The sequence below is a fragment of the Platalea leucorodia genome (assembly GCF_965183815.1).
Source record: "Platalea leucorodia genome assembly, chromosome: 1".
NCBI lineage: Eukaryota > Metazoa > Chordata > Aves > Pelecaniformes > Threskiornithidae > Platalea > Platalea leucorodia.
This window is the reverse complement of record NC_138823.1, coordinates 149005808-149077896: the sequence shown is the minus strand read 5'-3', so window position 1 is coordinate 149077896 and position 72089 is coordinate 149005808. Positions and strand designations below refer to the sequence as shown.

Sequence of the window (72089 nt, the reverse complement as noted above, 5' to 3'; positions counted from 1 at the left end):
AAGATTTTTTTTTCAAGAATCTGTGTAAACAGACCCTGCATGTAATTCCCTATTTGCAATAACTAGAGGCAAAAGCTGTTCTTTCAGGAAGGCAACAAGGTTCAGGGTTTTGCTGGGATGAGCTGGCCCATCAGCAAAGACTCCAAATAAGCTCCATTCTCAATTCTTTTTTTCCCCCTAAGAAATTAAATCTGGAAATTTACAATGAAGTACATAAGCACAAGAAACGTCGGATTTTATAACATCCTATTCACGTAATATTTCGCATTCAGAATTCCCTTACTATTTATCAAACTTAACACAGCTGTAAGCACTTACTTAAAAAGGCCATAAAGGTGGAATTAATACTTCTTTACAAACTTACTTTTCAGAGCTGTGTGCTTCAATTACAGCACGAAGTTTGTGAAATTGAAAACAACACATAAATCAAATCTTATCAGATGTCAAATTTCTAAAATATATTTTGGACTTGACTCCCAAGAGCTAAGATTTCTATTCATATTTAATCTCTGGGTGGGAAAAGGTAATGTTTTGCTAAAAATGTGAAAAGCATTTTTTATGCCAAGTAAATGAAGGCAAAGTTGTAAGTGAGATGCAAAACCCACAGGTCAGGCCATTGAAAAGCAAGGCTTCCTCGCGTGCTACGCTTTAATTTCAGAGACAGACACGTCGCTTTCATTTTTGTTGGCACAGTCCTGATCCTCTCTTCAGAGCATTTAGCAAATGCATAAGCAGGCACTCAATATAAGGAATATTTAGCAAGAATAAGGCTCTCTAAAGAAGGCTTTCAGTCTGAAACGGTTCTTTCCAAGTGATAATCTTTTTAGTAGTGAGAGAATAGAAATCCATTCCTAATCTTTTAGGTGTGGTGTGTATACAGACATTTTTGTCTATTTATTTTATTGCATTTCTCCTTCCTCATCCACAATCACTACAGATATCTGTGTGGAAAAGGAATCTATACATAAGATCTGGCCTCATATCACAGCTTCACTTAAAAAAAAAAAAAAAGACAACTGGAAGTTAAAATGTCCATGTCAAGAACTAATTTGGGAGGGGAGGGTGTCTTGGTTTCAAGCAGTCATGTAACATTCCCTGCCATAAGGTGCTACTCTCCTCTCCTTTCTAGCTTTGACAGCATTCACTATCACTGGAAACAATACCCAGCATTGTCTCCCTATGCTATGGGAATAAACACTTTAAGTTTATGAGAGAATTAAATACATAATGGTGGTAGTAAATAGACAGAAACAAATATCCGAGCAGCAGATAAATCTGGATCCAGGGTTGAATTTGGTAAAAAACCTGATTGCATCCCACTGAAGATCTCCACATGACCAAATGTCTGTAGCAGCTTCAGAGCTGTAAAATGCCTCTGTGGCTAGCTATAAACTCCTAGTAATATATATTTATAGTTTATAGAAAAAAAAGTAAGTATAACTGGCTTGGCGCAGATCTGAAGATTTTCATCTGAAAGATTTTAAGTGAGTAGTGAGAGAGAACTGACTCCATGTTCCAGTGGTGTATAATTTCTTTTTCCTCACACTTCGTACTAGACAGGAGTGATAAAAGACACAGTTAGGGGAACCAATGAGATATGCTGGAGCACAAGTTTCCCTACACAGCGACAGTACCTGCTTCTTGTCTACCTCCTCTACCAGTATCAAGTGACTGAAAGACATTTGATATAGCTGCTGGCTGGCTAGACCTCAATCCAGAGAGCACTGAGATAAAGCTGAAAGGCTTGAGGAAGCACCAAAAGCCTTAGCACAGATTAACTCAATCCCTTGACTGAAGTAGAGCATCTACTATTACCTACTTGCTCTCACAGGCTAGAAGCCTAGTTGGCAGAATGATTTCCTGTAGATGTTAAGGCTGAGGCCACTGCCAAGGTTCGTGTTGTATAACCTGTCTCTGGGATGATGGAAGCCATGGTTCCTTTCAAATACAATCTACCCAGAGCAGTTTCTCTTTTGTCACCTGAAGATGGGTCTAGTGCAATACATCATGTGTGCTTCCAGATAACAACAATAAAAAGTCAGATTTTCTCTGGTATTTACTGCTTTTTATTCACCAAGTAATATCAGAGAAATCAGTAGTTTCAAAGGGGAATTCAAGGAGTGGTGTTGACCCACCAAGCTGAGGGCTCATTGACCCCGCTCCTTCTCCAAGCTGTCCCATCCCAGCCATTGAGCCAGCAGATGCCAGGCTGGGATGCCGGCTTTTGGGAGGCATGTGCCTGACCGCTCCCAGGGATGGACAGCTTGGCCAGAGAGAACCTGGGTCAAACCAGCCCAAAGAAATCTGAGGTCACCCAGGACACCCAGCTGCACAGATAAATGCTGTAATTGCTTAGGGATTCTTTCATGCAATCAAAGTGTATTTCAGGTACCTATTGCAACTTCAAGTGTGAGCATACAACTAATACCCGATGTGGTATATAACGTGCATTGGTTAGGTGGTGTTCTAGTCTAGTCATGCATCTCTGCCAAGTTTCTGAATTGAAATTACGAAGACTTCTGTGATAGGTATATAAACCTAAGCATCAGTGAGCTTTTGGACACTGGTTAATGCAGAATGTGTGGGGGTGCTAGCCAGAGAACGCTAACGTATGGGCAAACAAGTGCTAGTCAGTTCAGGAATCATATTGCCCCCTCACTTCCACACACCAAGCCTGCCAAGGTTAAAGAAAAATGTTATCATCCTATGTGTTAATTACCACTTAACTGATCATTTGAAGGACTCCTGGAAGCAAATTTAGGGGGAAATTTGTTGTTACAATGCCATACGGGATAGAACGCTTAGAGAATTATTGCAATCCTGTCCAGTCATTTCAGGCAACATTTTATTGTAAAAGATGACATTCTTTTGTTTTTTGTTGAAACAATTTCAGTGTGACAATAAAGTATTTTGAAGAACATAGGTACTAGAGTGTCCCAACAGCCCCCTTTGCAATAACATATTTGGTGAAGCTTTCCACAATAACTATTTCTCATTAGAAAATTCTTTAATTTACCTAACAGGATTTGTCCTATTTGTCCATTTTGCAATGTGTTTGTCTCTGGGCAGAGCTATATAAAACTCTTCTACAAGGAGAGGAAACTGACTACACAACTGCTATCAAATACATAATCAAATAACTGCATTTTTTACTGTTTCCTATCATTTCCAACAATTTCAGATGTTACAGGGCCTCTTCAGGGCAACTGCTGTAAAATACTAGCTGAAAAATGGAAATCTACTAGGAATCACATTCATGCAAATGTTTTACATGAATTATTGTATATGAGTATATATAAAAGGACAGCTACCTAACTGAGGAAACATCCATAAATATTTACTTCCTGATAAGTCAGATAAGCTGCGTGCCAAAAAAAAATGAAATGGAGATGAAGTTTTCAGATATCAGCAAGCATGTGCTGTTAGTAATATTGCTTCTCATCAAAGTCCCAGTGGGATTACAGCTTTGTTGTGCCAAGTACTCTGCAGTATAAAAGATAGCTATTTATCCAAGGAAACTTCTTATTCACCACTTTTATGGATATAAATCTGAAGTAAAAGATCTTATTCTACATGTATTCAACTAACCAGTTCAGGAAGGCTGCAGGCCACATGCACAAACATTCCTTACCTAAAGCTAAAGATTTTTTTTCACCAGATAACTAGACATGGTGGGAAATAAATTTAAAAAGCAATTACTTCCTGGCTTCTAATAGCAGAACATTGTTTTCTTTTTTTAATCTACCAGTATTAGTCGCTTGTGTCTCCATTTCCAGTTTAGCAAAAATGTAACATGTTGTGAAATCACATTGATTATTTCTTTATTATTAAGAAATAATAAACACAAGGGCATTAAAGCTTTTGGAATCAGCACTCACAATGCTCATCTATAAGCTGACATAACCATCTTTCAGAGAAAAACAAGTCCTTTCACAACTGCTTCATTTTAGGCACCACCTTTCCCTCCAATTATACATAAGCAGCAATACAGCTGTCAACTCCTAAACTCATTCAAATGTCTTGTTTAATTAGGTTTTGGTTACAGCGCAATTAGTTTCCAAGGTTAAACTTGAATGGGCAAATAATTGACAATCAACAAAAATGAAAATGAAATTAATTAAAAGATTGCAGGTAGGGTTTGCAGGAATTGTGTCAGTAATTAATGAGACAATGATTTTCTCATCACTCCTACTTTAAGTCACAGAAGGGAAGGTCAGTCCCTGTGAGTAACCTAATCCAGTGGAGCTAAAGTTTGGTAGGAAAGCAAACAAGTCATATAAACATATCAGTTAATTGCTTAATTGCTTTGTCAAAGCTCAATCTTTAAGTCATATGGAAGACAGGCAATTTATTGTATTATTTACTGCATTATTTATTTACAAAAGGAGTACATTTTGACCACAGGCTCTCTCTAAAAAAATATCAAAAGAAGCTCAGCTGGAGTTCCGAAGATCATGTTATTTCTAAAAGCAGCCATCTAGACTTGAGCACAGCATCAGCGATGGGAAGAAGTATTGTTCTTAGCCATATTAGGTTAAATTGACAGAGCTTACTAAGTTCCAAATCCCACCCAGAGATCTGAAACCATAGGGGTTTTTGCCCAGAAATGTTGGTTAGTTGAACAGCTGAAAAATGTATTTTTACGCTCAGCAAAAAATAGAAGTTATGTGCAGGAAAAATGCTGGATCCTTGTACCTGTGAAAATAATATGGTCTAGATAATGAAATTATGGATTAATTAAAAAAAAAAAAAAAAAAAAAAAAGGTATTTCAAGCATTACTGGAGCCTCAAAAATCTGCTACATGCTTTATGTGATTTTTTAAATTATGTTGGTCCTTGCAAACCATTTTGATATTCAACCATGCTTTAATTCATTGATTATGACTTAAAAGTTCACAGGCAAGAAAAATTCCATATCTTTGTCTGTGAAATCCTGTTCAGTTTTTTCTGAGATAGAGTATTGCATCCCTTCTTTCATCTGCAGCCCCCCAGGAGCTTGGCAGGATAAGAACTTCGCAGCTGAACACCAATGAGCAACAACGGTGAGCCTGATGCACGCTGTTACCAGCCCAGCAGCACAGGCCCACGGCCCATCACGGCGAGCCGGGATCTCCCCGTGCTTGGGATGCGGGTGAACACGGGAGACGATAGGATGAAAGACAATCTGGGCTCCTTCACAACCATCACCCAGCTTCAGCTTTCCCCCCAGCTACCCTCCCCTCCTACAATAGTCTTCTTCACTGCAGATGCCACTCTTTACACAGCTTAACTGTGCTACAGTGCTGAAGGTTCCAACACCATTAACCACGCTTCATAAGAACGACACACCAGTTTATTTTCTACAACTTCCATCAAAAACTGTAGGAAATAAAATAAGTATTAAAAGCATAATAGTTTAAAAATACACACTAAAAATGCAAGGATCACACAGGAAAGATTAGTTATATGTGTATACATGCATCATGCTACTACAGTTGCACACTCACATTTTCTCCAGAGAAGCCTGATCTTATTCAGTAATTAGGACAAATGTATGAAGAGACAGAATAATAACCACTCGTGCAACAGAAACGTGGAACTTCCCAGTGTTTTAATTCTATAGATTTGCAGTCTGAATACCATGAATGGGTTTCCTTGGTTAAAAAAGATTTTAAATACTAAGTCCAGAAAAAAATGATTGAAGTACAATATATTACTGCATTGCTATGGCTTTCTACCCATTAATACTATAAACTTGCTTTTAAAAAAGACAGATTATAAAACTGAACAGGAAATATGAAAGCCACGTTTTTCCAACTAAAATGCACATGTAGGTGTTATAAATCAGCCTGTATATTACTAAAAATTTCAAAGTTTAAATTCTTCTGCTTCTTTAAAAAAGTCCTGATGACTACAGAATTGCATTTGGCAGAGCTGATGTCCTCTCAGAGAGTTACTCACAACCTTTCTGCATGCTGCATACTTTCATATAAGCATGCCATTCAGAAATGGGACAAGCTTTTTAACACCAAAGCTGAGGTTTTTTTCATTTTGCACTATTTTTCACCAACATCCTAGGAACACCTATCAATGCGTACCAATAAACTGTTAAATATGTATGAAAGAGTATAAGCAAAAAATAAGCAAAAAATGGTTAATGCCAGGTACTTGTCCCTGTTGTGAGATACCTGTTGTCATTTTCTGCTTGGATTCAGAAGCCGTGTATGTGCGCACTGACACACCACAAAACCAAAATTAGAATTTTATCCTCAAAAATCCCATCAACTAATGCCGACATAATAAAAGCAAAAGCAGACCAAAGAAACATTTGGATGCATGTGGGTTTGTACGTGTACAAGTAGTACTGAAATACATCTTTATTTACAAGTGACATTAATGTAATAGATTCATCTTGTACATATGTAATGTACCAGCCAAGTACAACAGGACAGATAAACCCAGTAGCTGGCATTAGGCAACTTTTATGCATCCTAAGTAAGTTACTAAGCACTAAGAATCATCCACTGAATTTTCTGAAAAGAAAACCATTGACTGAGATGAAGAACAACGACACTTACACAAATCTTCCCTTTCCCACTTGCCCACCACCCTTATTTTGGGATGCATCCGTTGCACATACAAACCAATTCAGTTCTTGCAAACCTTGCTTTGTGTGACAGAGTCTGTTCAATACACAGGAAAATTCTAAGATCCATTGCACGTTTAGTGACAGAACGACATAGTCTTGGCAACCTAAGAAACTCCTGAAATGAAGCATCTGACACGTCAGCTAATTCACAATTGTGTCATAAAATACAAGCGAAGATGGCATCGCAAATTTTTATGTCGATGACTTCCCATTTGCTCAGTTTAGAATTAAAGCATTTTCTACCTGACTTAAAGGACTGCACAACCGAACACTGAAAATTAAGCTCTCCTTCTCTTGTTGTCAATAGTAAAGAGTCTCTTGACCAAAATCCCCAGACAGGTCTAAGGATTAGCTGGGTTATGCAAGTGATTAGCCAAGGTTAAAATAATCGGGTAGTGAAATTATGAGCAAGGACATTTGTCCCCCCCTCATTACTGGAATTGGTGAACAGGGGACAGTAAGGGAAAACTTGCGTCTACCTGTGCTTTTGCTGGGGGCAAGCGACAATGTTACAAGCAGTTTTGCAAAGCTTTGTCCGTATTAGGATCACTGCCTCTATAAAACCACTCCATAAAACTGCCTCTACTACTACTCAGGCAAGACACTACTGGCTTGCATCCAAACTCAGCATCTCAGCTGAACTTTAAACACCAGAGCTATAAAAAAAAGTTTTCACTTTCCATGTGCCTGAAACATCTGACATGCCATTTTGTCATTTCCTTTTAGAACAGACACAGTATGTAACGCAAGCTGCACAGACAACTGCCTTGTTTCATGTTTCAGCAATACATCCTCAGTGTCTTTGCAAACTAGTTCAACAAGTAAGCTCGTTTTTTCAAATTCCTTAAAGTTATCTGCATGCCCCTGTGACTCATGTAGTAGCATCAGAATTGCTAAGGAACCCTGTGGGAACTTATCCCAGGGTCCTGTGCTGTTCATTTTTAACACTACTTTTTTGTTGATATTTTAGTATAAATTGTATCTCACAGAGTGAACACTATGTAATATCAGCCCTTCTTTGCTTCACTTACTCTATGAGTGTTTCTAAGGTTTGTGGCACAAAACCACAGAAAAATTTGCAATCACAATTCATGATGTAACTGAAAATGCTAATTTTAAAAGACCTGAAAATCTTTTTTAAAAAAAAGTTTGGGATATTGACAACTTTGAATGAATTTACATACCCAACCCAAAACCTAAGCAGCCTGGATACAAAGTTTTTAAACAGTCAAGCACATCACTGATATTTAGTGATGCTGTATTAATGTTTTTGTGCTTACAGCCACCTGAATAGCCATTTTCCTCATTAACTATCTCTGTCCCTCATGAACACATCCATGTCTGCATCTTTGCCTTGCTCTCACCTCAGAACTCAGCTTTCCAGAGGTTCAGTGAGTTAAGCAATAGTGGACTAGCAAGACTGTTTTTACCACCGTTATATGACCTTTAAAGAAAAAGCATGATTGTGTGTGAAGAAAATGGGGAAAAACATAGTCTGCAATTACCAATATTTTGGAAATAACATAAAAAAATTATTTTTATCTGCTCTTTGCATCACATAAAACAGTACCAAATATGCAATCAATCCTGCAGCTCTTTATCACAAGCATGCTCAATTAAGACTGCTGCATTTCAGCTATTTAGTTCATTTTTAATCCTAATTTTAACCCAGTACCCTTCTGTCATTTAAGGATGGCATTCTAGTATTTTTAGACATCAGGGGTATATTTGAAATGCACGCACGCACACACAGAGAGTACTGTTTAACAGCGTGCATGGCATTTCCATCTCGTAAGGGGAGCAAAAAGCTGTATTTCCTTATGACATTACCTCTGTTCAAGTAAGAAGAGGGTTGCGGAGGTATCACTGGTGACAGGGCAGTCAGTTTGGGACTGGCTGCAGGCTGGAGATTCCCAATGACCCAAGTCCAAACCCAAGCGTGCACGGCCCAGCAGGGAGCTGGTTCATCACAACCACTGGTATTACCAGCCCAGGTACTATGCTTCAGAACGCCTCTTCTAAGGCATATTAATATACAAAAATGTTTCTCATTGGCAAAGAGAGATGCTAAGATCTCATACAGTTACAAAAGAATTACAGATATTCAATTTTCTTTAAATGCTTGCATTTCTTTCACACATTCACAGACACCAGAATCATCAGTGGTTCACATTTGTAAAGAACCATGCTCCTTCTTCCCGCTTCTTAATTGGGGAAACTAAGGCAAAGAAACTAAATGAACCTGCAGTTCTTCACTGCACCGCGAACACAAAGGGTGGAAAAAAAGAGCACAAGTAAAATTATATTCTTTATTCATTCCATTTTAGCTGTGAATATTCCTATTATACAAATACAGTATAAATTCCAAAATCACAATATATTACAAAATAAAAAAGTACAAACTGCATTACTTAATAAATATATCTAACAAGTTAATCAGAAAGTAGAAGAGACAGAATTCAGATTGGAAACATTTAAATGTTTGACCCAGCAAACCATACAAACCTCAATTTAAATACTTTTTTTTTTTCTTTTGAACCATAATGCAGAATACCATTCCTGATTTCTTCATCAGAAAATAACATCAAGTGAATAAAACGTTGTGATCAGATAACGATTTGTTGGTGCAACACCAGGGCCAAAAAAGAAGCAGGGCTTATACAAAAGACACCATAACCCCAGAAACAAGAACACAAACACTGAGGTGCAGCCAAGGCAATTATTGCCAAAGCGGGAGACTATTATCTAGTCACAACATTCTATTGCAAGTTAATGTTCTGTGATTACAGATAAATAATATAAACGGAGCAGAGGGCGAGCCAACCAGGCAACAAGAGGCCAGTTTACTCAAAATAGTAATTAAATACAGAAGAGTCAATTGCTCCCTGTACTGTTCATGTGTAGCTGCATTCCAACTGGCTCAAAGGACCTGTTCTGTGCTTCAGGCAGAGAAAGCAACTGTTCTGAGAAACAGTCTGTTCATACTTTGCTGCACTTTCACAAAAACCATTGGTTTAGTTTTGCAAGAAAATACCCACGATGCTTTCATCACTTAGGGAGGGTCACTTTGACATCAACTTCATTTGGTAAAAATATAAGGTTTATGGGTAAAAAACACAGCAAAAAATAGCTGTTACATCATAAGCCTTATTTACAAAAAGTGTTTACAAACGTTTTTTTGGCTGTACAGCTGAAAGCCAGATACTAGTGTAAGATGTAGAAGATGGAGGTAACAGTTTAAAAATATTGTGCAAAAAATACATTCATATAGAAAATAGAGAGACAATGGGGAGGGGAGACACAAACATACACGGAGAATCTGCTTGCAAATAATCCGAGGCTAAGTTTTTACAACAGAATATTACAAACACGGTTGTATTTATCCCCCACAATCTACAGTCCTTCTCAGTCTGGGGTGCTGCTGCTTCATTAAGGATTAAGGCATCACCATCACAGCCAGCACACCTTCTGTCTGTCTCAGTCCCTGCAGCAAAGCTCCCAGCCTGCGGCCCAGGTGGTCTCAAGAGCAGGCATTCTGCTCGATGTACATCTTGGACAAGGACACGGCCATGGACTTGGCCAGCTCCTCATCCCGCCTGCGCTGTACCTGAGTCTGTCTGCACCACGCCTCGTACTCCGGGTTGGGGCACACGCGGTCCAGCACTGCATCGTAGTGCCCATTGCTAAGCCAGCTCAGCCAGATACTGGGCCGCGTCGGGTCCTCGGGCCCCAGGTAGTGAACCATGGTGGAAACGGTGGGGCTCTCGGGCCGGCCGCCCGTGGTGAGGTGGATGTTCACGTTCAGCATCTGCCCCATGGCCAGCAGCTCCGGGTAGCCGGCCCAGGCCCCGTCCTGGGCGGCGCCGATGAGGAACTCCCCCACGTCGCCCTCGATGATGGGGCTGAAGTGGTCCAGGTGGTCGGCGATGTAGTGCACGGTCTGCTCGCGGAGCTCGCTGTGCAGCCGCTGGTCCCCGTACACCGCCTTGCAGACGGCGCGGTAGAGGCAGTTCCCGTCGGGGATGATGTGGAAGCGGAACCGGCCCTTCTGCCGCAGGTACTTGTCCTGCTTCTCCACCTCGGCCAGGTACAGCGCCAGCTTCTCGCTGCGCTCCGGCCGGCCGCCGGGCCCCCTGCGCGCATCGGGGCCCGCTCCGTCCTCCTCCTCCTCCTCCCCGAGCGAGGGGCCGCCGGCGCCGGGCCGCGCCTGGCTGCCGCTCCTCTCCGCGGGGCGACAGCCGGGGACCGGCCCGGGCTGGGCGCCGGCGGCCGCCGCCTGCAGCGCCTGGCAGTGCTCGCTGAGGCGCAGGCTGCGGTTGCTGGGCTCCTCGGCGGGCGGCGGCAGGGCGGCGGCCTCGCCGTCCCCCCCGGCCTGCCGCATGCTCTCCAGGATGCCCTCCAGCCAGGCGCGGCTGCGCGGCGAGGCCGGCACCAGCTCGCCGGGGGCCTCGGCCCGCTGCACGATGCGGATGGGCACGACCCGCTCCAGCGGCCGCCGGCGGCTGACGGTGACCTGCGCGCAGGAGCTGTACTGCGGGCCGCCCGCCGGCCGGCTGCCGGGGCCCGCCGCGGGGCCGCTCGGCATCACCTCCAGGCAAGAGGAGAAGGCGGGCATGGCGGCGGCGGTGCTGCTGCTTCCCCCCCCGGGAACGAAGGCGTCCTTGGCGGGGCTGTCGGCGGCCGGGCTCGGGCCCGCGGCGTCGGCGGCGCTCGCTGCCTCCGCGGAGGGGGGTCCGGGCGACAAGGAGACCTTGAAGACGCCGGCGGCGCTCGGTGGGGCCGCGGCGGCTGCTGCGGCGGCCGTCCCGCCCGCCGGGTAGTGGGTGATCACGGAGCTGTAGAGCTGCATCCTCCGATCCCCGCGGGCGGCGCTTTATAGGCGGCGCCGTCGGAGCCGGGGCGGGGAGCGGCGGCGGGGGCCGCGCCGGGGCTGCCGGAGAGGATGAGCCGCCCGCGTAAAAATAAACAAGGGCATCATCATCCCCATCACCTCCCCACCCCCCCCCCCCCCGCCGCCGCCCCGCCCCTGCGCGCCCCGCTGCCGGCCGGGCCCCGCGGCGGCAATTCCGACTGCGCCACCAGCGCCGCCCGGCCCGGCCCCCCCGCGGGCGCCGCGCTCCGGCCCTTCTGGAAGCTGCTGGAGGCCGGGCGGGGGCGGGGCCGCGCCGTGTTTACCTCAGGGCCGCGGCACGTTGGAATGCGCGGGGGGGCGGGGCCGAGGCGCGTGGCGGCGGAAGGGCACGCGGGGCGGGGCGGGGCCGGGCCGGGCCCGCCCCTCCGCGGCGGCGGGCGGTCTGTGGCGGCCCCGGCCCTGTCCGGCGCCGGCCCTGTCCGGCCCGGCCCGCCCGGGTCTCTCGCGTCTGGGGCCGGTTTCCCCGGTCCGCTTCGGCCCCGTCGCGGTGTGGGGGAAGCCGCGCTCCGTAGCCGAGGCTGTGGCGGGGTGGTGCGGGCCGGCCGCTGGAAACGGGCGCCTCCGTCTGAGGGGCGTTTCGGGGAGAAATGGCTGCTCTGCCGGGCCGGGCTGTCGGCGCGTAGCCGCTGCTGCGCTGGGCTGGGCTGGGCTGGGCCCTAGCTGTGACATCGCTTGGTAGCGGCAAGTGTTGAGGAATCTCCCAGGAGGGGAAGGCTGCGCGGGGTGTCCTCGGGGGCCGACCTGGAAATGCTGCAGAAGGTAGCGAAAGCAATTCCTCGTGAGGCAATGTCAGCCAAGCGGTTTGATTTTTAGACGTGATCATCAGGTATAGATTATTGGAGGTGTTCTACCTGCAGTCGGCTGATGCTATGTTGTATCCATGTTACTGCTGAAAAGGAATGATGCTTCTGCCTACGTATAATCGGTGTCATGATTCATAATTTGCAGCTGGGGTAGGAACAATATTCATTCATTAGTTTTCTGGCAGTCACTGGCACAAGCTGCTATTTGTCTACCTGTAATCCCACTTCGGAAAATGTAGTGCATGCATACATAAGAAGTGTGATCTAAATCATCACATAATAACAGGAGAGACCAGATTTAAAATATAGGTCTCAAAGATCACTGATAATTGGTTTATTAGTGCCTGTAGTGTCTTAAAATTAAGCCATGTCTTTTAGCCTTAGCTGTGGTATGAATAAAGTCATATCTAACCCTTTGTCCATGAACGATGACGTTACCTGTACACACTGGATTTGATTATGTTCTGACAGGCATGCTGACCAAGAAACACCAGTTTACACTATGATCAAATGTTAACACATTCATTTATTCCTACCAAAACAGTAAAAAAAGGTATCGATATATGTAATTTCAAAGTAATATTTTAAAAATTTTCTGGATTCCATCCCATAGTCTCAAATATCTTTGGAAAAGTATTAGTAATCTAAGCAGATTGCAGAACTTTAAAAAATAACCAAACAAAAAAAAAACCTCTATTTGGATATTCTGAAATATTTATTTTCCTTGTTCTATTTATGCTAATTAAAAAGATGTAACCAAGAGGATCACGTGCAACAGACTGTAACATCAAAAATTATTGTTTCTTTGGAGCCTTGGTTGTCTTTTGGATCGGTGTCCAGGGATCCATTTCCTATCTTCAATCTCTGCAGCTGATTGCAGGGCTACCAGCAACACAGTACAGAATTTAATTTTTTTTATACAGAAAATGTGTTCTGATCTCCTTGGCTGACTTGCATGTTGAAGGAAGAATGCTGAAATCCTTGGTGCTCAAAGCTGTGGATATTTAAGGGAACAGTTTTCACATCCACCTTATTTTTTTGTTTTGGATAAAACACGGCAGCTAATTCCATGCGTTATTGAGAACCTCTTAATAAAAATTTAGAGTCAATATATTTCCAAAATTATTGCCTCTGAATTTGAAATGCAAGAGATATATATCAGATAGGAATCAAAGCCGAAATGTCCTGACTTACCTGCTACAGCCAGAAAGTTGATATCTTTAGAACAAATGGTGATGGGCATTAGCCAGGAGCATTTCTGGCAGCCTGTTAACAGGGGGATAAGGTATTACAACTGCTCTGAAATTACAGAGTGACTCCTGTATTTCAGAATGTTCAGAACTTTGTTTTAAATATAGCTTGTGAGATCAGCTGGCAAGTCTTTATTTCTGAACTCATCATTGCTTAGAGAGGTATATATATTGATCAAACAGTGGTAAATTGAAATCTTTCCTCCTTGAAATGAAGGCTTGGAGCAAAGGAAAGAGTCCTGTTTAGTTTTACTTCTTAGTGAAACTTTACAAGGTGTATTTCCAAGTTAAAATGTGTTCTAGTATATTCATAGGCGATTTAATGTAAAATCACTGGAAGTTGCTCCCTCCTAGGGGGTTCTAAATGTGCCAGTAGCTGTTCATTGTGGGCTTGTTCATTGTTACTATAATAAGGATTTACATTACTTCATGCTCACCAGCCCTGCTGCCTACCTTTTTTTAGTTTAAAAAAGGTATCTCTCTGGTTTTGCTTAGTGAATTGCTCTGTCCGCCAGTAAATGCCAGAGCTGACTACAGGATGGTGGGTTTAAAGTCTTAAATAGTCTGGTAACAGAGAGAGGGAGAGAGAGAGGCAGCTCTTTCTGTTAGGGAATAGTAAATGGATCCAGCAGAACAAGAGCACTTCTGTCATAAGTGAGTGCTGCATTTTGAATACTCAGTACTGCAATTTTCTTTCTTCTAGGATATTACAGAAACTCCCACTAATGACTGTTCCACCTCTCTAAAACCATGGGTTATTTGGAACAGTGGTACATTAACGGGTGGGCAGCTGCTTAATTCCGATTGTTAGTTACAATGAGGTACAACACTTGTGGTGCTTCATCTGAGGAAAGAAACAGATTTATTATGTATGGCCAAATTACCATCGTGTTAGTATTCTGATGCTCTACTATAGCATATTCTGGACAAAAAACCCTTGTTTATCTCTCAACAAAAATCCAAGGAGTATCCTAAAATGCATGCTAAATATGCCAGCAGTTTTTGGTAATGGTAGCAGATAGATTGTTCTTTTATTCTTTTCTCGTTTCTGAACAGATATAATGTCTTTCCTATATTTTCAGTTAAAATGCACATAGTAAGCTTGCTAATCAAAATCTGTTACTAGGTAACTGAGAAACACAACAAACATTTATACCACTGTCTTAGTGTTAATAGTCTACTACTATTAACATATTTATTACCTCCCATGTGAAGTAAATGGAAAGAGAAGCTCACCTTGATGTGTTTTACCCATGTTATTAAATACTGACAGTGTAATGTAACCAACATTTTCCATAACTGAGCACCCAGAGTTAGTCACACGTACTTGGCCTGGGGGGAATCCAGTCTCTCTGGATGATCAGTGACAAAAATTCCATTGAACCGCTGCAGCACAAGCATTTCATGGCTAGTTTTCAGCTTTCATACTAGCAGTTACCTAAAAGGTCATTTTCTTAGATGTCTGACATCTGCTTTTAACAATAACGTCCTAAACGGTGGTCTGCTCCAGAGGGGAACGTTCAAATGCTATGAATACAGTTCTTGTGAAAAAGAAATTTTAAAGAAGAATTTGAATGTCTTCAGTGCAAGGCTATCTATAAATGCCAGGGGCACGTGGTTGTCCCTTTAGTGCCTTTCGCTACCAGAAGATGGGGTTTTGCTGTTTCTTTGAGCTCCATGTAGAGCTGCTGTTGATTCCAGGGAAAAAACTAAACTTTGCTTTAGTGTGGCCTGGATAAAACATGATGCACAGATTGATTGCATCTGGAATATTCCTGCATTTGCCACTTTTGTCACTTTGCCTGCATGTTGTGGCCTCTAGAGGTGTTTGGAAAGCGAGGAGAACACAGTATGGAGATGCCTTTCACCATCTTCCATGGATTAACTTTCCTGGGCTTCTGGTTCACTCGTTATATGGTAACGTACAGCCCTTTGCTAATACAGAATAGACCTCGAAACAATCTCTGTAGTAATAAAGCGTAAACATCTCCTGTGGTTAAAATTTCTCCTGACGTGACTGTTATCACTGGTTACGCTGCACATTCCAGGAATTGCTTGGATTGTTCAGAAGGCAAACCACGATCACAAAAGCAGCTGTGGAACAACAGTGGTATTCACTGACGTAAAACTAGATGCCTGAGAGTGGAACTACTTTTAACTTTAATGTGTAGTAGATACGTGATTGACATAGAAGTAACAAATTAATTACATCACCAGGAACATTTGTTAGTGAAGAAGGGAGAAGGTAGCTTAAACGATGTATTGAATGACACTGAATAAGCATTTCCACTGCTTTTTTTTTTTTTATGCTAACATAACAGCCCTTCAGCCAAAGATATTTCTGGCTGAAGTATTGAGTGAATTAATAGCTCTTTGTATGTAATTGGAAAATGAAATGTTTAATTTTTATTAATAATTTGAAGTGGTATATCAAGGATGAAATTTTAAAATTAATAGAAAATAGAAATATATATCAAGGATCTTCCAGTACAGGGAAGACATACATATAAGCTGGAACTAGAATGAACTTCCTGAATCATCAGTTTTATCCTCTGTTGCCTGCAGGTGATCATATCATATCATTCCTTTCATAAAATTACCAAGTTACATTAATGAACCTGTAAAGATGTCACGAGCCAAGAGCACTGTCAAAAGAACCGATTCTGCTCTTTCCCACTCGCAGTCTCTTTTTCTTCTCCTGATGCCAGCTGCTTTGTGATGGCTTAAGTGTTGGTGTTAACTAGACTACCGACTTCGTTCAGCCCTAAATGCACCACTAACACAAAAAGGAGAGAACGTGTATCCACACTTGCTTCTGAGGTGTGAATACACTGCATAAAACAAGGGATGTGTCTCGGAGAGCTTTGCCTCACACTTTGTTGTTCAGCTTCTGCTATAGTGTCATGTTAAAATCTTACTAAAATCATATTCACTGTATGGGTGCACTAGTCATTAGAGATGTAACCCACGCTGTGACATCACGTGGCAGGAGTTTGTGGAAAAAGGGCTGTTGGTGATAAATATAGACATTTGCTCATATCTCAAGGTCTCGGGTGGTATCCCACTTGGTAAGCGAGCCTCTGAATGTGAGCGATGACGCGGGTCAAGTCTCTCATTTCCACTCAGAAGTGTAGATGGCATTTGTGGTGGTCATTGAGCACAGAGCCTTAAGGTGCTACCAGAGAAAAAGGGATCTACGATGCTGTTTCCTTGGAAAAAAAACAGTGGTAATAATGTGATGTGAACAAGCTTTATAACATGTATGACATTTAGAAAGGGTTATCTTCTCTAGTTTAATAAACCTTACAAGATATGAAAGTGATTGCAATGTCTATATTTTGTTATCAGTTATAGGAAATTAAATAGCCACATTCTCCCCCTTTCATGTTGGTTAACAACTAATTTAGGGTAGAGGAAAGCAGCTATTTTGGCTAATACCAAGAGCAGAACAGCGTTCTGACAAGGACTGTGAAGGAGGGAAGGGAAGTGGGCAATACAGAAATACCAGAAGCAGGAAATCACCACTCACAATTACAGGAAATATTATTAATAGATTAATCTTGATAAAAAACTGTAAGAACTATTGTAGAAAAGCGGGTGCAATACTGCCCACTCCTGAAGTGAAAAAACACTCCAGTGAGGTAGCAAGTAGCCAGCACTTCCACGTGTGGCCTTGCAACAGAAAGGCTTTGGAGACAGACCAATTCAATGGGAAGTGCCATCCCCTCTATCCTCCACAGCCTTGCGACGCACACCTTTCCCCACCTTTCTCCTATCAGTAAGCACCAAAAGGGGGAATCATCGCTTCACACAGAGAGGTGAGTTTAGCAGAAAACCACATTTCATTGTTCATGTTTTGGGAGTCACGGAATAGCATGTAATTACATTAACCAGCTTTGTTGTTCCACTGCCGAGTCCTTCCTGTGGGAAAGGGCTGTGGTTATGTGCTACATAACCAGCTCAGCAAGTCGTGTCCTAGCCCTGATGAAATGTAGGGAGAGAACTTACCTCATCACAATTAAAAACCTGCTTTGTTTCCATCTGCCTTGCACAGAGCTAACTGTTACAGCAAGGATAGATCACAGCTATTTAACTCCACTGTCTAATGACAAAAAATAACGCAGGTAGAGCCATTAGAGAGGAGGGATGACATCAATTCACCCTGACTGATGTCCTACTCATATGCGTAAATAATTAAATCTTTCCTAACCTAGTTTTTCCATACCTAAATGTACAATATGGAATTATTTTTCTGATTTGACATTGTCAAAGTTCTAATTTGAGAGTTTCTGTACTTATTCAAGCGTAATTGAAACATTAAAATTTTTTTAAAGAAGCAGTAGTTATAAGTTACATTATCCATACACGAAAATGTAAGCATTCTTCAAATTGTTATATACAAGGACAATTTTCTGAAAATTAAATGTTAATCAATTAGTAATTCTGAATAAGAACCCCAAATATAATCAGCTTACTGTATCAGACCTGGGCCTTTCAGCTGAACAGGGATTTTTGTGCATGTCCATCTGAATTTGATATAAAAGTACTAGAGGAAACGTAGTATATCTAACCTTGCTCTATCTAAATAAAGTTCCTGACACTGCGTAGTATGAGGCATTACCAAACCAATGAAGACAGGGATTAGAACAAGAAATAAAAGGTGGCGATGGGCCTGGCTAGGGGAGAGACAACTGAAGATAACTTAAAGGAATTGTTACACTGAAAGGAAATTGCTAGTGGAGTTCTTCTAATATCCAACTTGGGACTGACTTTAATATTTTCATTAATTACCCTGGCACTTAGTGTGCTACTGACTTTCACTAATGACTCGGAGCTGAGCAGCATTCTTACAATAAAGAAGATTTTTGAAACATCATGTGGGAAACTTTTGAAGACTAGAGATGGAATTGCATATGTGGCTAGATGAAATTCAACAGAAAGATCATCCACCTGGTGGCAGGTCAGTACTTCTGCTATTAGCAGAATCTCATCTGTGGGAAACCATCAGGAGAGGAGAAACACCCACACATGCTATTCAACTGCAGAGTCACTACAGCTTCTGATGTGATGTAGCTTTCAAAAGGATAAATAGGATCCTAGAATACAGCAGGTGAGAACATATCCAAAATAAATAAGTATTCCTTGTAGAAAGGACTTGTAAGACTTCATCTGGAATACTGTATGCATTTCTGGTCAACATTGCTTAAGGATGTTGAATTTTGACTGGAATGTGAGCAAAGGGGAATTAAGGAATCAAGGCACTGGTGACCATCTAACAAGAGGAGACTAACTGTTCTTGGCTTGCTTTATCTAATGAAGGTTGAGAAAGGATCTCTATAAATATATCACTGATGAAATACTAGGGAGTGAGAAGAGCTCGTTAAATTAAAGCCCAGTGTTGGCCAAAAAGAAATGGATACAAACTGGCAATGAATAAATTTAGTCTTGACTCACAGCCTTGGTGTTCCGATATGACATAATTGCAAATAATTTTATGAAAGGATCCTGGTAACAAAATAGTAGCAGCAGCATGGTGAAATCAGGATGGCCTATGAATGTGAGGACCATTATGGCTTAATGATAACAGTAGGGCAATAGCTTGGTGAAGACTTTGATCTTAATGTGCAATCAGATCTCGTCCCACTTCTTTGTTCCATTTAGCTCTGTTTCCTGGGGGTTTATGGTTTGTCGTTCTCTCCCCCTGCAAATACAGCTCTCTTGTGAAAATGCTGCTACACTTTTTGCTTCCAAATTGTCCAAGGAATTAGTGTAATTAGCTTAAACAAAGAGCAACTCTGTCTTACGAAGTTTGCCGCTGCTTTATCAGACTTGCAGAAGGATCTATATCCCTGAAGATCTGTTCACTTCTTCCAACAAAGCCAGTGGGAATAAAATAGATATGTTGTATTTCTCTTAGGTCAACAATCACACCTCAGAAAATGAGGAAAAATAAGAAGTGTGTATGGTTTTAATTGTCATACTTGTATTGTGACCCACTCTAACTTAGAAGATTATTTGTTTCTCTGAAATACAGGACTAGGAGATTTTGGGTTGTAAGAAAAAATATCAAGAACTGTTAGCACATGAACCTGGTTACCTTGGAGACTCGGTCAGAAATTAATGAGCCGACATTAACTCTTGATTACTTCAGTCAAAAGAGACTGAATGTGTAAAATGATCACAATTAGAATCTGAAGCAAAAACCTGAGGTAGCTGCAAGGGGAAAGGAGCTTTATTGTGCATTGCCAGTTCCATCCTGTCACTGAATCTGAACATTTCCAGGCCAAAGAGACAAACGGACACATCATGAACAGCCACAGAAGCTTTGTTGTTCCATTCTAACAAAAGGGACCCTAAATAGCGTGGTTTAGTTAAGCAATAAAAGGGTATCTTGTTTTAAAAAAGATATGTGCAACAGTAAACATCAGTTCCTTAGAGGTCAAGTTCATCGAAACCACGTGGGAAGCCATGGTGAGACAGAGCGGTGCTGATGCAGAAGCCCCGTCTCTCACGTGTGGTGCCAGTGTTCCCTCCGCGGAAAGCAGAAGCCCAGGCCAGCGAAACGGCAACGTTCCTGGGGAGACGGGACACAAACGAGAGGCAAGAAGGATCTAGTTTTCAAAGATTACGACTAAACTCATTTTGCAAAGTTAAAACCAGTGTTTTATTTTGCCATAAATACTATTCTTTAAGATTTGGCACCAGTACAATTCCAAATCCATTTTCAGCAGCTCCTAACTGGGTTAAAATACCATAAAATCCATTTCAGGGAATTTGGTGAATCAAGACTATAAACAAATATCTTTTGATTATTATCTTAAAAGAATCAATAGCTGGCCTGGCCCAGGCTAGACAGCAAAGACATTTCTGAATAAACAAGATTATTATGACTGTAGTATGTAATTAGGGTGTGAAGCATTGAGCTACTTAACATAAAGATAGTAGTTAGAATCATAGGACCAGACTGTAATCAAAAATAAGAAAACAGCCAACACAGGATGAAGTGTATCATAAGCAAAGTGTAGAATTTTCAGTGTTTTTCAGTGTTCATAAATAAATGTGGATCTTCTGGTCAGTGCCCTGGATCCTCTAATGGACACAACTTGCTCCTCTCGTACATATCCAAGCAATGCATGGGATCAAGACCAGTTTTCTTAACCTTTAATCTGATTCTTACATGTCATAAAAACTTTGATGTCATTTTTTGGCAGTTTTTGCCACGTCATGCTACAGCCCATGTTGATAAACTTTTTCTCTGTTTACAACGGCAAATTACACTTTTGGCAAATTACACATTTTACAAATTACAATGACAAATTACACAACCAAAATGCACTCTTCTATACGTTACTGTCGTTGGAAGATGACCTAAAAGTAAGACAGGTTTCACAAATGCTTTTTGTAAGCCAAGTAACAATTTCTGCTTTCACTCAATTACCCTTATCATTTTTCTAAGCTGAAAGAAAACGTTTGAGAAGAATACAAGTTACAATCCTGAGTTACAAGGATCAGTTTAAACTATTACTGAGAACATGTGGCTTAATAATGAAATCTCCCTTTTTATATTCATTTAAGGAACATTTGTGAATGTATTGATGACTTATCTCCTGTAGTATATCTAACTTCTTAAACTTCTTACCAATTATGTTTCACTAATATAAAGAGATCACTGTTTTATCGCTTTTTCATCTTGGGCTGAAGGAAAAGAACAAATCTAGCATTTAATTTTATCTTGGCAGTTTGTATCACTTTCCATATTTCTTCTGTGGATGAAATGAAATAGTGCCCAGAGCCTGCAGAAAAGATGCAATTAATAAAATTATTTTCATTCTTGAAAATAAAGGCACATTTTTTCTAAAAGCCATATGAATCCCTGACACTTCTGTGGATTCACAGAAGTTGGAACGGTTTTATCCATGCTAATCACTCCAAATATTGCAAATGGCGATTTATTCTTTAGGATAAAGGAAACTAACTCTGTAACCACTTCTGGTCCATAAAAACTATGTATCTCATTGAACAGACATAGGTACTAATCCTAGCAAAATTCAACTCCATTACAAGCAATCATCCTGTTTAAAAATCCTTAGGGTTTCTATTAGGTAAGTCATTATTTTGCTTTTATATTTATAAAGTTGTGTGGTATTGCTGTGATGTTTGATCTTAAATGCTTGCTATCTCACTAGGTGTAACCCGAGTTCAAGCAAAGTTGAAGTGATTTTTAGTGTAAATGCTAATAATTATTGATGTCAAAGAGCACTAGAGATCAAATAGTGTATTTAAACACAGATTAGTAACTTTATAGTTTTTTCAGCTAGCCCATACTCTCTGATGGACTTCTGTCAAGGGAGAGTTATGATAAAATTACACATAGCTTTTGGTCATCTCACTGTTGTCTCCTAACCATTTAAAAGCTAGAATGTCAAAGCGTCGGTTCGGTATTACAATGAAAGCAAACACGCCACTCATAATGGCTTCTACTTCTTGGAGTGACTATAATCACCTTCTTCTAGCCTGCAGTCATGAACTGCCTGAGATTTTTTTCTTCTTCTACCTCCATCACCTAAGCCGCTATTCCGTTTTTCCTCCACAGTTTCTTGTCATTCTTAAGTAGCTTAAAAAGCCCATCTGAATTTCTCACCTCTATTTTCAAACAGACTGGAAGAGGGAGAGGTGGATAAAGTTCAGGATTGTCAACATGTGGTGGGAATTATTGCATGTGGGTGCAACATTATATGCAATATTCTCTGAAACATGCCATGATGTGGGGAAAATGTTTCTTGACCTGACAATGATTTACCTGGAGTACATGAACTCTCCTCAGATATTTACTCTCCACTGAGGATCTAACCATTTATATTTTCAACTTAACAGTACTTTTAGCTTAAATAGGAAGTCTTGAGTTGGCCAGATGCTCGTAACAGCGAGGTTGGCTGAAGGTGGGGAAAAGATGTTACTAAAGTAGATTAATGTCTGTTGAACAAGAAAAACATAGGATCACAGAATCATTTAGGTTGGAAAAGACCTTTAAGATCATCAAGTCCAACCGTTAACCCAGCACTGCCAGCTCCACCACTAAACCATGTCCCTCAGCTCCACATCTACCCGTCTTTTAAATACTTCCAGGGATGGGGACTCAACCACTTCCCCAGGCAGCCTGTTCCAGTGCTTGATAACCCCTTCAATGAAGAAATTTTTCGTAACATCCAATCTAAACCTCCCCTGGTGCAGCTTGAGCCCATGTCCTCTCATCCTATCGCTTGTTACTTGGGAGAAGAGACCGCCCCCCACCTCGCCACAATCTCCTTTCAGGCAGTTGTAGAGAGCAATAAGGTCTCCCCTCAGCCTTCTCTTCTCCAGACTAAACAACCCCAGCTCCCTCAGCCGCTCCTCATAAGACTTGTGCTCCAGACCCTTCACCAGCTTCATTGCCCTTCTCTGGACACGCTCCAGCACCTCCATGTCCTTCTTGTAGTGAGGGGCCCAAACCTGAACGCAGTACTGGAGGAAGGGACGGGGATTATTTGTGGAGTACAGTTGACTGGTAGCAAATCAGAGCAGCAGACGAAAAGCGTTCTGCCTCTCGGGAGAAGGGACGCTCGAGCTGGACACATCTGCTCCCCCAGGGGAGGTTTCCGAGGGTGAACCAGCCATCGGGGCTTGCTCGCGAGGCGGGCAGGCGGCCTGCTCAGATCTGCTGACGGCAGCAGCGCCGAGGGGGCCGTGGAGGGCCGGAGGCCGGTGGCGGGGCCGGCGGTGCGGCCGTCCGGCGGGGAGCGCGCTGGCAGGCCGGGCCCGGCGGGACGGGGCGGCCGCCTCCGCAGCAGAAGCCGGGGAAAGGCGCGGCCGCGGCAGCAGCGCGGCCCCAGCCGGACCGGGCCCCGCCTCCGTCACCCGCCGCCGTGCGTCACTTCCTGCCGCCCGCGGACGGAAGTGTCGCCGTCCTCGCTGCTCCGACCGGCGCCGCGTGCAGGCCTTGCTGTTGCCATGGTTCCGCGGGCGGCGCCCCCCAGCGGCCGCGGCGGAGGCCGGGCCCGGCCGCCCGTGAGCGCCCCGCCGGCGGGGGCCGCCCGCCCCGGCCCCGGGCCCTCCGCCCGGCCCCGCGGACGCCGGAGCTGCTGGCGCTGCCTGGAGGAGCCGGAGCTCGAGCGCCGGTGAGGGGCGGTGGCGGGGCGCTGAGGCGCGGCGGGCGGCGGGGCCCGGCCTGGCGTCCCGCGGCGCCGCGTGCAGCCCTCGGCGGCGGCGGGCTGCAGCCTGAGCCCGGGCTTGCGTGGGGACCGTTGCTGTCTGTGGAGATGCCGCCCGTTTTTACAAGTGCGGGGGCCGAGGGCGGCTGCCGGTCGGTCTCGAGTGGCTCCAGACGTTGTTAACGGGACTCCATTTCACGGCGCTTTCGACCGTGAAACCGGACACGTCCTAAATTTTGCTCTTGGTAATGCTCCTGGAGCGATTATACTCTGAGCCTTCACCTAAATACCTCTCTTACCTATTTACCAACGTTCCCTGTCTTTTGCTGCTGTTCTGACAAGGATAAGACTGTATCTTGTATGCACTTCTCTCTTCTGCTTTAGAAGAATCTACTTGTGCTTTTGATTGAAAGTAATCTATTTGTGCACTAAATTAAAGTTAACGTAGCCCATGCTAATTCAGGCTTTTTGGCTGCGCTGTGCATCTTACAGGGCAGCCTCACAGCTGTGGTCACAACTGCTTCAGTGATGAGTTTCACGCAGAATCACAGAATCATAGAATGGCTTGGGATGAAAGGGACCTGTAAAGGCCATCTAGTCCAGCCCCCTTGCAATGAGCAGGGACATCTACAACTCGATCAGGTTGCTCAGAGCCCCATCCAGCCTGGCCTTGAATGTTTCCAGGGATGGGGCATCTACCACCTCTCTGGGCAACCTGTTCCACTGTCTCCACCAGTCTTATCGTAAAAAATGTCTTCCTTATATCTAGTCTAAATCTGATGTTCTATTTTTTCATTAAAAATGTAACAATGTTAAGTGTCTTTTAGACTATGTTAATAGTATCAAAATAATCAAATTTATCAGTGAGACAGAAAATCCAGCTCCTAACCGGATCTACAGTCCAGGATTTTTGGAATGATATATCTCTCTACAAAACACTGAGAATAATCTATTTACTGACAGGACACATTCTTTTCTTTAGCATTTTCTTTTATGTTTAGTGTTGTTTAACTTTTTGTTATTTGTTATTTAAATAAAAAAACTTGTCTTCATGAAACAAACATAGGAATAAACTGTTAATGTGTTTATTACACTCTTTTAAATTCCCCTCTATCTTAAAAAAGTCAGACAAGTGAAATGGTAAAAATACATATGCACTTTGCCTCTGAATTTCCATTATTTACAGAAGATCAATTAACTTGACTAATGCAAGTACTGTAATATTGCAAGTGTTTTTTTCAGTTCTCTCTGGTTTTGCAGGCCTTCCATTTCACATGACTTAAAAATAGGATATAACAGCACAGATCATGCTATGCAAACAGATATCAAAGAAATACCAGAATTAAAGGAGCTAGCTATTGCTATGCGAACTTTAATCAAGGTAAATTAGGAAAGTATCACAACAGAGTTCCTCATGCTAAGGAAAATCTCCATCCTTTATCGGACATGGGAGGAAACATAGTGACAAAGGCTGAGGTACTTAATGCCTTCTTTGCCTCAGTCTTTAATTGTCAGACCAGTTGTCCTCGGGGTACCCAGCCCCCTGAGCTAGAAGACAGGGATGGGGAGCAGGATGAAGCCCCTGTAATCCAAGGGGAAATGGTTAGCCACCTGCTAGTCCACGCAGACACACACAAGTCTATGGGGCCGGATGGGATCCACCCAGGGGTACTGAGGGAGCTGGTGGAAGTGCTCACCAAGCCACTTCCCATCACTTATCAGCAGTCCTGTCTAACCAGGGAGGTCCCAGTCACCTGGAGGTTAGCAAATGTGATGCCCATCTACAAGACAGGCCGGAAGGAGGATCTGGGGAACTACAGGGCTGTCAGCCTGATCTCGGTGCAGGGAAGGTCATGGAGCAGATCATCCTGAGTGCCATCATGCGGCACGTACGGGACAACCAGGTGATCAGGCCCAGTCAGCAGGGGTTTATGAAAGACGGGTCCTGCTTGACTAACCTGATCTCCTTCTATGACAAGGTGACCTGCTTAGTGGATGAGGGAAAGGCTGTGGATGTTGTCTACCTGGACTTTAGTAAGGCCTCTGACACCGTTTCCCACAGCATTCTCCTGGAGAAACTGGCTGCTCATGGCTTGGACTGGTGTACTGTTTGCTGGGTAAAAAACTGGCTGGGTGGCTGGGCCCAAAGAGTTGTGGTGAATGGAGTCAAATCCAGTTGGCAGCTGGTCACGAGTGGTGTTCCTCAGGGCTCAGTGTTGGGGCCAGTTCTGTTCAATATCTTTATCAAAGATCTGTATGAGGGGATCGAGTGCACCCTCAGTAAGTTTGCAGATGACACCAAGTTGGACGGGAGTGTTGATCTGCTGGAGGGTAGGAAGGCCCTGCAGAGGGACCTGGGCAGGCTGGATCGATGGGCCGGGGCCAACTGTGTGAGGTTCAACAAGGCTCAGTGCTGGATCCTGCACTTGGGTCACAACAACCCCATGCAACACTACAGGCTGGGGGAGGAGTGGCTGGAGAGCTGCCTGGCGGAAAAGGACCTGGGGGTGTTGCTTGACAGCCGGCTGAACATGAGCCAGCCGTGTGCTCAGGTGGCCAAGAGGGCCAATGGCATCCTGGCCTGTATCAAGAATAGCGTGGCCAGCAGGACCAGGGCGGTGATAGCGCCCCTGTACTCAGCACTGGTGAGGCCACACCTCGAGTGCTGTGTTCGGTTTTGGGCCCCTCACTACAAGAAGGACATGGAGGTGCTGGAGTGTGTCTAAAGAAGGGCACGAGGCTGGTGAAGGGTCTAGAGCACAAGTGTTATGAGGAGCGGCTGAGGGAGCTGGGGTTGTTTAGTCTGGAGAAGAGGAGGCTGAGGGGAGACCTTATTGCTCTCTACAACTACCTGAAAGGAGGCTGTAGCGAGGTGGGGGTCGGTCTCTTCTGCCAAGTAACAAGCGACAGGACGAGAGGAAATGGGCTCAAGCTGCGCCAGGGGAGGTTTAGATTGGATATTAGGAAAAACTTCTTCACCGAAAGGGCAGTCAGGCACTGGAACAGGCTGCCCAGGGAAGTGGTTGAGTCCCCATCCTGGAGGTATTTAAAAGATGGGTAGATGTGGAGCTGAGGGACATGGTTTAGTGGTGGAGCTGGCAGTGCTAGGTTAACGGTTGGACTTGATGATCTTAAAGGTCTTTCCCAAACTGAACGGTTTTATGATTCTGATTCTACAGAACATGTACTTCTGTCGCTGTTGTCTCTGTTTTGTGTAATTCTTAAGGAATCTGTTTCAGCTTTTCTTCTGTCTTTGTATACATATTTCAGCTAAATTATATAAATTTCTGTTTTCAAAATAGAATAATATACAGGTATTGATAGATGAATTAGAGACTTGGCTATCCGAATCAGAAAATTACATAGGGATTAACTTGTGTAGTGTACAAAAAAAGATAAATGTAAATGAAAATTCTGAAGGTTTAAGCCTACCTAATAGTGGGTAAGAATCTGGAAATAAATGTGGGCCTGTCAGTTCCATTGATACTTGCCTGATAGCAGTTATGAGTATGACTAAGGAGACCTCACACATCTGATAAAGGAGATTAAATAAAATAGTGCGGTGCTTCTGCAAATCACATACAAAAGCAAATTAGAAAGAAGAGCCAAATCATATTATCTACTCTTGCACAATTGTATGTGTATCTTAAGCAGTGTCTCACTGAAATGTAATGCTTAGACTTGGGCGGGAGCATGCAGTCCATAAGGAGGCACGGTGCACTCTGCTTAACATAAACGCCTTAGCAATTTGTGATGGAAGACGGGTGCCGCTAGAGACCTGCAGAGGGAGATCTGTTCCATCAAAATGAGGTGTTTCTATCTGTCCCTTTACTGTGTAAGAAATTACAAAGGAAGGTGCTTCAGGATATAAAATAATTATGTGCGCAAAAAGGTTAATTTCCTAGGAAAAAAAGCTTTTCTTTTTAGTTCTTAGATGGTATATAGAGAGATAAGAACTAAAATTAAATGCTTTTGGTACAATTTTTAGAAGCAATATCTCATTCTGCCTCACATCCCTGAAACACTTCAGAGTATTTTGCTCATCTGAGCCAGTGGCAAGCAGAATGCATTTCTTTTAACACTTTCTCTGTCACTTCTTGCTAAAATGCAGATATTTTTATTCTTTTTACCATAGAATACTTTGCAGAGTGTTGAATTAGGGTTTATAAACAAGTTTTGACCACTTTCTGGGCTTACATTTTGATATCTGTATTGATACAGATGTGTGGGTCTCCTTTGCAGAATCTGACTTGTTACCGTCTGGCAGATACTTGAGTGTTCCTAAATTAGTTATTTTTTGAGAAAGCTAAATATCTTTCCTGCATAAATATTCTCTGCCTGTCAAATATTGAATCCAAGTATCTGTAAAAAATGCAGTACTGAAGGTTTGGAGGGGGAGTTTGTAGTTTAACAGAGAACACTGTACATCTGGATACAATGTATAATTGTACTGGGGGTCAGTTCTCATTATGCTTTCCCTGCCTGGGACTGCTGAAATATATGCTTAATGTTGTATATTCAGATCTTCCACTTCATGAGTAACAGTTTTCTTAATGTCAGTTTTAAATTTTTATCATCCACAGGAGTGATGCAATGGAATGATGCTTACAACAAACATTACAAAGATGCCATTGGTACTTTTCACATGGCAATATATGTTCACTTTGGCACATTTTCAAAATTTGTGTTTTGTTCTGCAGAAGTGATTACAGTTTTCTTCGTATAATTACTTTTTTATTTCATTAGAGAACATTATGGTGCAATATTTCTTATTTTTGTTATAGAAGGCTCCCTAAGACTTTATTTAACAGTCAGATTTGTTATTTGGGGTGAGAATCAGCTCACAGATTAAGAAACTTACGTTTAGGTGTCTCATGGGGGTATCTTTGTCTGAGCAGGACATCTAAACTTCCCATATAGTCAGTGCAGATCTGTCTTTGCGGTCAGTGGAGATGTCTAAAGATATGCTGCTTGGCCTGTCTCTGGTTTCAGAAAGGGACAGGTTTCCTTTAGCCCCGTGTCATGTCTGCCAGCCCTGCACAAGATGTCTTTCATACCTCATTTCTTCTGACACTAAACCATGTGTGCATGAGCAGCTGAGTCAGGTTCCATCAACTTCATTGCCTGTAACAGAAACTTACTCACCTAGTTCTTATGTAGACACCTAAATTTAGGTGTTTTACTCTGCAGATGGAAGCTCCTGCTGACAGCCTAAGATGTCCAAAGCACGGATGTGAAGCTGTGAGCTCTGACGGGTGTAGAGACCCTCACCCAAGTGACTGTTTTAGACCAAAGAGTATACCATGCGGCATAGAAATGCATTAGATGCTTGTGTTTAGGTGAATGAATCTAGCCATCATCATCTTGAAGAGAGTAATGGAATAGTTGTACTTTTCTTTTGACTAGCTTACTTTTTATATAAAAATAAATAATTCTAAGATTTTGATTTTTAACTCGTTCACTCCCTCTAGCAAGATTTGTTCATCTACAAAAGCATCATTCAGGCACAACATGAAGAAAAAAATGAAGAGCAGGCTTCAAATCTTTGTGAATACATAAATGATCAACTGACAGACATCGAGTTTTTACATAAACAGGTAAAGAGAAAAATTCTTGTTCATTTACATGTTAATCTTCACTAGATGCCAGTTCTCATTCATATACCTTATTTGTGCAGATTGATGGAATATTTTACTTAATGAAAAGTAATCCATAGAAGTATTGAAAATAAGGAAATAAAGAAAAGTGCTAATATAGATTTAAAAGTGACTGTCTGAGGTGTCTTTTGCAAATTTGCAATTAACAGAACATGGATTACGTTGTATTTGGCATATTAACAACCATATCTAGGAAAACTTCTTAAATTGTAGTGTGGTTATTTCTAGTAAGATACTTTATAACAATATTTTAATAGACAAGAAACGTAGCACACTTCCTGTGTGTATAAATTATTTGCAGTTCTTTTCCCATGTATTTCTTTGAAAATATATAGTCAATGCTATGCCAGCATTAACACTCCTAGGAAATCATATTGCAACTAGTGAGCACTCACTACAAGGGAGAAATATGCTTAAAGCCTCAGTTTCAAGCTTCTGATATGAATATTAAAAAACCAAATATTAAAAAAATCGATGCAGAAAAAGAGAAGTGATAGAAAAGGAACATGAGCTTACAATTTTTTTTAAGTTCAAGAGCTTGGATAGCATTTAATTTTCTCAAATGAAAAAGAAGAATATATGAAAACTGTTTGGTTTGGTTTTGTAATGGCTTGTGTTCTTTTATTGCACATCAACGTTCTCAGTAATTTGTTACAAATCGAATCGCAGAAAGAGGTCCAAATTCAACAAAGCTACCAACAACGGTTATGTGATGCACTGGCTGTTCTCAGAACAAATATTGAGGTGGTTTTTAATCACTAATGTGGTAGTAGACTGCTGGTCTGAGTATTAGTATGTCATAAACTGATTACAGAGAATAGCTTTGCACTTCAAATCCTGGAGAAGGGTGTATTTGAATTTTTCATGAAGGCTAAGCATTTAAACTATATTGAATAGAAACAAAATAATTAACACAAAAATGTAATTGGTTTTACAAGTATTGTTTCCCCCCCCTTATGTAGTTTAGCATACTCGAGTATAGTTTTAGATGAGTAACATCATGGTTACTACAGCATGAATGAGGTATGTTAGTAGATACCAGTGGAAGAAAGCATTGACCACAAAATACTCAATCGATGTAGGATTAGACCCAAATATGCAGTCAGTGCTTGCTTTTCCATGTTATTGAGGGCAGTCAAATCAAATGCAGGGATGAGCATGCTTTAATTCACAGCAAATGAACTTGCTTCAGTTGACCTGTGATTGGGTCTGTTAGGAGGCAGAAACGTAATAATCACATAAAATGCTGTTTGGTTCGATAAAAAATGAAAATGTCTTGATAAATTTGGTAATTGGACTTTTAGGCGACCGAATGATGACCAGTCGTGGGCACTCCAGGTGGCTTTCTACTGCCCTCTAGGGACTGTGCCACAAACTTCCTTATTAACAGATTTCAGGATGTAATGGGAACAGTAAAAATAATCCAAATTAGAAAGTATGGAACTTAAATTTCATCTTTCTTCCCCCACATGCAAACGGAACATGCAAGTTTGCACTTCTTGACAAAACAAAGTCCGTATTTAAAAAAGAAAGAAAGAAAAAAAAACACTTTAGTTACGTGGATAGTTGGGAAAGGTAGTGGGTAAAAATATTTAGCTATAATTCTTCTACTGTTGTTTATACACAGCACAGTCAAGTGGATACATATAGTGGGAAGTGTGTACAGTGTGTTAGCAGTATCTACTCTATAATACAGTATATAGAAAATCATAAAGAATTCTGGAAGGAGAAAAGAGTGTGTTTTTACAGAATGAATGCTCTCCTAGATGTGTGAAGGGACAGGAGAACAGGTGCACTTGTCCAAACCAGCATTAATCATGTGGATCTTTCAGAGAATAGGACAGAGAAATGTGAAGCAAAGGAGAAAAGTTCACAGAAAAGATATGAGGAACTGTGAGACTGAGGAATTTTAAAAAAATGTGAGAGGAAATCGGAATGCTGAAAATACTGAGCAAGTGACAGAAGATGATATGCATTTCAAGAATGTGGCGTAGCTTAAAGTGGGTGATTTAGAAGGCAAAAGCTACGCTTTAGCAGTGAAGGAAAAGGTAGCTTCTGTAAAGAAAGAAACTACGAGATTTATTAAGACTTCACAGAGAGTAAAGATATTAATTTTTCCTTTTGTTATTCTTCATTCCTGAATAACGATATATAGCACCATCACTTGAAGAAAGAAATTCTGCTCCAAAACCAAGTGTAAAATGGGGTTTTTTCATGAGAATTGCAGAATCTTCCTAGCAATTACTTTAACGTTTTAAGCAGGATTGGTTTAAAAGAGCGCTGTAGACTATAGACTATTTGAAGAAAAACTATGTTCCCTTTTAAAATAGTCACTTCTGAGAAAAATTAAGAGAGTGGCATTTGTCTCCTGCAACACTTCATCAATAATGTAGACATGTTTATGATGCAGCTGTGCTGACCTTGCTTTCTTGATAGTCAAGGCAGAGAAATAGATATTTTTTAGGACACAGTTCATCTGATCAATTTTAGACACCTACTTAAGGGTGAATTGAGTCATCCTCTGGACTCATCTGACTTTGAACTAAATCACCACAGACTATTAAAAAAGCAAAGTGTGACTAGCTAAAATGTGAGTGTCTACATACAATCAAGTAACTGCTGCACAGGCTTTCTAGAATAACGCAAACTTAATTTCATGTGTGAAAAGATTTCTTTTCCAAATCCAGCTCATGTAATCACTCCATGGTAAAAAATGCAGATGAATTCCCTGGAGTGTATAGTAGCAGTGTTCTCACTGGGGAATTGCAGGGTCAGGTTGCCTTTGCTTTGCTTTCTCTTTGGAAGATCTTGTATTACTCTTGGATTCTGCTGGTCCAGCTTCAGCAACCAGGTAGAGATTTGCCCCATCCCAGGCATGTGTATAGCTTTGTAGGTAGGGTGCTCTGAGAAAGGAGAACTGAGTTTGACTCCACTGTGGCTGCGGAAATAATTGAACCCTACTTCTTCCACTTCCTCAGCAAGTGCTACAAATGTTAATGTATTACATGAGAGAAAGTAATTTCTGCTCATATTAATATTTTAAAGAAATTGACCAATATTTAGTCACCTAACCTTGGAAAATAACTTAAACTAAGTATCTACGTGCTCCTGAAGGAAGATCCCAAACACACTTTTGAGCTTAGTGTTTCCTAATGGCCAGCTGTTGGCAGTACACCACCTTGGAGAGACATTTCTGTATAATGGGAGGCTGCACGTGTTGTTTTTCTTTGAAAGTCTTATTTTCATTTTTTGACTACATAAGAAGTAAATCATCCATTGTAGGTGCTCTTCTTTATCCTTTAATGCAATTTAAACACTTTGCTTGTGCAATCAAGAAGATGCAAAAATAAATGCCAATAATGCAAAGTTAACATTTTAATAGTTTCTTTTGTTATTCTGTACTTATGCTGCATTTTCTCCTTATTTTATTTCTTACATGTTTTAAATACATTCTTTGAAAGCTTAAAAATATATAGGATATGCAAATTTTTTCCAACTGTCCTTTTTCTTTGCTGTGTGTTTGAATTCTCTAGTATTGTAGATTATGTATTAGATATAACACACTTTTTGTTTAAGTATTTGAAATGGTAGATACAGTAAAATTTTATTTTCAATACTAGAACAGAACACCTGAATGTAAAATATGCATTATGATATGTTCAAATTACAAAAAAATATTCTATCGCTTTCAAAAAGGGTTATGTGGTTTATGCAAGAGTCTCACTGAAGAATGTTTTCTTGTAATAGAAGTATTACAACATAAATGGAGAAGACACAGAATGTTCACCAGGAAAACTTTTGAAGCTTTTACATAACAAGCTACACAAGAAAGAGGCCATAATTGAAGATCTGGAGAGAAAATTGCAGGAATACCAAGAAAAAGGAAAGGCTAAAATGGTATGTTTTTGTAAATGATCATAAACTCATTATCCAAATGTGGAAATCTTTAAACATATTCAACAAAGTGTATTTCTAGTGCCATTATTTTTATAGGAAACATTATGTTGGGAAGGTACTAGAATGCTCTTTGGGATTACCCTGTGCTATTGTAAGTATTTTGACTAAAATAATTTATAGTACTCTATTAATGTCACTCAAATTTATATGAGTGATAGTCTGACCAAGAGTTGGTAGTTGTGCTACCTTTTTTGATCTATTTTTTTAATAAAATAAAATTAAAATATTTTATAAAATATTTTTGTAAAAACTGAACAAAAAATTAAAAAAAAATCAACTCAAAAAGTTTTATAAAACTTTTATAAAATACTGCTTTCAGTGCTATTCTTATCCCATGCATGAACATCTCAGTTACAGAAAAGTCCACCTCTGTTCTACTGCTACTTACAGGAGTACTTACATTACATCTTCTCCTGTTTCTCTTTGTTCCTACTGTCTCTAAATAACTTCTAAAATAAATATTTTTTTTCTTCAGAATTGTGTTGTTAATCATTTAAATCAGCATTTCAAGTATGTGATGAAGATATATCTTCATTTAAGGTATAAAAATAAAATACAGAATCCCTCATGTTTGGTTTTTCTTAACTCCTGCAATAGAAGTTCATAGGGTATGACAGCTACATGGGTACAACCATTAATAGACATGAGAAGCCCTTTTCAATTATGAATCTTTTTCCCCACTTCAATGATTAGATAAGTGTAAGGAGATATTTGATTTCTGGAATCTTGTGAGTACTAGTCCTAGTCTGCACAGTTAGGGAGGTGAACATGAAAAAGTCGAGACATTTTTAAGAGCTGGAGAAAATGCTTTAAGTTGAAAAACTCGCCTTAAATCTGTTTATCAAATAGTTTGAGATTACTTGATTACAGAATCTGAATACCTTGCCAAGGAGAAGTCTTAGGATTTTTGGACTTAGAGGACTTAGATTTGCCTAGGGTTTGGGATCTATACAGTATTCTCTTAGAGGTACTGTAGATGAAAACTTCAGTCTCTCTCCAGGTCACAAGAAGTATTCTAACACCAGTTCACAAAAATTCTCTAATTTACCTTTGTCCCAGACATGTTTCTGAATGGATGAAAAAAGGGAAAGTAGAGAAGGCTGGTTGGAATAAACAATTAGCATCAAATTGGCTAGCTAACCCTTCATCCTTAGGCTGGACTTCAAGGACTACTTCAGTATCTATGCAATCTTTAGCTGACCCATACAGCAACAGTTTGTCATCACCAGCTTCTTCTCGAGAGTTCTGCATTTACACAAAACAGAAACAAGAAACATTTGCTGTTTTCCTCTGTCAAACAATTTGCAATGAAATGCCTGTTTTCCCTCCAAAGCCATGCTGTCTTTAATCTTTTTTCCAGCTCTGACATGCCTTGAAAAGATAAATGGAGCTGTTTGGGCCAGTAGCAACTTGTTAGTCCCTTCCTGGCTGGTGTCTACATTTTTTTTACATTTAAAAGACCTCCATAGATGACAAAATGAAATACAGCGGCTACAAGGTGAAACTGCTATAAGAATGATTGCCCATTCGAGCATATTGTCAAAGGAATGATGGCATCTTGATCTCCTGAAATCTTCAAGACTGGAAGCCCTTATAGAATATAGGCATTAGCTGAATTGAAGATACGGGTGTAGTAACAGGGTGACTGACTGAAAAGTAAAGGCTTGTATCCAACCAGTGGCCATACTAGAGGTTCTAATGTTCAACCCTAAACTGCATTTCTTTGAAATGTATAGATACAAACTGTGAAAGAATTAAAATTGTAAACATACGAATGTAACATATTATGGATAATAACAATATAAATAAATATCAAAATTATCGTTTCCCTTGCAACTCAAAAGTGATGTATTTGAAAATGAATGTTTTTCATGACAGCTTGTACAATTGCACCCTCTTGTGGTGTACATAATGTGGACTTTAAATACCTAAAGTAGAGCTTAGAAATTGAAAGGTACGTAATCATTTGGATGACAGATTTTTCGAGAATGGATGTGTTTTCAAGGCAAATTTTCAATAAATCAACAACAGTAACAACTCCAGTTTATAATTTTAACTAGAATATGCTCAGATATTTCCTTCTTTTGTGTCATAGGAGAGCATCAGTAATTTGCATCTTATTTCTTTGTCATAAGAGTGCAAAAATCACAGCTGTTATTCAAAAGGGCAATTGATTATTTTAAGTGTATGTTAAATACTGCAGGGTACCAAAAGGAAACGCATATTTCTCAACTGCATAATAGCTATATTCTCTCACCTTTACCTATTTGGCTAGAATACAATGAGTATAGGTGGATGAATCTAGTTGAAGTTTGTTATATTCCAAAATTATGCACGCATATCTGTCTAGTATTATTAGAGAAGCAATCATAAGAGTCTACAATACATAAGCTTAGCAAATATATAGTAGAATTTATTAAGGCTAAAATATGCATATTTTTTATTTCAAGCAATAAAACTGTTAGAATGAAGGCAATAAAACAGAAAAGGTGAGAAATATTGAAGCTTCCTAGATAAGGCTTGTTATAATCGCCTCCAACCTCGAGCCCTTTTTTCTTACAACTTAAAAGTTCCCTAGTTTAAGCAAGCCAAACGCTACCGCTGTGGGCAGATGGTAGAGAGAACATTGCTACAAAACCTGCCACTCAAAGTGTAACAGATGACTGTAGCTACAGAAAATTGTCCCTTTGTTCATTTTGCTAATGAGTGTCCTCATTGCAGCAGGAGACTGAATAGTTAATTACTTGCAGTTCTCGGGTTTAGCAGGTGGTGGAGCTAGAGCTAAGGGTTGTCTGAGGAATGCGCAAAGCACAAGTTTGTGAAGAAAATGGCTTGTGTGGTTTTTTCCGTCCTTTCCTTAAGACAGTGAAAGATTATGATTACCCTTATATTTGAGATACCAGTTAAAACTTAGTCACCGGATTAATTAAAATCTTTTTCTTTCTTTTATGTAAAGGTTCTTCTTTGAGCATCAGCTGTTGATGCTCAAATACAGCCAGAGCAAAGGAACAAATACGTAAGCCTATTAAGAGCTGTAACAGTTACTTAAAAGGTCTTTTGAAATTCTAAGTTTGTTTCGCAGTGGTTTACAGTTAAGCACTGCCAGAGCAGAGTGTTAGCTAATTACTTAAATATTGCATGTGCTGTTTTCCTAATGCTGCTGTTTTCCCTAGAGGGTGCTCGTTTGTCTATAGAATTTGATAAAAGTTTTCAATAAAAACAACAAATCTAGTAAGTATCTCAGAAGATTAATTTTAAATCTGTTACTGCGTAAAGACTGTTTAAAATGAAATACTGTTGAAGTATTTCCTTAGAATTTATAAAAAATTACATTATCAAAAGTAACATCTTTGTTATTCATACTTGATCATAATGTAAACTGCTACTGTTTCTTCAGTAAAGGAAGGGGAACCACAAACTAAAATGAATTACCTTCCAAAGTACTTGGCATTTTATTTGCATGATTTCTTCTAAAATCGGTGAAAACTTTGTGGCCAAAACTTGATGTACATTGATCACTTGTTCTGGTAAATTGGGGATCAAAAATGTCTTTTTTGAGAAAAAACAAATAGTTATAGGCTAAATTTTAGCCATAAATATATTATAGTTTAAGTTTATATGCCATTTGAAAACCTTGGAATTTTATTTTTGAAGTCCTTTAACATTTTTATTTTGAAGTAATTTTTTAAAAGAGTTCATATTTTTACCAAGCAAAGCAAATAATATCCTAAATTTCCTTTAGTAAGCGAAGCAACTGCTGTCTGAGTCTTCTCTTTTGTGTTAATATTTTAAATGGTTTCAGGAGTTAGTTAATATTCTGGTATTACTATAAAGATCTGTGCCAGCTCTGAAAGCTTTTCTATAATTTTAAAAGAAATATGTGGCAGTAAAATCTAGACAGGCATAAGACAATATATTCAAATGTTTTCAATAGCTTTGAAACCAACAAGAAAAAAAGAGTAGCTGTCCCAATAAGCTTCAGTTGCATAAGAAGTCTTTTCCATAATGGACGTGGCAAGATTTAAACAAAGGACACGCATAATAAAAATGTAAATGAGTTTGCTTTACTAAAACTATAACTTTAAAGTCTTTTGTTGCATGTTATCCTGGAACCTTCTTACAAGGTAATCACTGTTTGCATAGAGATTTAAACCGTAGTCTTCAATAGCATTAAACCCCTGCACGGTCTATGTGTGACAGGCATGCAAAGCCATGTTAATGTTCAGAATATGAATTGCCTCTGGGTGGCTCCGACACCAAGTAGAAAACCAACTGTGTTGATATCAGAAGGCCTGATGGACTCCATGCGGCTCCCAGCCTGAAAACTTCACCGCTTTGACATGTGATGTGCTCCTCATGACACTGGCAGCACTGTCACTGAGAAATGGCACAAAGGCAACAAGCCCCCCTCCTTAGCCATGCACTTTGCAACCCCCTGGTGTTGCCTGTCCACAGTCTCTCCTGCCTGCCTAGTTACGGACAGCGCTTCATAAACACGGGGGGAAGTGTGGGTGGATAGGCCCCAGCTGCCTTCCTGGACACAGCCTCCATAATAAATTGACCTGAATGATGAGGGCACACAAACAGTATGATATGCATTATTCCTGTCAATAAAATGTCCCCATGTGTTATGGTCTTTGTATATAATGTACTGCAGCCTTTCTTCTAGCGGGGACCTATTTAGAGTCTCGACTTTTTTCTATTCATATTATGACTCTGTAATAGAATTCAGAAATTATATGATACTGTGTTGTATAATATTACACCAGTGCAGCGTATTTAAATCCCCGATTCCTTACTTATAAATTCAAGGCATCGCAATCTTTCAGGTTGTCTTTGAAGATGATGACCATGAAAAAAAAAGCTTGAAAAAGAGAATGAGGATTTCAAAGAAGAGGTTTTTAAACTGCACAATGAGGTTTCTCATCTCGAAAATGCTCTGAAACGCTCTGAAAAAGAAAAATATTTATTAGGTAAAACTTTAAACTGATGTTAGATCAAGATGATTAGTTTAAATGCAGCGTGTAAGAAATGTTACTAAAGTTGGAATTAATTGTTGACACGCTTCAGAAGGATGACGACTTGTTTCTGGACTGTTGTCTTTTTCTGGTATTGAATGCTGATTTTGTATGTATTTGTAGAGAAATTCATACATATTTATTCTAATTTTAATGCATATATTTACATATTTTTAATTTATGACAAAGGAATATTTGCTGTGGCTTTTGAGACTTCTAATATTGCCTAGCAATGTGCCTAGAGTTCATATTTTGTGACAGATACATGCCGTAAAGTTACTGAAATAGAAAAGGGTTGTATGTAGACAGTTATATTTTTAAATGACGATCTACTATTTTATCTTAAGGGAACTGTATTAAAACCTACTCTCTCTCTAGAGTAGTTTTTGAGCTTCTGCAAAGCATTTGAATTTGCATTTCTTCATATAATTAGTTTGTGTTTCTGTGGAAATTTCTAAGAGAATCAGTTTCTATCAAATAAGCCATCACTGCTTTTGATACCTGGGCTTTATTACAGCTCTTAAAAGGAGGAGTTTTTCCTGATAAGTACAGCGTACAGTATTTACCTGCAGGTTACTTCTCGTGTATTGGCAGAGTGAAATATTTAATGAAGGAGTAGAAACTACGGCAATAGAGTAGAATTTAGCTGTTTAGCTTTGTTATGTCCATGTAGATTAGACCCAGTATCACCTTTAATAGTGGCAAGATGAATTTGACACAGACAATATTCCTGATTCCTGTTTATCATCTGATTCAATGGTGCTTCTTATCTTTTGGTAGTTTTGTATGAGCAATAAAGAACCACCTGCTAAAACACTTTGTATTGGCTGTGACTAACAGCAAGGATGTCCAGAATTAGTATTAATGAAAAGCTGTGGGCACTCAGTCACACTTGGCTCTTGAACTTACTTCTTCATCTCTATCTGACCAGCCGGCTGAACAGCAGGAAGAAGGCTGTGAATGTCAAGGGCGGCGGTGAAGGTCACAGTTCTGCCTGGACTCTCCTCCCCGGTGCATTCCGCTGCGTTTAGAGACTGACCTGAAGCAAACATGTTGAATACATTAAAGTAGGCCTGTAATTTCATGGGTTTTCTCTTTCCCCTCTTGTTTTCAGATAAGCAAGTTCAAAAAACGTGATCAAAACTGGAAGCTGATGAGCAAACTGCTCAAAAGGTACTGTAATTTTTACTTTTGTAAGCTATACTCTTGGCAGAACAGTAACGAGCTCGGACTGTTGGCACTGTATAGTCCAAATAATGTTAGAAAGCTGACTTTAACTTGGATTATGTTACATTTTGGTTTATGGTAGTATAGCTTACTGTAGAGTAATAATGAACTGGTATTCCTTCAATGAATATTGTCATTTTGATTTTCTCATCCTGTCATATTTCATAATGTTGTTAAAACACAGTGAAAATTCTGAACCTCAATAAACTACAGTAAAATGATTGAATACTTGAATAAAAAAAGTAACGCATTCAGTAAGCTTTTGAAGGCAGGGAAAGATTTGTATAGGTGAATAGCTAGGAACTTCAAAAAAGAAAATGGTTATTTTTTGTAACCTGTGACTTGTTAAATATTCCACTATTCCTGTATAGAGCTGTTTGTTAGTATATATGAATTCTTATTTATATGCTACCTGAGCAAAACAATAGCTGAACAAGGTATAAAAGGCAACGTTTTAAAAACACTTTCCAGCACCAGTGTTTATTAATTAATAAGTGATCTCAATAAAAGGTTGACAACTCTCAGTGTTTTCCCAGTATAACATCTAGATATCTTTCCAGTGGGCTTCCTATCTTGTGATAGTTCTCAAAGGACTTTTTTCTACAGTGTATAGTTCTCATTCCGAAAATTAAGAAATAGACACAGAACTTCTTCCTATAACAAACATTCCTCCTGTGAAACATTTCCAAAATGTTTTGTAGATAACTCGCTCCTTTGTGATGAAATATAAGGGAAATAGTGATACTTCTATGTGCTAATTCCATGATTACTAAATTCTCATGCAAATTCATATTTAAAATAAAGTATTTTTGTGGGGACTGAGGCACTGGATTTCTAAAATCATCCCTTTCGTTGCCTTTCGTTGTGACCTTAGATGAATCTCTCTTCTATGACCAAGTTTCCCACTCTGAAAATAGTGATACCTACTTATCTGTACAGGAGCATTGAAAGGGTAAGTTCATTAGGATTCTGTACATGAAATCTAAAATCAGAAGTGGAATATTAATTGATCTGTCTAATGCACTAGTCTATTAAAGAAGGGATGTGTCTTCTGTTAGTTTTTCTCTTTTTCTATCTAGGTCTGACAGTGCTCAGGAATCCCGCTTGGGTTTGAAGTCTCATTGTGCTGGAAAGAAAGGGCCAGTCATCTGTTCCTATACTGACCATTTCTTCTTGGTTCATTTGCAAAGTCCAAAGAATATTTTTTTATAGTACATTTTTTTCATCCTTTCACTCACAGGAAATTCTTCCTGAAAATTACTCTATATTTTCCTTTCCTTCCCTTCATCTCCGTACAACGGAGGACATTGTCTTACGTCTACTGTCTTCCCATAGATATGACCTCAGTCTGTGGATCTGAGCAGCAGCACAGGAACTCTTTTCTGTATGCCTCTCACATGATATGGAAGTGCTACGTTTGTCTAAAAATGGATCTCATGCCTTCCTCCCGGACTGCCTCCAGTACAGCTACCTGGACGGGTAGCCCTTCACAGTCACTGTGCAGTCTGTCAAGTGAGCTAAATCATAAAACTGAAGTGCTGTGAGAAATCTTTGGAGCAGTCCTTCTCTTCCCATTATCATTCTGATAATGACTCTAATTATATTTCCATTCCCGAAAGAAAAACTACAATTCTAAAAGATTAACTACATTGATTGAAGTTTCTGACCTTCCCCCCGCCTCCTTTGCATATCCCATTGAAAGATGTTCTCTCGATAGCCAGAATGTGCATAAAATCTTCTTTGGTTAAAAAGCTTTGATCTTTAAAGAGTAAATGGCCATGAAGGCACACACTGCTGTGGTGCCCAGCAGTTGGACATTTCACTCCAGAAACAGAGTTCACAAAGTTGATACAGATGCCAGTATCCAATATACACTGTATAAGGAAAATTTAACACTTAAAAATGGGATTCAAAGCAGACACAGTCACTAACAAGTGATGATGAAGCATGTTGGAAGCACTGTCTCTTACCTAGACTAACTAGAAATTACTGATTGATTTCTTGTAGATGGGACTTGGAGTCTGGATTGTCCTCCTGTGGCCAGGCAGACAAGCTGTGCACTAGCTGTGGGCAATTGCCTCTCCAATTTCTCTCAAAGCATCGTAAGAGATGGCAAGGACTGAGTTTTTCATAAGGACTAGAGCACTTGCCCAGGGTTCTCATCACTGATGAACTTGAGGACCTTTGAACCCGTAGCTCCATATACCAGTGACTTAACTGCTAGTTTACACTGTGTTCTGGTGGGAAAATACTCTCTTTAAAGCTGGATACGGGAGAGCAAGCATAAAAGAGCCATAATCTCTAGGCTACATGTTAGGATGCTCAGCATAGAGGAAGGGACTTCTCTATAATTTGTTCTTTCTTTCTTCAGATTTTTACTGAGTATTTTTCTTTGAGTTTTAGGGCGGGGGGGGGGGGGAGGATGGTCGTGTTTTGTTTATTGTTTTCTTGTAATTCATAGTCTAATGTAAAATGCATAAATGATCTAGCAAGTCAAAACACAAGGTTGTCCCTTTCTCATGCAGTCACAGCTTTGGTATGTCGTCAAGCTCGTGCATGAGTATTCTGTATCTAGTCTCATGAATTTCATATTCTTTGTGTCCAATGGCACAGCTTGAACAGAACTGGTGGCTTATTCTCATCATAGAGGGGTAGTTAGGCTACTTTTCCATGACTTGGGATATTGTAATCAAGCCCCATAAAACTCCCAGCGGCATACAATGTCGACTGCCCTGATTTGTGGCTGAGCATTCTAGCTTCTAGGTTATTATGCTGAAGGGGAGCATTTCTCCATTTTTATGAAAGAAAATGAATGTCAGTGTTGTACTCAACATTGTCTGGTTTTAAATATGTTCGAAATGCAAATTCGGTAAGTAACAAACTCTGCTCCTGGTGACACTGAAAAATATAGATGTTTAACTTGTGAGTCCCAAGTGACAGTAGCTCTGAAGTCCCAGGCAGCTCAAACCCAGCAGAGCCAAGGAAGCTTTGCCATGCAATGTAACTGCTTAAAGGAGTTTGATTCTGGAAATTCTGAAGAATTCTTGAAGAATTCTGCTTAAATTGCTCTTTAGGCACAATCCTTTGTCCTCGGTGAGACTAGCTGTGTAATTTGCCTGACAATGTATGTCTCGCGAGGATACGTTAGAACTTGCTGCAGATGATGTAGACGTCTGCTGATCTTTCTACAAATTTACAGTGGAATTGCCCCTGCAGTTCCAAACTGCCACTGCTGTTTGACTGTAACAGGTTTCCACAAATAATACCCACTTTTCTGAGAGTTTAAGTCATTGAAGCCTCCGTTTCTAATCTTCCTACCTCCTGTGACATCATGCTCCGCTTATGTCAAAAGAACTTTGTATGTGTGTCTCTTGTGACATTATTAAACCCCACATAAAAGTATCTAAATATAAGTGAAAATGTCTGTCTTTTACCAGTTATAATACAGAAATATGTGTATGTCCACATGTAGTCTCTTGATCAGGGAGACTGTACTTAGAAAGGATTTTTAGAGCATTATGCCTACTTGTAGTATGAAATCCAGCATTGATTCTCACATGTTTAAATTTCAGTTGATTGAAAGATTCAAGAACAAATGAAGGCAGAACTTGAACATGAAAGATCATTAGGTAAAAATCTGGTAAGATACTTATGTATACATTATTTTTTGTAAACCATCATTTATTGCAAATCTAATAAACTATGCAAAACCCTTTTAATATCCCATAGATTGAATAAACTTATTTTTTAAGTGGGGAAGTTGTTTTACGTGTGGAAAAAAGATAGGAAAAAAACTTTATAGTTTTATTTTGTTCTTACCGTATTTTGAGAGGAACAGATGTAAACAATGCTACTAGAAATATTTTTTTAGAAAACACTACTATTATTTTGTTTTAGGAGGACTTGGAAAATATTTAATAAATGCAACATTATTTGAAAGGATTTGCTGCTGCTGTTTACAAATGTCATAGGCAATGATACAGAGTTTTGTCTTAAAATATTTTTGTATTCTGCATTAGTCTCATAAGAACACTGCCTTTTATTTTCTTTTTACATGATCCAGGAACTTTCCAGACGGCTGGTCCTTTATTTTACCATTTGACTTTTTTTTTTTTTCCTAGCCTGATTTCGTACTGGCTTTCACACTGATCACCACTAGTATGTCTTTGTTACAGTAAACTGACTGGGTTTATTATAATAAAAAATAAAACACAGCTTGACTTGCAATCTAAATGTGCTGGAAAAGAATATGATACTGTTTAGAAGAGAAAAGGTTGTGAATAGAAAATCAGTACCACTTCAGTTATTTAAACATTTGCTTTTCTGCAGCTTGTCAAACTTTGTGCCAAGTCATAGCTGCTTTACTTTGTTTTGTTAATCTCAGCACCATGTGTCTTGGGCTTTTTTAATAGGGGGCCAGTCCTGCAGTACTTACTCAGTTTTCAGTTTCAGTGAGTCTGGGTAAGTACTGTAGGACTGCATTTTTTGAAAATTAGAGAAAAAACAAAATATAATGTTATAGAGTAGGTCTGTCAAATCAGTGTGTGAAGGTTAAAAAAAACCTACAAAATAAGTTGCCTCTGAAATAAATGTTAATAAGCACCTTCATAATGAAAATAGTTTATAATTCTCATCACATTTTAAGAAAATTTCTTTAACCTGAAGATCTAGGACATTATAAATGAAAGATTTTAAAATTTGATTGTCTAAATTTAGGCCAGGGTATAGACTTTGCTCTTTCAAGGAAAATCTTTTAGGATAAGAATGTGCCAGCTGAGAATGGTAGCTAATGCTAAAAATTACAGTCTGATTTGTATATTTACCAGAAGCATTTGAAGGCATTATTGTAAGATGATATAACTGAGGGTTGATTTGGCTTCATAGTCTGTTTCTGGACTGATACGTAACATGAAAACAGCTTAGACAGACTTCTGGATCGTAGCTGAGGCACCTAGAAGCATCACTTTAAGTCACAAATTGAGTTGTGATAGTTCTAGAAATCACAGTGGGACCTTTAGCACCAAAGCTAGACGCGAGAAAGCTTTTATTAATTCAGGAGAAAAATAAGTTTTCAAAATAAAAATATTTTTAAAAATAAATCTTGATTAGTAGACATGCTTATTCCTTTTTTATTATTATTGTTCCAGAGTTAGTTCCAGTTTTTACCTAGAAATGTTTCATCTAAGGGGATCTTCTTGGATGAATTGGGAAAACCTTTCTTTGCACAGATGTAGTAATAGTCTGAGTTTAAAACAAAAACAAGTTCATAGGAGTCCAACCTTTGCAAAGGCTGTTGAGTGAGATTTAGCCTCACTCTTCCCTCTCCTAATTCTACAATTGAGCACACAGTTGCCAAATATCTAGAACATATTTATGAGGCAGGCTCTAAGGTCTTTTAGTGCCCAAAAATAGAGAGCATGCATTGTGATTAATTGTGAAATGTGATGAAGGTACCTTGACTAATCTGCAATACCTAAGTATTTAAACATGCAACTTTTTGTGGCTTTATCTTTTGATTGCATATTATCAAACAAATCAGTATTAAACACGAAAGAAATACAGCAGTAATGCAGTTAAGTCAGATAAGTCAGAGCAGTAATGTGCACAGTGAATGGGAAATAACATTGAAAGCTTCTCCTCTGGGAAACAGCAAGGAAGGAGTAGACGCAGTGAGAACTTAAATGCTTTGCTTATTGAGACTTCTTGTTGATACTCTGAGTGCATACAAATGTGGAAATGAAAGATGGACAAGCAAGAGAATAAAAACACTCAGAGTACATAGTGCTCAAGAGAAAAAGGAATGAACACTGAATGTAAAAAGTAATTTGTAAGTAAGGTTGAATCTGAAAGTATAAATCCTGTGACATATGATTGGATTAAAGCATTTATGCTCTCAAAAGATCTTCTCTAAGTTTTAACAAGTCTTTAAAGCAATTTCATGAAGATTATTACATAAATATAGAATTTTCTGTGTCACAATACAATTCTGCATATTTTTACTTTATTACAATAAATAAAAATTTTAGTGATATAAAATGACATTTCCTAATAGTTTAAATCCTGGAAAATGTAACCATGTTAGATTAAAATAAACAATTACAAAACAGAATCATTAGCAAAGTACTTCAAAATTGAATCAATAGTAAAATCCTGGAATAAATCTTCAGGGGGAAAATGTCAATTGATTAAGTGTTCCCCTTTTGTCATCTTTAATGATTCTGTCAAGATTCAGTTTCATTTTATTGTCTATAAACAATATTTTTGTTTTCCCATCATCTGAGTAGTACAAATTTATGAGCAATACTGAGCTCATAACACAGAAATGGCTGCCTTTGTTACAACTCAGTACAAGCCAAGGAGTTGCTGTCACTTTCTAATGTTGTTGACAGTCCCAGCTTATATCCAACAGAGTTTTCGAAGAAAAAGTGTAAGTATTTTTCTCTCTAGTTATTATGTCCCCAGATGGTGAACTGAAAGACAGTTTTTCACTGTCATAGATCAAAGTGCTAATACAATTAGCTTTAAATCTGCAAGAAGTTGTATGCCTTTTGAATATGCTATTTACAGATGATTTCTTATTTTCTCATTTTAATACAATTTTTCAATAAACTATAATTCTAGGTTAATAGTAGACTTTTTCCAAAAGTTTATGCCTATAGTTTTGTTCATATTTCTTGGTGGTCCCTTTTCACAACAGGAGAAGAAAGAAGACACCAAGACAAAAGTGCAAGGTATCCTGGGTGTGGCACAGAAAAAAGTACGCAATTATCTTTATTTCCTAAGTAAAATATAGATAGATTTTATTAGCTAATATTGCAAAGTGCTCTGCTTGTGTCATACCTCTGTTTTATTTGTCTTAGTCTAGTTTTTCTTTTTCCACTGGTTTCTCTTAAACCTATGTTTGTGTTTTAACTGAGTAATGAAATACTTTCCTTACACTGCACTAGTAACTACTGTCATTGCAACTATACTCTCTTAAACAGACTTTTTTTCCATTTAATTCAAATGGAGCTAAGTAACATCACTACTAGACTTGGTCCTTATCTTGTACTCACTACCCCTTCAAACTGAAACATGTACTCACTGTCCCTTGTCCTTTAATCTAGAGAGAATGAACATGGCAGATGACAGGGCATGATGTTTGACAGCTATAATTAGTGGGTAAGCATAGCTCAGGGTTTGTCCGGCTGAAATCAGTTCAACTGATAAGGTAGGAGTCTGGTGGAAGAAATCCCTTTATTAGCACTGTACCTTACAGATAGCTAAAAATACTGAAAAACATTTAAACACTAGACCCCAAATCCTAATTTTGTCCACAAACAGCAATGCTCTACCAAAAAAATACAATGCCATGAAGCACAGGGACAGAAAATTGGGATTCTTGCTGTTTAACATAATACCTACATATTTCAAGACCAAAAGCAGCACAAATTCTACCTTAAGCAGATGCCATAGTATTGCAGAAGACCAACACCTTACTGTGCTACAACAGTGTCTTCACACAGCAAGTTTAAAAAAGGTAGTCCAGGTATTAAATAAACTTTTATTTCTGAAGCTTAAGCTGAGAATCGTATTTATCTACATGTGGGAAATATTTCCTCTACTTCATCAAGATTAACTAAGTAGGATGTGATCCTGAAGAGACTGTGGAAATAAAAGCAGAATTTAAAATGCTGATAGGGCATTTGGTTAAAGCTGGCTGCTGAGTTAGTAACCAGCAGGAAAATCCTAGAGTATCTAGGTCCTAAAGTGGTGCTAGGAGGCTCTTGAGAAATGACCACAATACCTGCCATGGCGGTCCTCCAATTCCTCTACATTTTTATACCTGATATGAAGTATGGTTGCTTATTCTTGCAAACATATGCACTTAATTTGTCCCAGCCTTCAAGGAACAATAATGTATGAATCACAAATATATACAGCTGAAGGAAATCTGGCAGGCAGATAAATATATGTGATCTTACTGCATTGTAGCTGTCGGTACTCAAAGGCTGTCTCAGGTTATTAAGAAACCATTGAATTCTCTTGAGATGAAAGTAAAGATTCGTGCAAAACAAGAAATGTTATTGGGGTACAGAAGAGTCTGCAAATATATACATAACTAGATTTTTAAATTGTTTTAATACTTAGTGTAATTTTCAGAAGCCTATAGTCATCTGTCTCCCAAACACTTTAAAATATGCCCATGGTCAAGTAAATGTACTAACTCCACAAAGCAGTTCATTCAAGCAATTCATTTGTCCTTCATGAAATTCTCATTTCATTTGAAATGTCATGGGAGGGGATTCCAGTGACAGTGGCCTAACTCATTTTATAAGAAAATTATATGTCTTTGTGTTATTCTTGATATTTAGGGAGTAACTCTCCATTTATGCTTTCCTTTTTTGATGCTGAATGATCAAAACCACTTTGATTTATGGAGAGAAAGAGAGAAAGTGTGATCTGCTTTACATGTGTCATCCTCCCTTTCCAAAGACTTCCTCTTGTAAGTCCCTCTGCACACTTGCCAACTTTTGAAGCCTTTAGGTAGAAAAACATGTAATAGTAATACGGAAAAATCTTTTAACATTTTAATAGGATTTGAAGGTTTTCCTTTAAAAAAATGCTTTCCTCCTTTGTAAGAATGATTACCACTTTTGAATCTATAACCGATTTCCATTAGTTCTTTGAACTATTTAAAAACTCGTTCTACTATGAGGTTTCTGAATGTGACCATAATCAAATAAAAATGTAAGTTGTTATCTGTACCTACTACTACATCCTGTCATTTACCAAAGGTGTGAGGAAATTTAAACTGTTTGGATATCTCTTTTCCTATGGATCGTATTTTAAACATTTTAGAAAAATAATTGCCGGGAAAATGTATATGTATATTTGTGGACACATTTTAACTTTTGCAGAATATTTTTATAGTACAGAGTAAATGTAGGGAACTATTATAAGAACAAAGGATTTTTTAATTGTCTTATTATTCTTAAAGTTACATTGAATTTAAGTTTCACAATGCCTTTATTTGAGTAAAGATTGTTGATATCCCTGATCTTCTTAAAACTTCAAATAACAGGAAAAAAAAAAGTCAATGTTTAGAAGTTAATATCTAAATCAATGTATTAATCAGCCTCACTTTTTGAAGCTGGATTTCCTTCAACAGTTATTTGACATATCCTATTAATCATAGTTAGATTTGGAAATCTATGGCATGTGGTGAGAACAAGCCATATGCTGAGATAAACTGAACTGGAGCACATCTAGGTTAGTTGAAATATGTGTGATGTTTGAAAGTGGTATTTCATTGTATTAAAACAAAAAAAATGGTATACTGTTGGTAATTATCTATTTGTTACTTAGACTTATGGCTCAAAGTGTTAGAGCATAGAGGAATATCCTTTATTGAAGAATTTAATTTATATTGATGTTTAATGGATTCAGTATCATTTAAGTACTACTTTGACACTTACCTGGATGTCTACTTGCCTTAATGCTTTAATCGTACAGTAAAATCTCAGCAACAATAACATAAAATTTCAATCTCAGTAGCAACAATGTAAAATTTCAACAGAAAATCAGCCTCCACACTACCTCCAAAACTTTTTTCTGTCCTTTTAAGGACAAAATCTTCCTCAAGCAGGAGGAGATTTTTGTTAAAATCTAAAAAGGATGCTTAGATGCTGTGAGAACTGTCTTGCTACAGAATTTTTCCTGGTCTTACACAGATGCGCATCCTACCCCATAAAGATTATGTAGGGGTTGAAAACTAGGTCTTCACCAGAAACTTCGTGCATAGAGCTGTGATGTTGAGGGGTACAGGGGATAAAGAGCTGTGGGCAATACTTAGGTCATTTCTATACTAAAAAAGCCTACATTCAAGTGTTTCTGCATGCCTAGACTCTTACGGAAGGCTTGTTAGTTTTTCCAGTAAACCTTTCCCGGTGTTGGGCTGGTCTGTTTGAAAAGAGTAGAGCTTTAGGCTAAAGGTAATGTGGCCAGTTGCAGGAAAAGAAAGATATGAAACTGAAAAGTTAGAAAATTCCAGCTTATATAAAAAATAACGCTTAACATTAGTGCATGAATCATTCTTTAGATTTCATCTTTTATTCTATTACAATTTGATAAAATAAGAATTTCTGTTTTTCCAGTATTCTGTGTTGGGCATATGTGGATGTGGGGATGTCCAGGCCTGACCTGACATCCTGCCCATAGCTCTCCAGCCCTGGGAGGATGGTGCCTCTCAGAAACCATGTAGAATTTGGCATGGCCTGAAGTGCTTTCAAGATACAATCTGCTGTTAATGAGTAAAACACTAAATGATATTGGTAAGGTTCTGCTGTACAGTTTTTTGATTTTTGAATGTGGGTTTGAAAGACCATACAATAGCACATTCAATAAAGTTCAATTACTTTTCAATTACTATTCAATTACTATTAAGTACACATATGGTCTTAGCTGGTATTTTGCTCAGTGTTTGTCCTGTGGCAGATTTGGTTGTGTAATTTTGTTCTGTAGACAGAGCAGGGGACACCTGCATTTACCTCTAGAAATTTTTATGTATCTAGATAGGGATTATATTTACACTGGAAAATCCATTTTGAAGATTCTGAAAATAATAGAATATCTGTTTATACTCTGTTTCAGCTGATGACCGCATACTGCACTGTTGATAAAACCGGATATCTGTTTTATTACAGATAAACACTAATTCCAGGGATGGAAAAGTCTATTAGAATCATAGAATAATTTAGATTGGAAAAGACCTTTAAGATTGAGTCCAACCATAGATCATTCTAGCTAGTCCTGTCAATGGGGAGGTTTTTCTTATCGAATGTTTTTAATTATTTTCTTAATTTAGAGCAAATAATTCATAGCCAAGTAATATCATGATGGGAAGGGTATAATAGTAGAGCAGAAAGAGTGTCACAGAAAATAGGATTGCCACAGTTCCCCTGAAATCTGTTTCATAGCCTCGTGTCTCTCATTTGTAGTTCCATTTCTCGGTTTCGTTCTGTTTTCGAATGTCCCCAAATTCATCCCTTAACTCCTAATATTTAGTACAGACTGAATGGTTTTCTTCCTTACTATTTATATTCTTCAAGATTTACTCCTTGTTATTGTCAAACCTTGTAATAATGCCATAATTAATGGGAAAAAATATTTATTAGGGTTTAGATCTGTCCTATTAATACTGTTGAGGTTCATTGAAGTTTGCCAAATCTTTCTGAACTTAAGTAGACTAAAAGTAGTGAATATTCTATATGATCTTAACAGACATTTATAAAACTGTTTTGATGCCACTTGTATTGCAACTACTGGAAGCTATAAATATATCCAAAAAAGAGGATGGTAACCTTTGGCTTGCACATAAATCTTAAGGCTCTAGATTTTTTTTTTAAATGGCTCAAGTAATTGTAATTTCAGGATTTATGACAGGGGAAAGAGTACTCCTGAAATTCCCCAAAATGGAAGATTCTCAGTCAGGTCACTCTGTCTGATATTTACAACACTCTTCTACATTAGGCATAAAGTGAAAATCCATCAAGCCCTCTGAGCAAGTCTATAAACCCATTGTATCTTCATCCATCTCCAGGCCTCAATGGTTGTTCAGCCAACAGTGCTTAGTTTTAGAACCTTTTAGGCAATTAGGAGTCTTGTCCAGGGTGAAACCTAATCATATTTTGAAATGCAGTAGTTAATAATTTTTTTGCAATATAGCTATAAGTAGCTTTTTGTACTGAGATAAGTAGGATATGTTGTATTTCAAACTTTCATCTTTTAAGATTAAAAGGAGATTGGGAGGAGGGGGAGAGGTTACCAGAAGACTAGTTGCAGAGTGCTCTTTCCTACTCACTAAGTTACAGTTCCAGTGACTGAAAGCTAAGTGTGTTTGAACACGGATGAAAAGCTTAGTGAACATGTAAAACTTTAGCTATTAGATTCTGGCCATGCTTAGTTTGCTAAAAATTAATTAAATATTGGATTACATATCTGAAATATATGAAAGATCTTCCCTGAAATATAGTTCTTATAATGACCATGCTCATATGCAACATTCTAACTTATGCTGCAGAGGAGCTCAACTTCCTTACCAAAGTTAAATTTTGGAATCCTGTTCAATAGGATTCATATTTTGATTTCCAGGAGGCAATAGACTTCATTTGCAAGGTTTAGATGGAGGTTCAGTTCTTTTACATTGCCTGAGGTACTGAGGTGTTGTAACCATGCTGTAACACTAGCTGAGCAATAACTTCCTCTGCCAAATATGTGGTTAGTTTTCATGTGTACTAAGAGGTGTATCAAACAAACTTATGTAATGAAATTTTGTATTTTTGCAAATGATTCATTTGCAAATAACATGCCCTCATAATTCCTATTACATTAAAGCTTATATAAGGAGACAAATATATAGCTATGTGCTGGGAACACTTCATTAATGACACAGAGAAAGGATTTCCTGTAGAACAGATGGCCCTTGTAGTGTTAACCAAACTGTTCATCTAAACCAGCATTGTCTGGAACCTAATGCCCTCAGGCAAGGATCCGACCCAGTTGTGGAGAGGCACCATGCAATCATGACAGATGGTCATGTGTTGAGGCAGTCCAAAGACCATGCATATGTACCAAGGGTGGTTGGTGAGAGCTGAAGCTCACACTGGAGAATATTCAGTAGGTTTATGGTTATGGGGTGTCCAGGTGTCCTACTCTGAACAACATTAATGTAAAAAAACAAAGGCACGTGAGACCTTAAATTGAAGGGAAGGAGGAAAGTAATAGATTCTTAGCCCTTCACCTGGGCTTCATTGGATAGATCAAGAGGGGACATAAATTTATTTCATTAGCTTCAGTCACCTTAAAGAGGATATAAAATTTAGTCCATCATTCTGCAGCGAGTTGAATGAGTGACAGTAATAAATACTTAGAATTATACATTTCCAATTTTTGAAAAGTAAAAATTTCAATGCACTAATGCGCCAATGGTTGTCACATTAGTGTTTCGTGTTTCTTACCAATTTTATATATAAATCTGACTAAAATCTTAATTAGGCCTGCCTGAGGTTTTAAAGCTGAAGGATATGAAATACAGTTTAAATAGCAAGGACTTTTCTGATCAACAGATTGATCAAGACTCCTTCTGTATTAATACACTTCAATCAGCTGGAGATGCTCTTGAAAAGGGGCAGGAGCCTCACTTGTCTTCAAAAGTTGAATTTGAATCCAGTTTATGGTTGCTTTCCACATTTGAAAAGAGGTTTGCTCTTCTTTTCAGCCAGGAAGAGCATGGTTTTGAGAGATATACATGATGACAGAGATTTCAGAGGAGTAAATAAAAGCTAAGTAGAAAGAATATCAAAGTACAGAAGGGATTAAAGTGGTCTAATGAGAGACATGGTAATGGTTTGCAGTGAGGAAAAGGAGTAAGCTGGAAAAATATAATGGAGGGACTTTATATATTTAAAGTTGAACTGGTTGAAGCCTTTCTAGGCTATTAGCATTAGTTTTAAAGTGAGGGTTTTTACCGGCTTTTTACAGAAAATGTTACAGGAAGCACAAGTGCAACTGTCATTTGCTTCTTTTTGACTGCCATACTGAACTGGAGTTTGGAAATGCCACTGCTTCATCAGGGGACCATCCCAAGAGCTGGGGATCTTCGGATTGTGAAAAGTCTTTAGACATGCTCTTTTCTACCCTGCCGTGTCCCAGCAGTCAGTGAGGGTGTCAGTAAGGGTTACAGAAGCCCTATTATGCTTATATTTCAAGCAGCTGGGAATCAGATCTCGTGGCTTTAGAGCTGCTTTACACCATTATCACATGGCTTGAGATCTAGCCCATTTTGCATATAGCTGCAATGGGCCTGAATCTGCTTTTACAAACTCTCCATTTACCCAGCTGTATTGCCACTGAAATCTAGGGTGTTACAGCAGTGTAAAATCCATGTGTGGAAGGAGAATTTGACCATGCAATTGGTTTTGCAGTCATTTAGTAATAATTAACATTTGCAGTGAATTTCATTTGCAGTATGTAGATAAAATTACTTTTCTATATTTAAAAAGGCCCGATACTGCAATGTATCTGCAATGCTATCTATTCTTTAACTCTGATGTTTACACCTCTGAACTAGCCACATAGCTACCAATGCGTGTATTTGAGAGAAAGTGGAATGTGTCTGCAGCTGAAAAAACAAAATGATGACTTGATCTGGATAGGGCTAGGGTTTAACACAAAACTGCCAAAAGCTTGGAAGTTCTGTTCAAACAGATGGGTGGATAATATATTTGAATTACCAGGTTCATGTCCAATGTGTCTGTGTGGAGACCTGTGGAAATGTAACAGGGATGAAACATCTCTTGGGGGAGGGAATATGTATTTGTGTGAGGTGTGAAGAAGCAGGAGGAGATGGCTGGGGAGAGGACTGAACAAGCATCTCATCTTTGTTTTGTTCAGATTTGCTCTGTGCTGTGTAGAATATAATTTACAGTTGGAAAAGTGTTCCCTTCAGTTCCCTTCTAGGCTGTGTATCTGGATTTTCCTAGGTCTTACATTTGACACGGAGCTGATTTGAGTCAGGGCATCCACACAAAAGCAAAGATTAGGAAGCATTCCTGGACCCCAAATATAGACATAATCGTGAAAATCAGTTAGGGCTGAGTCAGGAGTTCAATTCTTTGTTCTCATCACTTGACCATATACTTTGCACAAACTACTAGTTTTGCCATGGGGAATTTATGATGATAGGCCTTGAGTCCTCGTCCTTTTAAGGCAATGGCAATTTTACCATTGATAGCAGTAAGATGAGATTCAGACACGTATACACAGGACAAGATTGCATTTAATTATCCACAGTGCTGTTTCTATTATTGCCAAAATGTTGCCTAACTGTCACAGTCCTTAGAAACAAAGAAAAAAAATGAGCCAATTTTGAACTACTGGCTTAGGTTACAAAACCTTTCAATTTTTAACAGGATACGGGAAATATCTAACAGCCCCAAAACAGGAAAACTTGTCCCAAGAATAGGACTGTGTATGAACAAAACTTTGTGTTTGTTTTTGCATTGTGCGTGAAGAAAATAAACATAGTTTTACTTACTTTCAGATAACATATGTAGTATCTGAGCAGCAAGCTGCTGAAAGAAGCCTGACTGCTGAAACTGAGAAACTGAAGAAACATAAAGATCAAGAAAAGCAAACCAGAGAAAAGTAGCAGCCAAAATTTTTAAGATGTGCTTTGAAGACATTTAAGAAGCCTCTGTGTTGATTTAACTTCTTCTCTTTACACTTTTTTTTTCCTATCTTAGAAAGGAAGGTGAGCAAAATAATGCAATAGGGAAAAAGAAATTCCGGACTCTACAGAACAGATTTAGTATTATTGCACTGATTGCATTGATAAAACACTTCAGGCCTATAGATTTTGCAAATTATATTTGTGAAAATTAAAGTAGTTATATACTTTATTCTGTTACCTAATCATTAGCATTTGAGGATGTAATAGCTAGGTTTAAAAGATTGGATTTAAATATTAATGGACTGAATAATATGCTGTTAACCTGCGTGTAACAATGATAAACACTTCAGACACGTAATTTTGTGTGATTGTGTTAATAGTACTCAGAGTTCTTAAAAACAAAACTTGTTTTGTGTGTTGTTAGACTACATTTTTCTTTAACGTCTTTCTTAGGCAGTCTTGAATGAGATTTTGAGCTGTTAATACTCTTTTTTTTAGCGTATTTGTTTCTCTTTGTCTTCTTTCCTAATGCCCTTCTTTCCCAGAATTCTTTTTCATCTCCCTTGTTTCATATTTCACTGTTTTCTCTCACTATACCTTGTCTGTCCCAGAATCACAATGCTTGCTTCTGGTGTTCATGTGATCACAGTTCTCCTTTATGCATACTTTTTTCCCCAGCCAGTTTTCTCCTCTGCTCTATCCATCCACTCTAGAGTCTTCATTTTCCTTCTCTATGTTCTGAAACATTCTGGCTGAAAAATGCTGATTGTCAAAACCCACAAATTCCCTCTAATCATCAAATGTAATTAACTTCTAGCAAAAGAACGCAGAGGGTCCCACTGAGCTCTGCTCAGAGTCATAGAGACTGGCTGAGAACTGTAGTGCTTCTAGGTCACACAGCTCCAGCACAGCTACTCAGGACATAGCTTTCTGATTTGCCATGAAGCTGTGACTGAGATTGAAAACCTTGGAAAAGTTATGAATTCCCTTGGTCTAAAGCTGGTCCTAGTATAAATCTTGCCTGTTGAAAAAGCCTTATGCTGTTTCTTGGGCAAGTAGCACAGATGTGCTAGGACTACACCTATACTGACAAATAATTTTTAATGGTGTAGATACTGACATTTGTCCTTAGGTATTGGTTCTCCATCAGCCTCAGTGTGTCTCTATTGCTTCACTCATATTCTTTTTCAGAATAGAACAACCAATTCCTCAAGACAAAACCCTAGAGCAGTTCTGGTGCTGGTTTGTTCCCTACCGGCAGTACATATGAGATGGCATGCCCACGTAACATCAGGCCACATCTCAGAACATGCAACACGTGTTTGGCACCATGCTATAAAAACACCTCTCCCATAGGCCATGACATAGCCCAGTGCTATTTTAGGTAGAAAACTACAGACTAAGAATATCTAAAATCCACACATGTCACCCATGGGACTCAACCTGGCCCAGTATGAATGCAACCAGTCCTCTCTGGAGGTCACTAGTACTGATCAGTGTGGACAAGAAGTTGTGCGGCATGTCTTAGGTCTGTGATTTTCTCCCTGCAGCTAAATGTTTTAGTAGTGCATATTTTATGCAGTGCACTCAGCATCTTTATTGTCTGAAGAAGCATGCAGGCTTTACTAAGACTGAACTCAACAGCACACAAATAGGATGGAAAACCTCCTTAGCCTCCATTCTAACAAGGGTTGTCAGAGCTTCCAGAGGCCCTACGATGAACCTAGGAACTGCAGTCTGAAAGCTGTGGGACAAGATGTGGAAACGGTAGGGTTTACAGCCAAAGCTGGTTTGTATGTGAGAGTTGCCTGGAATGACAGGATAGGAGAGCCCTAGCAGATGCCAAGTGACTTTAATATGTTCTCGGTGGTATCTTTGCTACTGTTGTAAGGATGAATCAGACAAACTTTCATTTCAAATTTATGGAGTCCTGATGGAATCTATTTAATCTTGTAAAGATCCTATTTCATTTTTTCCAAGATTTTTTTTTTCAGAATTTTAAGTTTCTTTCAAATCCATCTGGACTGATACCACATTTTAAAGAACAAAATTTCCCACCAACTGCACATTCTACTGTATTTCAGGCAGTTCTTTTCCTGTATTTTTTTATCTCCACAACACCAATCAAAGGTGTGGAAATGCAGTAATTTCTGTCCTACAAATGGTGAACTTTAATGAAGGTACATCCATTGCACAGCAAATTCTCTGTATTGTACTTCATGCTTGTTTAGTTTGATACAATATCTCTATGGTCAATGACTGGTTTCTCATTAAGTTCAGTGTTCATTGAAATAGGCCCTGAGTTATCTTCTCATCTGAAAATGGTGAGAATAGACTACGTTGATAATATAATGACAGTGTTATCAGTGTTTTTAGCAATAATGCAAGTCTCTGTAGAAAAATAAAGTTCTATTATTCTTACCAGGTCAACTTTAATGAGTATACACTGTGTTACCTGAATACGTAGGTACTGGAGGGTTTTTTAACAGAGACCATTAAAATTACTTGCTTAAATAAGAGATTAATTTGTCATTTTATACATAGCTAATTGTTGTAACATCATAGAAACAGATCCATTTTGATGAAAAACCTGGTGAGATCTAAATAGACTATAGGAACATCCTTATTTTTGCTTCATTTTTTTCTGATAGTTTATGCAAATTATTTTTTCATGACAGCGTGACTATCTGGGCAGCAGATATTTGCTTTGAATTTAGTCTTTATATTGTTATAATTTTATTATACTTGTATTTTTTTAAAAATAATTATAAAATATGTGAGCCCTCTTGTGGCCAAAATATCTTCTATGTGTCATGAAACCATCAAAGACTGTGTGGCCTGGTGAATGAAGTGCCTGAAAAATATCTAGAGAACACTGAATGTAAATTGGTTTACTTAGTATTTCTAATGCCGGTTCTCCTTCATTCCTCAGAACAATTAAATCCATTTAAGTTTTCCTTGACATCTTTCTTCATTTACTGTTTGTAGCTAAAATGCCCATGAAGTTCTGGGTTTGTAACCAGACACAAACAGGGCACAGAACTCCAAGATTTCTAATAACTTTGTCCATTCTGGTGTAATTGCCATGAAAGGTGCTAGTTAATGTAAAATGGATTTTGTGAAGATCTTTTTTATGAAACAAGGGTGTTTTTACTTTAAAATCTTCATACATATCAATGATTTGAGTCATAGGACCAAACATGACTATCACTCAGAGTTACCTTTTAGTTATTACTGAACTGGAGCTGAACTCTGTGGTGTTTTGGGGGCAGAAGAGACTATATTTCATTGCCACTTATCACTCTTTCCTCACAAATTCAAGGGAAAATAATTCAAACCATCCAAACTAGATATTCTTATTTAAGAAAAATTCTTATCACCTGATACAATAATTTTCATCTTTTTTAAGTTTTTTTTTTCTACTTCCCTTCATTCAAAAGGTCTGTTTTGGCGGTGTAATACTATTTGGAAAGAAAGGGGAAAAATTTTACAGCTGTTCAAATTACCTCATAAACTGGACCTTGAGAAATTAGGTAGCAATTTTCATTGATTAGATAAAATGTCAACACTCTGTGGTTAAAGTTATAGTAAATTTACAGACAGGAAAAGAATGGTATTTTAAACTCAAAGTGTGTATTCTACTCCTCACAGATTTTTCCACTGCATAAGGTCTGTTACTTTACTCATACATTGAATGTAATATATTAATTGCATTTTAATGTATATGCATCTCATGGATTGCTGAACACTTACTGGTTATTTGTTCTAATTTTACTGATTGATAGTGTTTGCTTAATTATTTCCCCTGGGGCCTGAAAAAGATATTAAAAAGTACTTTTTTTTTTGTAACTGGCTATTTTAAAGTTGTGCTGGAGAGTATTGATTGCAATATCTTAACCTTTTTCTGTATCATGGTATTTGTGATACTTGTGTAAAATTATTTGTTTATGACACAGCTATATATATGTTAAAGAAATACAAACTATCAACACATCTATTTATATTTTTCTGATTTAATCTGGTCTTTTGTTTTCTGCTATTTTTATTTTTGTTTATCACAATCTTTTCAGTAGTATGGAATCAGATTAAAAGTGGAATGTATTTGTTAATTCTTGTTCTGTTACTCTATATCTATTTTTTTCCTAAAAATGGAACGTACATTCATACATCAAAAGAGATGCCATATTCACAAACATACTTGATGTTCATTGTTAAAACGCATTGTATCATTTCATCCTTTCTAAATTCTCAAGGGACTCTTGGCAAAGAGTCACTGTGGAATGAATAGGATTGAGGATTTCTAGTGCCTGATACCCTATAGAAATTATATGCACAGGAAATACACAGGGGTTTGTAGAAAATATGTCAGAGAAGAGGCAAAGATTAGTGAATTTAGTGAGGAGAGAAAAAAGCCAAACCTCATATTCATTACGGGTGAAATCAGGTAATTTTCAAAATTTGAATGAGTGTAAATATTAATTGGGCAGAGCAGTGGGCAGTAATTCATAGATTGATTGATTTCTTTATATAAGAGGAACTCAGCTGCAGTGTTTTTTGACCAGTCTTCAATGTTATTTTACATGGAAGCATCTTCTAAGATTACCCACTGATGGTGAAAGTGCTCTGAACTTGAATTCAACTGATTAATGGTCATACGGGGCCGATCGAGGCTACCCAGAACTAATACGCTCCATCTATATTTAAGTCTATTTACAACTTTCAAGTGAACATCAATCCAATGTCTGCTTCCCTATAGTTATTTTGATATTTTGGAAATTCAATTTCAGTATGTTATTAATTATGTATTGTAATTCTTAAGAATGACAACAGGCTAATTTAGGTTAATTTAATGTAAAAATCTTTTCAGTCTGAATGTGATTAAGAATGAGATGTTTATTGGACAAACCCTGCAATGCCAGTTACTACCACTTAAATGTACATCTCTCAGTGAGACCATAAGTAAAGACAAGGCAACTAGTTTATTTTATTTAATGCTTCATTTCTATGAAAAGAAATATTTCTAATACAGCAAGACATAGAAGCCAGCTTATATCATAAAGTCAAACAGATTTGATAGTGAAAATTATGAAACAGTAAGTCCAACAGAGGCAGATTGTCAAAGTTGGATATGCTCAGCTGCATGCAGTACAATCTTGCATACATAATTTGTGTGTACAAATAACACATAAATTGTGCCTTGGCTGGTAGACACCACTAGGTAAACATAACATCCATCTGCAGTATATGAATGAACCATAATGATAACTTTTTCGGGTAGTTTGTGAATTCAGACCCGTACTGTAGGTTGCCCCTTGTATCCACCTGATAGAAGGTAGAGAGATGAGGAACTATAAGGTTTGGCATATTACTCGCTCTGTGGGCTACTCACATTGTGCGTCTTAACACAGCAAGGAGAGCTGCTGCTAAAAAGCCACCTATCCTCCTCATATGCAAGCGGGTACAGCAGGGGAGAGAGAAGTTTTGGTCCTTCTTTTTTGCAGGGAAGTTAAATAGAGGAAGACATATTCTAGTGTAGGTGCAGGACTAGCACAGACTGCTTACTCCCTGTATCAGGGCAGGAGGCTCCATAGTAACTCAGAGGCCTTTGGGATTTAGTTTAAATCCTCTAGATTTCAGAAAGGTCTTCAGTCAACCCCCCCTTTGGATGGACCTGGGTTAACACAACTTCATATTGTCTCTAAGTCACGTCAGGTTGCGTTCTTGCAACTTAGACATACAATACACTGTGTTTGGAGGAATTTGAGAAAATTATTTTGGCAGAACAGAATTGGGGGGTGTCAATGTTTTAAATTCATTTATTGCGTGGCAGTTGGTCTTAAAGAGAAGAATTACTTTTATTTCCTTCACACAGAGTTGTATGTGTTTTGTCCCCTTTCATGCTGTTCTGACAGCATGGTAAGAATTTCAGGGGGAATGAACAAGGGTGGAACTTGTCAAAACAAAAACATTTTGAGTTTACCATCACTAGCATAATGAATATTCAAATACAGACCTGCAATAAAATAGTACCTTCCAGTGATTTTTTTTTCCTGATTAAAGTCGCTATCAAATTTAGTTGCAAATATATTCAACTCTCACTGTAAAAGATGTACAATTCAGATACAGTCAAGTTAAAACCTAATCCCCTGATTTAAGAATGATTATACAGTGATGGCAATTCCATATTCAGTTCGAGTCCACAAAGTGTTACATCCTTTTTAAAATCTTTTATTAATGTTGATTTCTCACTTATGAGCTTATATGTCTTAAGCTATACTTTCTTGAAATGTGTTTAGTATGTGATTAGCATGTTACTTACAGATGGCATGTCCTGTTTGCGTTGAAAATGATACAAGAGAGATGAAGGGATTCAGAGCTGGGTTATATTTGCTTTCAGCTTTAATATCTAATTTTTTTTTTCCCTGAACATAAATGTTTAAATATGTTCTGTACTTAATAATGATAACATTTTTGACAATTTTGTGAAGCATAGGATAAGAATTTTATATATCCAAGAGTCAACATTTATCATTTACATAATAAAAGATTGTTTCAATGGGAATGTTTCTTAATGAATTATGATTATTTACATGCATTTTATATTATTGTTTATTTTTTGAAATATTTAACATATGCGAATTTTCTGAGGTTTTTGTTTTCAAATGCATGCAATAACAACTATTTGTGAAAAGCGTGCCAGCTTCAGCATTAAGACCAGCTGCAATATAAACAAAAAAAAAAATTATGTGGCTGCAATTGTAACCATCTGCATATGAACTGAGGTCTCAGTGGTTACCAAGGCCGAAGTAAGCCTGATTCATCCAGTACTAAAATAAATGGGAAGACCAAAATTACTTACATGAGAAATGAATGGGTTTCTAAAGTTAGGAACACCACCAGTTGCCTAACTGGTAAGAGTTTAATTTGTCTTACCACCTTTTAAGCCTAATACCTCAACCTCAGTGGGTAGATTATCAGATTACTTCACGGGCTGGAGAATTCTATACCCAGTTTGCAAGCACAAGAAGAGTCTTTATGAGAAATACATGTCACTCAGCTGGGATTATTGTTTGAAATTCTGACATCTAATGTAATGTGAACATAAAGGCCTATATGATACAATTATTTATGACAGAAAATGACAGGGATCCAGGGGCCAACATAGTGCTAGAAGATATTCAGGTGGAAAAAAAAATTCATTTAAGTAAAGACTAGTGAAAAATAAGGCATTGTTCAGGTTGCTATAAGTAATTACAGAAAAGATACCAAGGTCACAAAAATAATGAGCTTTCCATTTTGACCATCAATTCACATAAAGTCAACAAAGAACAATTTTCAGTTAATCCTAAGATTAGAGATCCTAAAGTATCTCTTTTCAATGCTCTAAACAAGTCCCTGCAAATAGCAAAGGATGAATTGACTTTCAGATGCTTCTCTCAGGACAGAACATGAAAATATCTTAACAATTCTTTAAAAAAAGTGAAATTATTAGATGCTTAAGTGCTTAAAATTATGGGTAGTTATAGTCTACATAGTATACTAGTGTGTCTGTTTCTAACAGCAGTCAAATTCACTGTACCCATGATTACATGACCTTCTTTAAATTATTGAACTGAATAAAACTAGTTTCTTAAGCAAGATGATAGAAATGTGCCTTATTCATGTCATAACAAATTGCTGGTCAGAAATACATGTAGATGTAGATATAGATACAAACAGAAATACAAACTTCTCTGTATATATTTGTCAGAAATATATAAATACATATATCTGTAAATATGCAAATATTAAATTCCTCATGTTCTATCCTGCAAGAAAGGGCATGTATGAAAGAATTCCAGTTCTCAAAACTCAGTGGAAATATTTATGCTTATTTTAATTAAAATTGAGCCAGGCCTTAAAATAGTCTCTGAAGAATTAAGGACGTATTAGGTTTGGCTTAAATGCTAGTAGCTGAAATATCTCTCAGGGGTTTCTCCAAGCACTCATTACTAAGCTAAGCATGAGAACTGTTTATATAAGTCTCCTTTCTGTATTTTATAGTGGTTTAGTGTTTCTTTGTTGTAAGAAGAGTTTCATTTTTATTTCTTTTTCCTGGATTTCAGGTGAACTTAACAGTAACTTGGCTTTCTAGTTATTTAGTCAACCAATACCTTCTAATCAACCTTGATAAGAAAATATTTCTCCTCTAGCCCCCAAAATATTCCCAGCCTACGGAAGAGCAGGAAGAAGCAACAATTAATTTATCAGACTTCCAAATGCAACAAAAATGGACAGTGTTTGAAGATGGTGAGTCTGAAATTCGTGATGCATAGTAACCTACTCTGCAATTTAAGTATTTCTTTCTAACTGCTTATCATGTAGTTGAACATGATCATGTCCCTCCAGATCTCTCGTTCATGAAAGATTTTATAAGGGTTTGCTGTGTTGTCATCTCTTTCCATGAGAAATCACAGATTAATTTAATTCCATTTCAATACTAAATTCTAATAATATCATCATGAAACTGTGTATTTGAAGAACATTATGAGAAAATTTTTAACCTCTACTTCTCTTTGCTGTTGGGTAGATATCAAAACCATAGTTCAACAATAATGCAGCAAAACTGTAATACTAATCTCTCTTCTTTTCAATATCTCTGCTATTAAAAAAATAAAAAGCACAATAACCATTAAGGACAACACTTTTCACTACGTCTCTTAGAATGCTAGTTCACAGGTTTTTGTTTTGACATACAATGTCACAGTTTCTTGACTCAAGCCTTATGATTCCTTCTCCAGCAAGATGTTTAAAAATATCTGCTTAATATCAGATAGCACTCTTTTAGTCCAGTGTCTATTCTCGTGGCTAAAACCAAGTATGCACTCAAATGTTTTGTTGTAAGTAATCGTTCACATGTGTATTTCTCACTGACTTTATAAATTTAGAGAATTGCTACCTTTTCTACATGTGTATCTCTAAACGCACAAATATCATGTAAACATTTCTCTTTGGTTTTGCTATATACTTTAACCAATGTCAGCTTTTACCTTGGGCATTGCTCTACTCCTTTTGTTCTCTTTCTGTTGCTCTTCTCCAGTCCTTTTTCTGATTCTGTATGTAAAAGCCACATTTATTTTGGAATGAGTTAGAGATAGCATGGATATGGTGTTTGTTCTGACAGGCTCGGACCCTGGGGCAGTCTTGGTCCTGGAAACGTTCAGTCATCTTTGCTGTTTTTCAGCTAGCATTGGCTGTGCTGTGATTGATAAATAATAGTGATAACGGCAACCACGAAGAAAGAGATAATACATTGTACATCACAGTACTTTATCTTTCTGATTAACCATCTTGTTCTTCCTTCTTCTAGTCAGCGGTTTGCTGAGGCTATGAGAAAGAGCTAAGTTAGCTCTGTATGGTTTTGGACCATGATTTCAGTGTCAGTCTCTGTAAAATTTTTCCCCATGCAGAAGGCCAAGAAAGAAAGGAAATTAAAGAGAACAGAGATGGTTACATTCAAAAGGACTTGGATCTGTTACATTTGATGGCATTCATGCTTTCGGTGCCTATTTTATCTGACCCAGAATTCAAGCAAAGGAGTCTTTGGCGAGCAGGGAGAAGACTTCTTTGTTTCCAAATTTTAAGGTAAAGGATGGTTGTCTCAGAGACACAATTCTGTTATTCAAGACACAGGATCAGAAGGCTTGGTGGCAGCCTCTAAGAGAACATTTTATTTTGACTAGGTAAGTAGGGATGTTTGGGATGTTTGAGTGTTTATGACTCCTTGCAAATGAGGTGGTTTCTGTTCTTGATATGCAGATAAAAGTCTGATTGCTTCAGTGACTGGAGGTTTCTCAGTGACTGGAGGTCTCACACTAGTTTCCTTTACTCTACAAACACTGTCTAACGAAAGCATAAGCCTTGCAGATACCTACCAAGCAGGAATTTGTCCAACTAGGCACTGTGACTAACATTTCTTGGTAATCGCCCATGTTTCTGGGAATTTAAGCCAAATGTTGTATCATTTTTTCTCTCTCTCAAAAAAAAAAAAGTTCATCTATGTGAAAGGACTTCTGAACTGTCTTAGCTTCCTTTTGTCCTTTCTTCAACCTCTAATACATACAGCAAGCTGCTAGTCTTTTAACACTGACCTGGAGAGTTTCTTGACTGACCATTACCTTCTTTCTACCACCATTACCACAGTAATTTCCACCTGAGTTTTTCACAGATGATGAACAGAGGAAAACCAGGCATGACAGAGCCTGTGATTCTCTGGTTTTCCAAGTGCACTCTATGACTCCATTCCATATATAGGTGCCAAATGTTATTTAGCAGCCTTCACAGTCTGTTGCTTACCAAAGTCTCAGAGAAAGAGGGAAGCTATGGGGCTTCAAACAAAGTACAGCAAAACATAAACGCAATTGCATTTCAATGTGATCAAGAACTGAGGGAAAATCTCCATTTTCTTTTAACAAGCCTGAAGCACATTTCGGCTTACAGAATAGTAATATGGACTTGTTTTAATTCTTCAAACCTATCACTCTTACTGAATATTGGCTGAATGAAGAAAAAAATGTAGATTTTTTTTTTTTTTTGAGATACTGAAAGGTTATCAGCTGAATTGTGACTGTTGAAGTAGAAAGAAACCATACTTTCAGCAACAAGGTTATCGGGTTTTGCTGGTGGTTTGAAAGAATTTTTGCTAGCTTCAGTGGGGCAATGTGGAGCACAAAAGAAAATAATGTGATTGAGAATATTCCTATTTCTGAAATACTTCAGCAATTATTTCCTTAACAAGACCAGCTTGTCTGCTCATCCTGTTCTGATGATGCTCAATTATATGAAGCTATTTATAGCATTCATAGATACTTTGTAAATGCCTGCTCTAAGCTATTCAAGACCTCATATGTACCAAGGTTCAAAGTTTAGAGTTCAGGTTACTTTTGGAACTTGTCAGAGTAGACAAGGTGACCAACTGGGGTTCATAGGACCTGCCACTGGTGTCATAGCAGTCTAGAACATAAGATGTTAGTATGCCTTGCTCTGATTTTTTAGTTTAAAGAAGCAACCTATTTGTCACTAAGTAGTAGTGGGAAATGTTCCTGTAACCTGAATTCTTTCACTGGAAAATGCTTCTAAGGTCTGAGAAACTTTGCGTTTCTACATGCCGCACCAGGGACTGGTTTTCTTAGATGTTGTATTGTGTTTTGTTTTCAGCACTTTTAAAAGAAAAAAAAAAAAGGCATTAGTTAGCAAACAAGAATATTCACTGCATGATCAATTTTACTGAAAGGAAAATATTTCCTGAACTAGAGCAAATTATTAGAAGCAAAGTTCTTGATTTATTTCCTTTAAAGCAATCCTAACACTGATACTTAAAAATGATTGAAAAGTAGTTAGAATAAATTCATCAGTTCAGTTATGCGAAGGAGTATATTAAAAACTGTGACTCGACAGAAGACTCCTCCAACATATAGTGATGTTTTGTCCGCTGCATAGAGCTTGATATCTTTCTCATGAATAGTTGATTAGATTGTAGAGTGTAACGTCTGCATGCATAATTGAAACTATACAGAAATAATTGTTGTAATTACCAGTGCTAGAAATGGTCATTCCAGTGACAGACCCGTACTGCTGGGTGATATCTGCCCTACAGGTTCCCCTCAAAGAGGATATGGGATATTCTGAAGGAATCCTTGATATTTTCAATGACTCGTCTGCCCTGCAAAGTCTCTTCTTGACAACTGATAAACTCTGTGTTGAATATTCTGTAGTAACCAACCTCATCCATGCTTCCATGTCCGAGTGAATTATTAGAAGGTATCCAGTCTATTTGGCCATATGGATTTTCTGTTTTGTACCCCTGCACCCCCTCTTGTAATACTGCTGCTGGTGGAATGAACAAAACACAGAAGGTACTAAGAAAATGAACAATTTTTAAGGAAGAAAAAAACCCCTCTCTCTCACCTCTTCCCAATTTTGAATATTGACCTACCTAGCTTTAATTGCAAGATACACTTGCAAAATGCTTTACCTTTCCTCTCTCATGGGTTTATTGCCACAAGCTTTCTGTGAAGATTTTGAACATTCAGCTGTCATAGGACGTATGGATAGAACTCAAATGGTGTAAGTGGCTTCTTTGCAGAATGTCTCATTTCCACCTGTGTTATTGCCAAAGTATTGATACATGATGCTGCATATGGGAGGACAGTCCCAGAGTCCTTATTCAATATTGACTGCATGAGCTTTCTCTGGGCATATGGAGTTTTAGGAGGTGCACTGCTTGGAGTCACAAACCATATGAATGTATATATAAGCACACACCAAAAGAAGAAAGTTATCAGTAAATGTTTGTCTTCAGATTAATTTCTTTCATGTGTGTATGCAGGTCCTTGTGGTCCAACCTGTCCTCCTACCTCACCTTCTCAGTCCTCTGAAGACTTTTCTAAAAAAAAATTAAAAAAAAATACCAAGCAGAATGTTCTTTCCCAAAGCTTATGATAAGTGTGAGCCGAGGATGAGCAAAGGGCTTCCCTACATTCCCAGTCTTGAGTTCTTGGGTTTGTATACCTACATTAAAGGAGAGACAGCCTATCTTAATGAACAGCAGCAATAAATAAGTACCAGTCAGAAAATAGAGGTTATTGAAATAAGATTTTTAAACTATTAAACACAGTAGATAATCTGTCTAAAACTGGGCAAGGATTTACTCTTCCAATAATACAACAAATTTGCTTGATTTGCTTCAAATCATCTGATCAGATGTTCAGGGAGAAAAACCCTGGTAAGTTCCAAACTGAAGATAGTATGTTCGAGCTTTCCAAGGAAATACACTTGGAACGCTGCTACCCCAGTTCAAGAAAGAAATGTCTGTATGATCCAGATGTAACTGATTTTTAAAATATCAGCTTTATCTCAAGAATAACAAGCCAGAATTTCTTTTCAAGATACTGAAGCCCTCATAACTGGTGAAAACATAAAGAAATGCTTCAGGTATATGATTCCTATTTAAAACATCCTTGACTGATTTTATTGCAAGCTGTCAACTTATGCAAAGATTATTGACAACAGTTCATGAATGTTCACTTAGAGAAATGAATGTGAATTTCTTTTGTGAAATGGTGAAATGCATCATTTTGACAACACTGGCAAACAGTATGGCAGTGAGAACCGTTTCAGCGCTCCATGTTAAAGCACCAGTGAAATCATCTCTTGGCTGCATCCACATACCCAGGGATAAATCCAGTGAACCGTGCATACTGAGGTAGAATTAATTGCAGTAAATCACAGGTGAGCTCATTGTTTGGAACTTTTTCAGCTTGGGAAATTGCTCTTGAAACAAGAAAATGACACAATGCTTTAATGCATAGTTTTTTTCTGTGAATAAGTTTGCTGACATTTAATGAAATAAATAATTACTTAAGCAAAGACGTGAAAAAACAGGGGCTTAGGAATGTATGATATACAAGTTTAATAAAGAATTTATAGTACAAGTAATTGTCACTTTACTATCTTCAATATAGAATCTTTATTTCCATGCAAATATATTTTTGTGTAAAATCTATGATGTCTAATGTTAAACCTTTTTAAAGGTAAAAGAGAAAATCTTCTTCTAGTTCAACCTCCCGCAAAACAAAATATTTTATAAATGCTTAGGAGAAGTATTAAACCTCTTTATCCCAGACAGGTTCCAGCTCATGCACCTGCCTTCACCTTTCCTATATCTTTTGCTTTTTCAAATAGAAACTTTTCAATTCTTCTTCACCAGTTTTGTAAAGTAGTTACAATATAAGTTGTAAGTACGGCCCATGTACAGCTCCGCTGTGGAGGAGACTGTTTCAGGGAAGCGATTGTTTGGTGTTGTGCATGAAGAGAAAAAGCACCATACACCCGAGTGGATAGTGCATGGCAATAATGCACAGTATAGCCAGGGAGGGTTCATTCAGGAGAATTAAAGGGGGTGTCGGCTGTAAAGCATCGGGCTTAGACAGTTGCACAGACTGTCCTGAAGTTACCCACCTCCCTGCCCTCCACACGGGCACTGGCGCAGCAGGGAAGATGCCAAGTCTGCCCTGCTGCCGGGGAAAAGGGAGGACGTGTTGATTCCAATTACGGCTGAAGCCGAGTTGCTCTTTCAGCGTGTGTATTGGGCAACAAGGAAACGATGAGCTAGTGTAAATGCAGAATGTACCTATGCGGCTCGCTAAAAGCACGGTTTAGAGCGGTCTGGGCATTTTCTCTGGAAACGGTTGCTCCTAATGTGTCAATGAGCACCGATTCTTCGGGGGGAAAGAGACACCCGTGAACTTCAGCCCACGCTCAGCCCCCTTTCCAGCCCCTTGCCCGTGGCCGCCGCCCGTCCCGTCCGCGCCGTTCGGCACCGCGCCCGCCTCCCTCCGCGCCGCGCCGCGGGCGGCAGCGCCGGCCCGGCCGCAGCCGCCGTCCCCTCGGCCGGGTCGGGCCCGGGCTCCAGCCTGGGCAGCCGCGGCCTGGCCCCCGCCCGCTCCCTCCGGCAGCCCGCTGCCCGCCTCGCCTCGGCGGCCGCTCCGGCTCTGGGTCCCAAACGCAGGGCAGGGGAGAGGGCTCCGACCGGGGCCGGCCTCCCGCCTGCGGGCCGCCCCCGCGGCTGCCTGAGGTCTTGACGGGGGAGCTTGTTTCGTGACTTTAGCTCCCTTTTCCTTTTAAAAATACCCGATAAACAGGCATGGTTTGCAAGCACGTGACAGGATTGCCCAAATGCTCCTTCCGAGCCTGTACCTTGCTTGCTGCTTCTTGGCTGTGCCCGACTCTTCAGGGCGGGCGAGCGAGCGCCCGGCCGCCGTGGCCACCAGCGCCTGGGCCTCTCACCGGCAGCGGCAGCACCCGTGCAGCGATCAGCATCCTCGGCATCCCCATCGAATTCCCCATCGCACACCTGCTGGAGTCCACAGCAATGCTTTGGACATTATTTTTCTTTTTGCCAGTTTTTAAAGATGGTCCAAAATACTGCTTGCAGATATTTGTAGTAGTATTATTGAAATTAATATTCGATTTTTAAAAGCTTGGCGACATCCATCCAGCGGAGCGCGGACTAAGTGCCCTCCCCTGGGGACTGGGTTGGAGCTGAAGGTTTCGTCTGGTTTTTAACTTCAGTCGCTCTTTAACGTGTGAGCACAGAGGAATATTGGGAATGTACACATTGCAGCATTAACAAAATATGCATATAATATAACTTGGATGCATTGGGGCGGGCAATACTGAAAATCTGCACCTAGAGGCACTTCTCAACAACTGAAGGAACCTGTTCAGGGCCGTCTTTTAATGAAGTGAAAGAGCTCCACTGGGTTCCATCATCCCTTTACAGGATAATCCATAAAACTAGCTGTAAAGTCATCCCGTCCAGGTCTGCCGTATGGTAGGTGGACGGATAATTAGCACTGTAGTTATGTGTAGGAAACTCAGAACGCTTGCAGACTATATTTCACTTAAACTGTTCGCTAAATCTGCCGTTCAGAAATGGTGATGCATAGAGATCCACCTTTAGGAATGGCAAAAGGAAGTGTGCAACACTGGAAGGTGAAGTTTTGCCACAATATTTACTCTCTTTCTTGTTTAAAGATGATAAAACTGAACAGCTACAAACATCTATGCTCTCCATTGTATAGCATCCACTGCTGTTGATTTTTATGTACTCAGGGAGAGTTTTCTCACAGTCCGGTGTTTGCATCTATTGACTTTGTAATCTGTAGACAGACGCTTAATGAGCAGAAAAGACAAGAATATCAGAGATAAAACCTTGGAATAACAGTGAGCCTTTACAGCTTGTCAGTAAGAGAAAGCTCAAACATAAATATCTGATTTACAGAAGTAACACAACTTATTTTGATAGATTACATTGTTTCTGTTTCAAATTACTCTGTCAATCGAGGAAGAAGAGGTTAAGAGGTCATATTTTTTAAAAAAATGCTTGAAAGGGCTCTTTCAAGGGATTTTTCATAAATTTCAACCCCATGCTTAATTACTTATTTGTGATGGTGCATAAGCTCTACTTTGCGTGTCAAATACGCTGATTTTGTTAAATGTTGTTTTACAAATCCCCTCGAGTAGGCAGGAAGGGGATCAACCCCCCTACACGTGGACTGAAGTGTAGTGATTTGCCCCACACAGTAGTTCCTGACAGGTCTTCATCACGTCTTCATTTCAAGTTTGATCTTTTCTCCCCGTTGGGCGCGGCTTTGTTGTTGTTTTGAGCCGCTTTACTTGAGAGTGGAGGATGCAGAAAATGACTTTTTAAGCAGAAGTGAGGTCATGTTTGAGAGTCGTCTGTACTGACTGCTTTTAAAACAGTGATTACCCAAGGAGAGGAGAGGGTTTAAAATGCTGAGGCAGAAATCCCCTTGGCCGCAGCGGCGCTTACCCTCACTCCTGCGCGTCGGCACAAACCCCCGTGTGAGCCTGTAGACCGAAGACGAACCCTTTTGCTTCTCCCACACCCCTTGGGTGCCACGGCCCCCGCGGTGGCATCCAGGGCAGGAGAGGACACCCGGCCCGCGGGCACCCCGCCGGGCCTCCCTCCCTGCCGCCACCCGCGGCCGGGCTGCGCTCCGTGGGGCTGCGGGAGGGCCCCCGGGGAGCCCCCCCGGCCGCCCACGCGTGCCGTGCCGTGGCCTGGCCGCCCGAGCCCAGGCGGGGCTCAGCTAAGGCGGGGGCGGCGGGGCGCCGGGCGGGCGCCGGGGCCCCCGGGGCGGGACCCCACCGGCGGCGTGGGCAGGGCGGGGGGGACACGCCGTGCTTGACACCTCCGGCCTCGGGCAGAGGCGTCCGTGGGCCCGCGGGCGGTTTTGCCCGCAGAGGAGGCGTGGGGACCGGGGCGGGCGCTCGCCGTCGGCCTCGTCCGCCCCGTCCAGCGCCGGCCGGGGGAGGCGGGAGCCGCGCCGGCGGGGTCGCGGCGGGGCACGACGACGATAAAGTTATCAGCGGCGTGTGACACGCGGGGGCGGCGGCGCGGAGCGTCCCGGCCGCGGGTGGGAGGGCCGAGGCCTGCGAGGAGCGGCCGCTCCGGCCCGCGGCGTCTCCGCTCCTCCGACGCGCTCGGCTCCCCGGCAGCCGGCAGCAGGAATAAATTACAAACCCGCATTTAATGTTAGTGACTCTTTAAATGGAATTTTTCATTCAAACTTTGTCATTAAAATAGAAAGGCCTTTTGGTTGTGACCATACAAGCATAATAAATTGTATATGTTTGCGATACTGAATGAATCTTGCCCATATGCTGCACTGCA

At 39.4% G+C, this 72089-nt stretch overlaps 2 protein-coding genes across 2 annotated transcripts; one reads left to right on the top strand and one right to left on the bottom strand.

The window, feature by feature from the left end:
- Positions 1-8326: 8326 nt before the first annotated feature.
- On the bottom strand, positions 8327-11622 carry OTUD1 (OTU deubiquitinase 1). The gene has a single exon (XM_082318732.1). The coding sequence runs from the start codon at positions 11475-11477 to the stop codon at positions 10149-10151; it is 1329 nt and encodes a 442-aa protein (XP_082174858.1). The 5' UTR covers positions 11478-11622; the 3' UTR covers positions 8327-10148.
- A 12266-nt stretch (positions 11623-23888) lies between these two features.
- On the top strand, positions 23889-54829 carry LOC309598777 (uncharacterized protein C10orf67, mitochondrial; the record flags this gene model as incomplete). Its single annotated transcript, XM_082329688.1, is given in 10 exon segments — positions 23889-23932; positions 25041-25161; positions 29252-29377; positions 30107-30181; positions 33185-33334; positions 38224-38245; positions 38248-38367; positions 40719-40747; positions 43223-43279; positions 54722-54829. Coding segments are annotated over 10 exon segments (852 nt in total).
- Between the last annotated feature and the right edge of the window lie 17260 nt (positions 54830-72089).

Coding starts and splice junctions, on each gene's coding strand:
- OTUD1 (XM_082318732.1), bottom strand. CDS start 11,477: ATGCAGCTCTACAGCTCCGTGATCACCCACTACCCGGCGGGCGGGACG.